Genomic DNA, 72,089 nt, shown 5'->3' on the forward strand with positions numbered 1-72,089 from the left:
ATGCTTTAAGCGCCAATTTTCGATTTCTTTGTTCTTTGTAGCCTCTTGGATGCAACTTAAGTTTATGATGCAGTCAGGCTCGATTTTGACTCTCGGAATGTCTCACTGTTATTGTAGTTGATAAAGCCTTTAGAAGTTGCTGTGCTCTGATTCGGTGCTGTTATTCACATTTTGATTCTTTACATCCATTAGGTGTGACGTCCCATCAATATATACTGTCTCTATAGCAATCGCCTAGTTCCTAGATATACATGTAGCAAAGTCATTACGGATATCTCTCATCCGGCACATTTTTAATTGACAAATTACTTTGTTATTCTAGTTTTCTTTTCGTATATGTAGTAGCAATGAAAAGGGCTACTGGGCGTGGTTATTAGTTACAATTGTTCAATTTAGTGTATAGAATTCTCCAGGGCTTGCTCAACGAATTGTTAAATATTTGCCATGCATGTCCATGCTTTTTTCCCCTTTCTGTCAAAAATACATTTAATTTAATTTCAATCAATTTGATTGTTTCTGTATATCCTTGCAACTTTATTTGTATGTGTTCTCGCAAGTAGCTTGAAAGCATCATTGCAAACGGAATCTTATGTGTGATATCGATGGATGTATATACTACTTTGTGTTATCTGCCATTAAGGACTGTAATTCGAAAGTAACATTTTGCCAAGTTATAGTTTCCTTCTTGGTTTGACAAGAGAATTATTTTTTTGTAAAAAGAGAAGGAAAATGCCTACTGCAGCTAAAGGGAGGGGCCAAACTGTCTACTTAAAAGCTTCTGTGGGATTTAGGAAAGCAAGTTGAAGACAGTGTGTGATCAAAAACAACCTTAAGACCTTTATAGGCAAAATAAAAAAGTGCAAAACAAAAATGGTCCCCAATTGTTTTTTGCCTGTAAGCCTAACGAAGTTGCTGATCTGAGTCTTTTAATCTTTCTCAAAGCAGGATGGTCAAACTGACATCCAGACTGCCCGCAAAGTACTGGCTAGTTAGAGAGGTTTATTCATAGCAAAAGAACTTTCAAAATAGCCCATTCACTGGTAAATGGGTAGTTTAAATTCAAGTATATTATCTACAGACCAAAACTCCAAAATATGTACTAGGCTTAAGAAATATATCAATTAAGAAGCTTTATATGTCGACTGAAATAAATAATCCATCTGTATAGGCAATGTTATGAGGTCATCCTACATTATCACCACTTTGTTTAATCGTATTGCCATGAGCTAGGATGCACAATACAACTCACATCACCACAAGTGGTAATGCGACTAAACAAAGCGATGGTAACTTGTGATAACCGGTTTATAATTTGCCCATGATCTTAGTATTATAATGTTACTCACTTAGAATAAACGGAATAAGTTTTACTTACCCAATGTTTTGGGGCTACATGTTTCTGTATTATTACGCTAAACTGAGCGCAGTCATAACACCATTGTTTACAACAGCTGATTACGGTTGGTAGTTAAGGTTGGTAGTTTAAAGGAATCCGTTGTCCCATACTTAGTAGTGGAAATAAGTACATTGTATATCGGACTTTATTGAAATTTTAAAATCACTTCCATGACTCGCACAAAAATACGGCTAACGAGACTTTGCAAGGGACAACACAGCAAGTAAAAGATTTCGCCGCGATCGGCAAGGTGATGTAATTTTAATTTTTAAAAATTATACTATCCACAGTTAATATTTCTCTACAGTCAAGTGTTAGTAACTTATCTGGTATATATTACAATTTGGCTTCGAAATAAAGTGATATTTAGCTGATAAGTTATCAGTATTTCCACAAACTCACTATACATGTACACCATTTGATCGACGGACTATGGAAAACATCGTACAAGAATGCAGCTCAAAATATACTTTGTTTTGCACGTTATATTTAACAAATATTCCCATACTCTGTGTAACAAAACAAAATACAAGCACTGTCCTGAATTTCGTTTTCTTCGAATTTATCTACACTTCATGAGCCTAAGTGTATTGGGATCACACCCATCACAGCACATAGGAAAATGTTGTTTCGTTTTAATACTAGGGTCACCGCCTTGAAATAAGTTAGGTTCAGCATTACATGTTAAGCGGTTATGACTTAAAACATCATGAGGGCTAATAATTTATGTTCAACGTCAGAAGAGACACCATACAGTCTGGGGCATATGATATGATATAAGTCATAAGGTCAAATCCACGCTTGGGGCATCGCTGATCCAATTTCCAAAAGCTTAAACTACGTGTCTTGGGGCGATGCTCTTCTTATATACCTCTTCCTTTTGATGTCTTCACATTGAAGGTAAAGGTCGTTATACCACCTGCATAAAAAGTAAGTTCAGCATTGTAGCCATTTCGTTCTATAATGAGTTCGATATTCAAAAGTGTAAAAAAGTCAATGTCAGGCAGTTACATGCCAGTTTGCCAACTTTTTGAAAAAGTGTTTGCACGTTATATAAAATCTATGCACGTAGATATCTGATATTATCACATGCATAAGCCGAGTTTGTCGTCTCCGAACAAAAAAATACGGGATTTATTCTCTGGTCGTTCTACGTCACGACAACCTGCGTCTATGTCATCAATTTCGGTGCGTCGGACCTTTTTTGTCAATCTTCGGTGTGCTCGTAAATATGTAAACAAACAACATGGTGGCCGATGCAGTTGCTCCCACGATCAAAAGTCATGTAATGAAATCGATATTTTCACGGACTACGACATTACTAATCCGAACAATGTAAACACAAGAGTGTACCGCTTGTATATTCCGAAGGAATTACGTGAATAATTTGCGGAAACAACGAACTCGAAGCTGGTCGCGTATACCGTGGGTTCCGCACGCATTGCAAACAGGGTCAGGCGCGACGTTTACAGTGTTCGCGCCGTCGAGATTCAGTCGATATTTGTTCCCGAAAAATAGCGTATCTTCGTCTGTGATAAATTTCTAGGACTATGCTATCTTTGAAATAGAGTATAACTTTGCGGAAGGTAGCCTACATGCAGACCGAGAGCTGTCATTTGCTCCACACATGAACGAACGTGAGCGCAAATGCACACGACGGACGACTGGAAATGATTGACAACTTGTGCACGGCGTACTGATATTTATTCCTAAAGTAGTTAAAAAGTTTAAACGTGGAATCGTCATGGAAAACTTATTTTATTTTGCAAAAATAACGAATTATTGGCTTGTACATGTGATAAGTATATTATTCCCTAATATTTTTCTTCATTCAGCTCGGAAAATACTCGTGACGTAATGACCGTGTCACCACGAGTCGAAGACGAGTGGTGACACGGTCATTACGTCACTCGTATTTTCCTTCGCTGAACGAAGAAAAATATTAGGGAATAATATCTAATTGTCGTCTGTTCAAGCAAAATATATAATTCCTCGTCAAAATTGATCGGAAATTACTGGTTATCCACAATTACGTAATTCAAGTATTAGTCGAACTGCATCAGCCACTGCAGGATGCTTGTCGAGTTCCACTAATCAGAATCTTTCTAGAAGCATTTTTTAAAGAATACCCGCCAATTGCCTATTTTTCATAAATATAGTCGTATTGAAATAGCTCATGCCTTTATCACGGTGCAACTTAATCTTGCACAAGGACTAATGTTGTTTCCAATCATACTTACCAGCAAGTGAACATCCTGCACAAAAATAAAAAAGACCAATCCATCCGATGCGTTCAGACAGTGTGTAAGCAAATAATGTTCCTGATACTGACGATACCGTTACTGCAGTAAACAAAATGCCATAATTTGGCCCGGCGTTTTCTTCACCAAAGGACCTGCAATGAAATGGAGACATGCATTCTATTCTCTATGTGTAAAGATTAGGTAGGCGTTGAAATGCAAAATAAGTTTTCCTATATGAACAATTCACCCGTCCGGCGTTTTTTGTAAAGTCAATCTATCAGTTTAGGCAAATAAACCCGACACATATAAACTGTCTATGCATACATTGTCGGCACTGAGCGTGTTACAGTGCAAACGAACTAAAGTCCCTTTGAATACAGCCTGACTACTACACTTTCCATTTGCTGTACTGGGAAACGTGCAATCGTCGAATCGTCGTTGTCTTGGGAAATTCGTCTAAGTGATCATCGTTCCTTGGAAAGAAGAGGGAGACACTTTATGAATGATATTTATGTCACTGCCTCCCTCTGATTAGTCTTTAAGTACACCCGTGGCCACTTGACTGTCAGAAAAGCAAAACCAGGCTGAGGTTTACTAAGAGTTGTAATTTAGAGTTTACGATTGACACCCTCCCTCTCAAGATTCAGATGACATTACGATGGCTAACACTGGTCCATATACAACTGTCTTGTTTAGACAAAATATTTGTCATAACTACACAATAACCAACGGAAAAACTAGTGTCATCGTAACTTACATACGAAATATGACTTTTCTTGCTTATTATATATTGCTCTATATATACAGAGTGTAAAATCTTAAAATGAGTGCATCTGATTTTGACTCCCCCAGACAGACTGTCTGAATGGAACACATAAGTTTGTGTTAACTCCAATGGCAGTGATTGCATTAAAAGGTGCTGTTCCTTTCGATATACTTAACTAATTATTGCGTATAAATGCTTCAATGTATAGAAGACATGTCACAAGTCACATACCTTGCCGTTGCCATCGGAAAAAGTGCAAAATTTCCAGAAAATGTGAAGAATATGGCACACACCCATATAGCAAACATTGCTTTTCCAGCTTCTTCAGCGGCTATAAATGTTACCATGAACGCAACACTGAACGTACATAAACCTAGCATTGCATTCTGTGGCCAAAGAAATAATTATCAATTATTTGTATTACATATCACTAATTCGAGAACAATTATTATAGAATCTAATTACTCTCTCTCTCTCTCTCTCTCTCTCTCTCTCTCTCTCTCTCTCTCTCTCTCTCTCTCTCTCTCTCTCTCATGCTACCACTGTTGTCTTATCGAATGAAAAGCTCTAAGAATTTACTTAAAATGTCAGAGAAGGACAGACGTTCGATCTCGTACTTACACGGAAGGAAAATCTGTCACCAAGGTATCCCCAAAAAACACGACCAAGACAGTTGAAAACCGATGCAAAAGAACCAACCAGAGATAAGAAGTGATCATCATGGATGAAGTTCTGCCCAAAAACCTGAAATAAAATAGAATCTCTGGTAGGTCAAAAGACACTCAAGGCAACCGCCCTATAAATGTGATTATCGCCCGACTAACGCCATTGACGAAGGTTTATCAAGCTGCAGTTTAAACTTGCTTTAGACTTCACTAAACACCTAATCTGGCAGGTAAAAATCCAGTGACAATACTAATGCTGTCGAGACTCTCACAACATAGCCATGAGAAAACCTTTACAGTGTTTCAGATGATTTCGTTCGTCGATCACAGCGAACTTGAGTCCTATTTGCTTTGTTTGTTACCGAATGATATTGAAGGATAATGAATATATGTTGTTCTCATTGTTGTTTTTGAAACCACTTTCGTGGTCTTTAGTACAATGCAAGAAAGAATACAAATATAGATAAGGATTACGTTATGTCACATATGATCCCAAATAGACAACAATATTGAAATAGTGACCATACAAAAATGTGAAATTAATGACGGAATTAGAGTAGATTGGTATGGAAGCACAGATGTTTGGTGGTAATTAAGGATTGATGGAAAATAAGAGATGGAAGTCTTCTATGCTTAGTAGGCTTTTAGACGAAAGCGTGTAAGGATGTTCTTTTACTTTCAAGTAAACAGGCATACGGGCAAAGAAAAGCTTTACATAAAACGCTAGTGAAACCTTACCTTGTACAAAGAGGACACCAACACTTGGGTTTCTATGTTGAGAACATACGTGAACCACATTGTCCAGAATGCCCTGGTTCGAACAACCGCGCTCGTTTTCAAATTACTGTCAATTTCTTCTCTTTCCTCATCGGGTAGAGGGAATAATCTTTCAGATTGATTCTCGCTTTGCTGAGATGAAATTTTGGAACGTAATAAGAAAACTACCTAGAGGTGAAGGGGAGATATTTGTTTTTGTACTTAAGCATTATATACGCCTATTATTTGAAAGTACGAAAATCAAAGTATAAAGATTCCACGAAACAATCTACGAGTACTTCAGACATGCTGCAAATAAATAATAATTGTTGAAAAATTAGATTAAGCACCTGTTTCTTGCAACTAATGTTTGAATTTCCCACTAGTTTATATGTTTTTAATAATGTTATAGGAATTTATCAAGGACAGTTCATCTTCAAATAATTGTGTACTGCGTAATTTATCTCCGCCCTTTATATAACAATCTCCTTTCGTGCAACATCAAAGGCCCATAATGTCGCCTAATCTGTTGCCGACAAATTATTTGAGGAGATAAAGCCCAAATTCCTTTACATGCAATTTCCTATAGCTTTAAGGTGCAGATGTCGTCTCGCTGCGCATGCGCGGGTGTTTTGTTGATAAACATATTTTTTTATAAACACAAGCTTTCTCTACTGCAATCGGAGTTACATGGAAGCGGCCCTTTACTTTGTAAACGCCTCTGTAAGACCCAAGATCATAAAACAGTAAAATAGAGTAATCGAGTAAGATCGATTCGAAAATTGATCGACTTAGCAGACTACCCAGCTAATAAGGAGGCCTGTAGTGTGGGCGTATTATATTGACAGACATACGGATAAGTGTTCTCAAGTACGCTCGAGTGATAACAATAGCCGAGCCCTATTCAAGGAAATCATGATCAAAGGTTATTATAATACATTGTGTAGGGGCCTAATTCCTGTTCAATAATCAGCAGATTAATTGGCCTTTTATTGCGCATTAGACTTGCTAAGTGGGTATTCTTGTGACAGATCGGCCGCCATTTTAACAAGCGGCAATATCGAAAACATTGTAATCAACCCGTAACTTAGTGCGTTGTTCTTTAATATTTTTTTCAACAGGGGGACCACCCCCACAAGCATGCGAAGCTGCAATTTAAGTTGATGAAAAGCATAACAAATATCGTATTGTTGTTAAGGAGTTGAATTTTTCGTTGATACTAGACTAACAGAACGACAAGTACAGAAAACTATGCTTACTTCCTTGTCCGGAGGGTCGACCACGAACAGCGTCCCAATTAGTTGGAGAACTATGTAGCAACCGCCAAGTAACAAAAAACATGTCGGTGTTCTATCTAATATTTCCTTTTGGTCGAAATATCTGTTCGAGAAGTAGGTTACATGTAGGTTATTATTGCCTTTTAACAGAATTGCTTTTCTGTAATAGTTTCAGTGTCATTTCTTTTGACATGCGCACTGCCTAAAATTCTTGTTTTACCCTTTTTTATTGTTACGATTTGCGGATTCCGTTTTGACAAAACTTCTGCATAAAACTTTTGCAATATGTGTCTGAGCTCTTGGTTCTGATGATGATTGCTTTATCTGAGATAACAAATTTTGGATTTCTAGAAAATATTTCCGATAGTGCACAATATGATTCCTTTATCAACATCCTAGGTTGAAGCGAGGACAGATTGAGAGGACGAAAGTGGCTTGAATACTCACTTTCCTGAGGGCGTCTCTGTTGGTGAGATATTTGCAGGATTTATATATGCAGTCTGCACTAGGCTGAATATAAAGGCGCCGCCACCGAACCCAGCTACTACTAAACCACTAACAATGCCCTTGTGTTTGGGAAACCACTGTAACAATGACAAATAGGATTAAATGTATGTATGTATGTATGTATGTATGTATGTATGTATGTATGTATGTATGTATGTATGTTTATGCGTACATACGTAATGATAATAATGACAAAATCTACGCTGTTAAACAAACGCCCGAGAGGGTTTGAACATGTCGCTACCAAAGCAAATATTATAACTTAACCTAGAAATAGAATGGTACGTCCCAACCATAAATGAGAGTGTGGAGCTATGGATAATTTCAGTTCCGTCTGAATATTGCGGATGCATGAAACTTAAGTAACGAATATAATTACTTTGTACTTGGAAGTAATTTGTGTTTATATATATATATATATATATATATATATATATATATATATATATATATATTATATATCGTTAAAATGGGAGTCAGCCATTTTTCGATGTCGGCAAAAATATATATATATATATATATATATATATATATATATATATATATATATATATATATATATATATATATATATATATCGTTAAAATGGGAGTCAGCCATTTTTCGATGTCGGCAAAAAAATATTCCAACCCCCAACCCCCCGGCTTAAGAAACGAACCAGGCCCTCACTACTTGGTAGCCAGTACCTAGTCTGCTGATAGCAAGATCCGAACGTCTTTACCTTAATAACCTGAAAGTGATTGAGATTTTTGGGGGATCCTTGCCTTTGTGTTCCTACCTTCGTAGGGGAGAGACAAACGCCTGTATCGCTAAAGTGTTTTGTTTGGTTTTGCCTGCACGCTACAAAAAGAGGCTGAAAGAGTGAACTTTCATTGTACTCAGTTTTTTCGACGTTGTGTTCTTGTTAATTTATTTCCCTTCTTGAGTGGGGTTTCTTCGCAGTAAAAGTGACCGCAGTTCCTAAACCTCAATCACCTAATATTTAAAGTGTGTTTTCTGGATCTTGCTCCAGACGTATGTATAACCACTAATCGCCTACATCTCTTACCCTCATTCCGCAAGTGATTGCTGCTCCATAAGCCAAAGCGATACCTAACCCAAACATTACTCCGTATGTGACAATGACCAGGTAAAATGAAAACTTGATGCTGAAATAGGTCAAGAGGACACCAGCACTGCAATTATAGAAATAAGAGCAATGCTTTGTCGTTAATGCGACAAACAGAGGATGTTGGTACTGATCTAGTAAGCAAATAATAGTCGTTATGATGTCTTTGCTGTAAGATCTCAACACATTTGCAGAGGTTCAGAAATAATTATCCTAATCTGCTAGCATATCAAAATATCCCAACGACGTTGTTATTCCGATTACTGCGTACTCTTGGGTTTTTCTACCCTCCTATGAGGGTTAAGTTTCTTTTTAAAAGAATCGTATTCAAAGCAATCAGGGTTATCCTCATTGTCACACTGTATTTTTTTCATAGCAAGGATAAAAGTGCAGGACTTTTTCACCTTTGAATGATACTACCGATGAGTACAGTCACGCGTGCTCCTAACTTCTTATCCAGTAGACCGCCAAAATACATAAAGCTTCCCTGCATGATGTGAGCTGTCGCAAATATCCATGTTGCCATCTGAAAGTTTGTCAGAAAATGGCGAAATTAGCCGGCAATTTTATTGAAATACCTCGAATACTCATTCAATGTTATAGCTTTGTTAGATAACTTTTACGTATGAGTAATTCCTTACAAATATTAAAGAATTTGGCCACTTTCTTCTATTCCGCAGATGTTAAAACTCCAGGTCTTCAACTCTGGAACACTCTTAAAGTAAGCAATCAGTGAGGTGTGTTTATTCAAATTAAACACCGTTTTTAACTTGCTCAGTCCAAGTGTAAAAATGAACCGAGGTGGATGTGTCCAATTGTAATGTAATTTACAAATGTTGATTTAAAACATTTGATTTCAAATGCAAAAAAAGCAGTACAAAGCATGGCACTTTCCTCACCTTTGAGACAGAAACATTTTACTTCTGAAATGTAAAAATGCACAAACTTGTGTCTCACCTCGTATGTAAGATTGGATGGTTTGCTCCGTTCCCTAATATATGAGACTAAGTATGGAGATAGATTACCTATACAGACCAGAAGAAAACAAAGCTTATTTAAAAGGACAAAGTCAGTATCTTTTGACTGTTTCACTAATTTTATTGCAAATGACAAATTACTGATGTTGTTAGACTTAACGAAGGGTGTCTAAAAACGGTCGACCGTGGACAATTTCCATTCCGATTGCGTACACAATATAGAAAAACCTCGGGTCAAATTGGCCCCAATTTGATAACGATCAAAGCATGACTGCTGGTATTTGTAAAAAAAAAATTATTGTGTGGCGCCGTTCAAATAAACAATGACAGCGGCTTTCATACAATTTAGCAATCTTTGTCTCTCAGTAATCCCACTGGAATGGAACTTAGTTCACGTCGTCTAGAGGTCAAAACAAAACACACTGCCTGCGTAAAGCCACAGACAAAGAGAAACAGACTAGCAACGGGTATTGTTCAAGGCGTGAAGCGGTTACGTATGTCATCCATGTTCGCCTCGCCTCAGGTAGCTCTAGCCTCGCTTTTCTGAAGAGTGCCGACCATGCATCCTTAGGTAATTTTCGGATTTTCCTCAATTGTTAAGTGAAAGTATTTTCGTTTGTGTTGTTGTTGTCGTGTGGTGCTGAGCGGAATTGGCGTGCTGGCAAAAACGGGAGTGTTTTGAGCTTCAGGAAAGGGAGTTTTACCATTTTAAATATTCCTCTCATATTTTTATGAATATATAATGAGTGTATGTGTTTGAACCAAATTCGAAAGTCTTTTATCGATACTGTCTGGTTTACTCAATGGTTTACGGTCAGTCATACCCTCTTTTACACGTATGTCAAGGAAGGACATGTTTATGAAACTGCTGGCGTGTTATGTTTTTATTGGCGTGAAGCAGTGTTTCTGCTCTGAGAGCTCACAAAGTAACTATGGTTGCTACGCGACTGGCAGCACGATGCCATCTCGTCGTAATTTTCGCATAATCTCGTGCAATTATCAACCACAACCAGAGTCTCCAAAAAGTTTAACACCTTTGAAGCTCATTTTCATATAAAAAGGCCATAGTCTACCGAGACGACCATGGAACGAAAGGCATGCCGCGTTTATAGTCTGTTTCTCAATTTGTCTGTGGTAAAGCATATGGAGGTATTTTTGAATATTTTTCAAGTAATTCATCAACATTATTTGGTAAACTGATGGCTTATACCTAAGCATTTAATGTGTTCTTAAAATTGCATAAAGTTTAAAAGATAGTGACTGTGTCTCTTTAAGTACATCACAGAGGCATGTATATATAAACGGCAAACAGATATTTCATCGCAGGGTTGCTGCATATATACGTCCGTTATTTATTGAGTTGATGATCGCTATTCTTCTGTGTGTCATAAATAATTTTATTGGTATCGCACGAGTTTCAGTAAACATAATTCATCAGTTTAGTACACATTAAACGTTGACTCTCTCGAACACTTATCAGAAAGACAAAATAATGTACCTACCAAAAGTGTACGTTGTACCAAGAGTGAGATGGATCAATATTCCACCAGCAACAGCGACCATTCCTCGCCATTTTCTGCGCCTCAGACCAATATTAGACATGTTTGTCGCTGATACAGGAGAGGAAAAGATGTATGAACAACTGCGATCCCAGCAAATATATCACGTTACTCGTCGAATTCTATATAACGAACTGTCCTAATTAGTTATATATATCTTGATTGATTTGATGAAAATTGACAAAACTTACTCCTTACATTGAAGAAAGTCGGTTAAGATATTTAAGAACATTTAATTACTAATTCTGATATTCAACGAACTTTCCTAATTAGATATATATATCTTGATTTATTTAATCACAGTTGACAAGACGTGCTATGTACATTGAAGATGTATGTAATACGATGTAATATTATTGAAGTCATCTGGCATTTTCATTGTAGCTAATTACTAATTTACGTATTTTACAAACTTTCACTATTATAGATATATATCTGGATTGAGGTGACCAAAGTTGACGAAACGTACCATGTATATTGCAGATAATATGATATAATATTACCAAAGGTCAATTTGGATTTTGTAAATCATTTTATTACTAATTTTTATATTTAACGAACGTTTCTAATGACGGATTATATAAATTGATTGAATTCATCAAAGTTGATGTAACCTGATATGTACATTGAAGAAATATGGTAAAATGTTAATGAAAATTGTTTGGCAGTTTTATATTAGCAAGTAACAATTTTGCATATTTAACTAACATTCCCAAACAGGGAAAAATTATGAAACTTGCCATATATATTGATGAGACAATTATGTTGTATGAGTGAAAGATATTTTGCAGTTTATGTTAGCTAATTTATAATTTGTATATATCTTTTACAGTTTTGCATACATAGCTTGAAGGACTTGACCAAAGGCAATTAAACTTGCTATATAAAGTGGTGATGCAAAGACAGCAGTGAAAGAAATTAAGTATTTTTATTTCAGCTAATTGTATATTTATACACTTAATGACCTTTTGGAATCAATGTGTGTTGAAAATTGTTCATGATGTTGATCACAACCCTTTCAATGAAGTTGAAAACATGTGGTAAAAGTGTAAATTCACAGACAACTGCAATATATGATGAAATACGTGAGCATTTTTAGTTCATATCTGGTTCTAATTATGTTCTAAAGAGACCTGCTGCTGAACAATTTTCTATAACTTGGTAACGTATTGTGTCTAATTGATTTCCGTAGTCACAAGGCCTTTTACAGCTTGTTTTAGTCTGCCGTTTCATTTTCATGTTGTTACATGTACATGGTTCTGAAAACATGATTAAGGTAGCATTGTTCTCTTAAAAGCCATAAACGAAGAGGGGAGACAAACTCATCAACATATACAATTCGTTTTATTGTCATGAAAAATTATAGGGAGAAGAATGGGTAGATAATGTTTATTCGAGTTTAGAAGCAATGTTTGACGGCGTCGGCTCTATTGTACTTTTAGGTGTGGTAGTTTTGTCTAATGAATTCATAATGTTTGTATATTCTCACCTGCTGAATGAAGAAGCAGCGCTCTTCTCTGTTGCTGATTTCTATCTGTGTCATCCTCGATTAACCGTTTGCTATCTGCATTCGTGGAGAAATTTTTGATCCATCTCTCCAAAGGCATGCAAACACAGTTGGTGTCTCCATTGGACTGAAAAGGTGTTAATCCCATTATGTCACCAGTATTGGTTCCAGCCATTTCAGATCGGAATAGTTTTTGCCAGAACGTTTTTGCTTTATTTGTAGCGTTTACACTCGTCGGCGGTTGTTGAGTCAGCGATCGATAATAGGGACAAAGGTACCTGGTTCAACCACACACGTGTACAGCAAGACAAATATCATCAGTCACTGACTGTAGTTTATTTAATCTATTATATTACTCAAAAATCCCAGCATGCCATGTACTGGCCAAACATAGATGTTTACGGGCACACCTCCGGTCAAAGTTTGCCTCCAAGCCGAAAGCTTGTCAAAAGGTGCCTTTCAACTTAGGCCAGGTGTACACCCTACTGAACGTTGAATTATACATGCTGTCACTTTGTAGCACGTCTATGTTCAATGCAAGTCGAGTCAATTTCACTGTGGGAAGGAAATTTGGCTATGCACTTTGTGTTTGAGATCGTGTTGCGTCAATTATCAGACATCCGTGTCCAAATACCGATAACCTATGCCTATAATTGAGCCCCGCTAGAATAGAGACTTATTGTTCTTTTGCAATTAAAGGTCATTTGCCTAATTAATGAATATATGCAGTTAGCTTTATCTCAAGAATGAGTGAACGAAATCCGATGTAACTTTGCCAGTACTCACACTGTTCTATGACCTTACTATTTCAAACGTTTGATGGCATGGCTTACATATAAGCTCATTTGTATCTTTTATGAATTATTAAACATTGAGCCGTACATTAAAATATAAAGCACAAAATTCCATCAGACCTCTGAGGTATATTGACAAATACATTCAGTAAAATTTATACGCTGTCTGGTTGTTGTCAGTTTTTAGGTAATGTAGGCTTTCCGGACTGTTCCAAGTTATTTTAAATATATTCTCTCTGTTACTTGTAATGTGTTTTTTTAATGTTGACAGGAATCAAATCGATTATATTTTGCCGTGTTTCTCATGCATAACAACTATATTGAGTGCACATATCATACCACACGAGGATCATGAAAGTCTTACTTTGACTATAAACGTATAGTCATTGTTTAATTACATTGCTACATCAGCGATCCACTTGTTCTTCAGGAATATGAAAGGTTTAGAATATGTGCTAACGAAAACGACAATATGTAAGTCTCAATGAGCTTAATATATTTGATGTAATGCTATTGTACACAATTTTCTGAAATGCTCAAGTACAATATCAACTATTTCAGACTCAATATCAGCTGAATCATAATTTGAGCGTTGTTGCAGGGTTTCGATCTGGTGAAGGTGATATAATACCTTAATGCTTCTTTACAAAACTGTTTTGTCACCTTCAGCTAAGTTTGAGTTCACTGACACCGATCTATATTCAACTGGTTTGAAGAGAACAAATGAAAGTGCAACGCCTTTTTTTCTTCTCGTTTGTGTGGTATCTGTTCTGAAGTGTACAGGTCTGTACTATCCATGTCTTGCAATTTTACTAAACAAATTTTGCTTGATTTATCCGAAAACATATGCCGGCACGTAATTCATATCACACGGCGTCCAATGTGTCATCAAGGTAGCTGAAATGTTCCTATGTTTGAACATTCAGCGACCCGAATGCTGATGAATGATGTACGATTATGGTAACCTTAGGTTGTACACTGGTCAAAGTTTCGTTCGATCGGTCCATGGAAAGCTTGAGCCAAGGGCAAAATAGCGCTCTGAATTAAGATCTTGCAAATTTAAAGGCCTACTCACGAGTACACTTGAGATGGGTCTCATAACTCAATCGATTACGGGTCAATTACATCACGACCGGCCGAGCTCATGCGATTTTGTGCTGCTCTCACTAAACTACTTCAAACCCGTGGTCTCACCTGTAGCAGTTGTACCTGATCTCTTCAAACAAAGAGATTGGCATTAATTTTCACAGGAACTATCATCGCAACGATACAGGAAGCGACTACGTGGTCTAGCGCCATAGGAAATACATAGTATGTCAATTAAAGTCAACGAATAAATGACAGGTGCCTGCAATTGAGACTACTTAGAAAACATATATTGGAAACTTTAGCAAATTGTCATGTTGATATCCAAAAGAAGCTAACAAAATAACAAGATTTGCAAGCTACGATCATTAGCGTTGCAACCACAACATTTGAGCTGAGATTGGTACAATGAGAAACTGTATGTACAGGAAGTATGCAAAAATTAGCTGACATGTCAAGGTAGGATTTCACCCATAAGGCAAAACTTGCTGCGACAAAGAAAGATTGCTGCGCATCAATAATTCAACTATTTTCGCTAATCTTTTCTTGTGAAATAGCCTGTACTGTCTCGTGTTCTTCTTCTTGGTGCGCTAAGTACCAAACATTTACGATCCTTCAAAAACACAGTGAGAAACCAACTCTAATGACCTCTAATGACTCCTGATAACCTCAACTGGTACATATTTGATCATTTATCATTGTTGTAAACATTTCCCGTTGGTATTGGTGTACGTAGCAAATAACTGTCGTAAATCGTAAGCGTTTCATTGTTAAAACTGGTTTTGTTAGCGTTTATTGTTTTCATTTGGAACACGAGAACAGAAATTACATTTCTGACATCACTGCACAAAGATAATGCACTAGTTTTGTATGTTTGATTCAATGCTCGTAGTTCATATTTCTGGCGTTGAAATTGATCAAAAGCTGCAGCCAGCTTAAAGTGACACTAATAGAAATTTAGTACGGAAAATGTCATCAACAGAAAGATGTATGCTTTAAAAATTTATAGGTAGAGGGACACCAAGGTAGGACAAATAATGTCAAGGTTGTACAATATATATGATAAGCTATAGGAAATATAATGAGGTCATTCGACGTTATCACCCCTTCGTTAGGCCGTATTGCCGTGGGTGAGGATGCAGGCTGCGGCCCACATCGTGACGAGTGATAAGAAGACCAAACATGATGGCATAGGATAATCTATTTATAATATGTCAATGACCGCAATTTGTATGAAACCCAATAACACGATTTGAAGTAATTTGGGATAATTGGATGGTGAAGTCATGTTGGTTTAATCTGCAAATGTAAACTCATCTGCTTTTCTTTTCAAGTTACATACTTGTTTCTATGAAAACGATTGGAACTAATTTGGGGTAATTGGATTTTCATATTTTTCAAATTTCTCAAAGTGTTAGGTACCCTAGAGCTGAAGTTGCAATTGTACACATTACTCATAAAAAGTGTATAATGTAAAAAGGAAAGCAGATGAGATTACATTTGTAGATTAAATCGACATTACTTCACTATCCAATTATCCAAAATTAGTTCCAATCGTGTTTATGAGTAATTTGTAATACTGAAACATTCAGCTATAGGGGCACCTAACGCTTTTGAGAAATTTGAAAATATGTAGATCCAATTATTCAAATTACTTCAAACCGTTTTCAATTGAAAATAGTTAGGAAAAGTATGACTTTGCTCGACATATTTCTGTATTCATCAGCTGTAGAGAGCTCATTTATTCAAGCATTGTTTACATCCGATCATTTTGGCCATCAGCGTAACTATGTTATGTTCATTCGTTAACAAAGGGCTAATGCCACTGAATTTACTAAGTGAATTCACTGACTCTAGTTGGGGGAAAACGATAACAGGGAAATTATTTAAGTTTGAAATCACTTTCATAACGTTGAACCAATGTCAAAATACGGCTGACGTGACCATGCAGGGGAGCTACGACGTGTAAAAGACTGGATCGCGATTGGCAAGATGATTCGATTTTTCTTTCGAAAACCGTACTCTCCATAGCTGATACCATTCTACGGTTTACTATTTATTTATTTATTTAGCTCGTATTAACCTTTGGCTACGGAATACAGTGACATATAAATGATGAAATCATGTTTTCGTGTACTCAGCACAAGTACGCAATTTGCTTATTTTTAATCCTGCTTCCGCAAGTTGACAACCGGTCTCCTGGTCCCCATACGTAGCCAGGACGGCAACGGACTATCGACAATATCGCAAAAGTATGTTACTTAGCATATGGTTCGTCTAGCATGTTAGAATTAACGATAAACATCATATTTTCTGCAACAAAATAAAAGGACATGTCCTGAACACTGCCATGATCTCCCATTTTTGTTAAACTGCAAAAGCCAACTTTTCGGGGATCTGACACAACAAAGAAAATGGGAAATGTTTGTTTTGTTATGATACTTGGGTCGCCCTATTTGAATTAGTTAAGGTTATAACCACAGAGTTTATGACTTGCAACACCATAAAGGCTGATACTTTATGTTCCACATCAGAGGATTCACCAGATATCGTCACATTAATGGTGATAAAAGTCTAAGTTCAAATCCATGGTCGGGGGAAGCACTTCATCAAATGAAAGAAAACACATATTCTGTCTTCTTATATATCTTTTCCTTTCGGTGTCTTCATGTTGAACGTAAAGATTATTATACCACCTGTTGGAGGAAAGTCAATTCAGCATTTTGTTTAATTCGCCCATATTTCGTTTGATGTTCAAAAAGGGTATAAATGTAATGCTGAATGTATGCCAAGTTGCATGCATTTACACGTCAATTTTCCAAGTTTTGAAAAAAAAGCATTTACACACTAATCATATGTGAAACTTATGTATAGTTTATATGTGATGTGTTTTAGTAAAATTGTAACTGACCGTAAAAACGGATCTGAATTAAGAGCTTGACCACAATAACGTGTTTGGAGTATAAGTTGCACTGCATCCATTGCTGTTGGATACCTGTAGAACGTGAGTTCAAGTAATATAAATCTCAAGAGAAGCAATTTTGCATTTTGTAAGAATACCCAACTATTTCTAATGTTTCATGAAATATTTTGAAAGTTCAATGCCTTTATCATGGTGCAAATGAATTCCGCTTTAAGCAGTGTACTACGTCGTTTGCGTTTACTCAATTAAGCAAATTATTTCCTATCGTACTAACCAGCAAGTGAACATCCTGCACAAAAATTAAAAAGACCAATCCATCCGATGCGTTTAGACAGTGTGCTAATAAATAATGTTCCTGATACTGACGATGCCATTACTGCAGTATACAAAATGCCATAATTTGGTCCGGCGTTTTCTTCACCGAAGGACCTGAAATGAAACGGAGACATGCATTCTATTCTCTACATGTATAGATCAGGTAGGCGTTCAAATGCAAATGATTGATCCTATATGAATAATTCACACGACGTCTGTAAAGTCAATCTATCAGTTTAGGTAAATAAACCCGACACATATAAACTCTCTATGCATACATTGTCGGCAGTGAGCGTGTTGCTGACAGTGCCAACGACCTAAAGTCCCGTTGAATACGGCCTGACGCGTACGACTACACTTTCGATTTGCTGTACTGGTAAACGTGCACTCATCGTATCGTAGTTATCCGTGGAAATTTATCTAAGTGGTTGTCGTTCCTAGGAAAGAAGGGTGAGACAGTATATGATTGGTCTTTATATCACTGCCTCCCCCTGCTTGATCATTAAATACACCAGTGGTGACTTAACTGTCAGAAAGGCAAAATCAGGCTGAGCTCTACCAAGAGTTGTAAGTAGGAGGTTACGATTGACACCTTCTCTCTTTTTAAGTTTGAGATGACATAACTATGGCTAACACTGATTCATATGCAACTCTTGTTTAGGAATCATATTTTTCACAACTACACAACATCCAACGAAAAAACCGGTGTCATTGTTACTTACAGACTATTATCTGTAGACCAAATATGGCTTTTCTTGCGTATATTTTCATCTATATCAAAGAGTGTAAAATCTGAAAATCAATGCATCTGATAACGATTCCCCAGACAGACTGTCTAAATGGAGCAAACAAGTTTATGAAACGCCAATAGCAGTAGTTGCATAAAAAGGTGCTGTTGCTTCAATACGCTTAGCTAATTATTGCGTAGATGCTTTAATTTATAGAAGTGGTATCTTATGTCGCAAGTCACATACCTTGCCGTTGCCATTGGAAAAAGTGCAAAATTTCCAGACAATGTGAAGAATATGGCACACACCCATATAGCAAACATTGCTTTTCCGGCTTCTTCAGTGGCTATAAATGTTACCAGGAATGCAACACTAAACGTGCATAAACCTAGCATTGCATCCTGTGACCGAAGAGATAATTATCAATTATTTGCATTGAGTACCAATAAATTGAGAACGATTATATTCTCCCATATACTGTAACACATAACACACACACACACACACTCTCTCTCTCTCTCTCTCTCTCTCTCTCTCTCTCTCTCTCTCTCTCCACACATGCTCCCACTGTTATCTTATCAATGAAAAAGCTCTAAGAATTTACATAAAATGTCAGAGAAGAGCAGACGTTTGATCTCATACTTACACGGAAGGAAAATCTGTCACCCAGGTACCCCCAAAATACACGACCAAGACAGTCGAAAACCGATGCAAAAGAACCTACCCGAGATAAGAAGTGATCATCATGGATGAAGTTCTGCCCAAACACCTGAAGTTAAATAGAATCCGGGATAGGTCAAAATAAATTAAAGGTAATTGCCCTTTATATGTGATTATAGCCCGAATAACGCCATTTACGAAGCTTTATCCAGCTCCAATTGAAACTTGCGTTAGACTTCACAAAACAGTAAATTCGGCAGGTAAAAATCAAGTTACAATACTTATGCTGTCACGACCCTCACAACATAGCCGGTGAGAAAATATTTACAGTGTTTAAGATGGTTTTCGTTCGTCGATCACATCGACTTGAGTTCTATTTGCTTTTTTTGTTAACGAATGATATTGAAGGATAATAAATATATGTTGTTCTTCATGTTTTTTTTAAAACAAGTTTTGTGGTCTTTATTAAAATGCAAGAAAGAATACAAATATATGTCGGAATTACGTTATGTCTTACATGATCCCCAAACGACAACAATATTGAAACAGTGACCATCAACGGAAAGTTTGGTAGATTGATTGGGATATATAGATGTTTGTTGGTAAGGATTGAGGGGAGATGATCCGAGAGATGGAAGTCTCCAATTTTTTGTAGGCTTTTAGACAAAAACGTGTAAGGATATTGTTTTACCTTCACGTAAACAAACATCATATGGGCAAAGTAAAGAGTTACATATATCGTTAATAAAACCTCACCTTGTACAAAGAGGTGACAAAGATTTCGGTTTCTTTGTTGAGAACAAACGTGAACCACATTGTCCAGAATGCCCTGGTTCTAACAACTGCGCTCGAGTTCAAATTACTGCCACTACACCTCGAGTCAATTTCTTCTCTTTCCTCATCGGGTAGAGGGAATAGTCTTTTAGATTGATTCTCGCTTTGCTGAGATAAAATCTTAGAACGGAATCAGAAAATTATTCAGAGATGAAGGGGAAATAATTTTTTGTACTGAAGCATATACACCTATTATGGTAAGAACGAAAATAAAAGTATAAAGATTCTTCGAAACAATCTACGAGTATTTCAGACATGGTGCAAATAAATAATTGATACTAATAATTGTTTGAGAATAAGTAACTGTTTCTTGCAACTAATGTTTGACTTCCCACTAGTGTATATTAATTAGCTATTAATTTTTGAAATACTATTAAAGGAATTTATCAGGGATTGTTTATCTTAATACATCAGTGCACGTAATTCATAAAACAATCTCCTTTAGTGCAACATCAAAGGCTCATAATATTGCCTAATCTTTTGCCGACAAATTATTTGAGGAGATAAATGAAATCCCAAATTCCTTTAAATACAACTTCCTGTTCCCTTAGTTTGATGAAAAGAATAAAAAATATCGCATTGTTGATTAGAAGATTAATTTCTCGTGGATACTCTAAGAGCACGACAAGTACACATAACTATGCTTACTTCCTTTTCCGGAGGGTCGACCACGAACAGCGTCCCAATTAGTTGGAGAACTATGTAGCAACCGCCAAGTAACAAAAAACATGTCGGTGTTCTATCTAATATTTCCTTTTGGTCAAAATATCTGTTCGAGAAGTAGGTTACATGTAGGTTGTTATTGCCTTTAAACAGACTTGCATTTTCGTAATAGTTATAGTGCCATTTCTGATGACATGCTTATTGCCTAAAATTTGTATGTCACCTTTTAATGGCTAAGATTTGCGAATTCCGTTTTGCTAAAATTTCTGCATAAAAATTTTGCTATATCTGAGTCTTCACTTGACATCACTTCTTGGTCTTTTGGCCAGAGGTCCATATATCTTTCTTTCATGAATTTGACTTTGTTTGTACCGTCTATTTACTGTCAACACGATTGGAACTAATTTGGGATAATTGGGTGGTGAAGTAATACCGATTTAATCTACAAATGTAATCTCATCCGCTTTTCTTTTTACATTACACACTTGTTTTATGAATAAATTGTAATATTGGAACATTCAGCTATACGGCACCTAACACTTTTGCGAAATTTGAAAAATATGAAAATCCAATTATCCCAAATTAGTTCCAATCGTGTTTGTCTGTTCTGTGCTGTTTTGTGTCTATGTTTACAACTATTGTCTTACAAATTTTGACCTAGTGTTATTGGATTATGGATTGGTATGATTGCGATTATCTTCATATATGTCAGAAATCTTTTGTCCTACAATAATTGCTTTATCTTAGATAACAAATTTTGAATTTCTATAAAGTATTTCCGATAGTGGACAATATGATTCCCTTTCAAAAATATTCTAGGTTGAAGCGACGACAGAATGAGTAGACAAAAGTGGCTTGGATACTCACTTTCCGGAGAGCCTCTCTGTCGGCGAGAGATTTTGAGGATTTATATATGCAGTCTGCACTTGGTTGAATATAAAGGCACCGCCACCGTACCCAGCCACTATTAAACCAGTAATGACGCCCTTATGCTTCGGAAACCACTATAAGAGTGGGTAACATAAGCATAATCGAAAGGGTTAATCAGTATCACCGTGTTCATATGTATGTATGTATGTATGTATGTATGTATGTATGTATGTATGTATGTATGTATGTATGTATGTATGTATGTATGTATGTATGTATGCATGTATGTATGTATGTATGTATGTATGTATGTATGTATGTATGTATGTATGTATGTATGTATGTATGTATGTATGTATGTATGTGTGTGTATGTATGTATGTATGTATGTATGTATGTATGTATGTATGTATGTATGTATGTATGTATGTATGTATGTATGTATGTATGTATGTATGTATGTATGTATGTATGTATGTATGTATGTATGTATGTATGTATGTATGTATGTATGTATGTATGTATGTATGTATGTATGTATGTACGTGCGTATTGATAATGCTGACAAATGTACGCTGTTAAACAATTGCCCCAGTTGGATTGAAAATGTCGCTTCCAAAGCAAAAATTATAACCTCACCTAGAAATAGAATGATACGTCCCAACAATAAATGAGAGTGTAGAGCTATGGATAATATAATAATGCAAAAATCTTAAGTAACGAATATTATTACTTTGTACTTTGGAAGTAATTTGTGTTTATATATATATATATATATATATATATATATATATATATATATATATATATATATCGTGGGGGTCACTCTGTTTTCAAAAGTTGAAATCGGGGTCAGCCACTTTTTGATGTCAGCAAAAACTAATCCATCGCCCCCCCCCCCCTCAGGATTAAGAAACGGACCAGGCCCTCACTACTTGGTAGCCAATACCCAGTCTGCTGATAGCAAGATCCGAACGTCTTTACCTTAATAACCTGAAAGTGGTTGAGATTTTTGGGGAATCCTTGCCTTTGTGTTCATACTTCCGTAGGGTAGAGACAAACGCCTGTATCATTGAAATGCCCTGTTCGGTTTTGCCTGCACGCTCAAAAAGAGGCTGAAAGGGTGGACTTTCATTGTACTTAATTTTTTCGACGTTGTGTTCTTATTTCCCTCCTAGTGGGGGTTCTTTCCTGTAAAAGTGAGCGCAGTTCCTACTCCTCAATCACCTAGTATTTAAAGTGTGTTGTCAGGATCTTGCTCCTGACGTATGTATAACCACTTATGAGTAGTATAAGCCTGCTTATAATATTATAATGATCTGATTATTCATGATGACGTTTTATAGTTGGTCACGTGATTTGTATCTGTTTGCCTGTACGGCGTGAGTCTTGTTCAGCTTTACAAGTTTATGCGTTATCAATAAGCTAAAATGACAACAAAAATTGCCATGAGTCGTCGAAGAGTAACGAAGCCATCGTCATCAGAGGCAGCTCAACCGATTGAATCGGAACTGACACGAATGGAGAAACTTGCAAAGGATGAATTTGGTCTTTCTGAAGATACCATCGCATGCCTCGTTCGGAATGGCTTCACTACCTTCCGAACTTTGAGAGCGATACAAGAACAAGATCTTCGTGACTTGGATATTTTGCCTGGACAACGCTGTCTAGTACGTGAGGCGGTTACTTCCTTACAGACTACCGATGAGGCGAGTACACCTAGATCCAGGAAGATGGAGAAAACGGGTTATCCACCATCAGTCGGTTCGACCGCAGCTCAGCCCGCCAAAACTTCAGCCATCGATGACAAATTTGGCGCGTCGGCCAACCGTGTCGACGTTGAGAACATGAACCCCAGCAAAAGGGAGAAAGGTCAGAATCAGTCACAAAGTGATGTGCCCTCACTACAGGAACTGGATAACATAGAACAGTTACTGAGTCGCCTTCCAACGTCATCGAAAAGCGACGCTGGTGAGTTATCAAAATTCAGTAACATTTGCAATGCTACAACTTTCGCGCCAAAACGTCGATCTGTACCACGGCCTCATGAATTCATTCGCCTTGAAAACGGCAAACCAGCGAAAGGGTTTGATGAAATCACTTGGGCTCAATTCTGGGAAGGAAATATGAAGATTTTAAGGGACTGGTCAGTTTCTTCGGCCTGGGGGGGGGGCCGGTGGATTATTTTTTGCCGACGTCAAAAAGTGGCTGACCCCCCCTATTCCAAATTTTGAAAACAGGGTGACCCCCCCTATTCCAAATTTCAAAAAAGGGTGACCCCCCCCCCCGGCGCCGACATAGGTAAAACAAAAGGTGGACATAAATATATATATATATATATATATATATATATATATATATATATATATATATATATATATATATATATATACATATATATATCATATATATATTATATTTTACATTTTACATATATTCATATTTTAAATAGTCATTCTATGTTTTAATGAAATTGTTGACATGTCAGTTGTAAGATAGGAATTTCAAAGTGTCAATCTTAAAGTTTGAATACAGTACATTTTGAATGAGCTGTATTTTGAACGAGCTGTGAATGTATTTCACACTTTCTATGCTTAACCAGATGTCCTGAACTGTTGTACAGAAATGGATGACAATCATTAATATCAAAGAGGAAAAAGCAGTGAATCAAAAACTTTGATGGGTGTTAAGACTTGCCAACCATCCAATTAAATCTCCTGAGGAGCCATAGAGAGCTTTTTTAGCCAAATCTGATGTGTACAGTGTCTGAGAGGACCTTCTCTTGTAACATTGAAACCATAAAAGCACAGCTAATAATGACAAAAACTGCCTTTTTTAACTGTTATTTTGTTCATAAAAAGCATCTTTCTACAGAAAACCTGTGACACAAAGGAAAATAATTGCATCAATGAGAAGGAAAGATATCTTGTCATTTTTCTATCCCTAAAATAAGTCACTGTATCAAATATATATTGTGAAATATTTGTGCATGTTGCTTTCTCATACTGAATTCTCATAGAGAGAACAGAAAAGTATCAGGAATTTGTCATCCTTTTCATATGAAATGCAGATTTCATAATGGTACACTTTCACTTAGCAAACATCAAGATATCTCTGATTTTTTAAAGTATTGCGCCCGAAGGGCGCGCCGAAAAATATGAAACATCCTGATATCTCTGATATATATGCCTTGTATATTAAAGTCATGCACCTGAAGGGCATGCTGAAAAATGTCTGATATATTAAAGTAATGAGCTTGAAGAGCACGCTGAAAAATATTGAACATACAGATATCTCTGATGTATGTATGCTTGATATGTTAAAGTTGGGCGTGCTGAAAAATATGACTGATTATTAAAGTTACGCGCCCGAAGGGCGCGCCGAAAAATACAACTGAATGATGAAATTTGTGGCTGACACTAGCATTTAGGCAATGATGAGCCTGTTTCAAAATTCAAAAACACAATGACCCCCCCTATTGGGCATTTCAAAAACATGGTGACCCCCCCTATCACCAAAGTCAAAAACAGGGTGACCCCCCCCATGAATCCACCGGCCCCCCCCAGGCTGAAGAAACTGACCAGTCCCTAAGTATTCTGGTCGACCAGAAATCAGACGAAATTCGGGGCTACGTTCAGCACCTTGCTTTCATCGCCAGTAAAGCAAATAAATACAAAGCCAGTGCCTGCATGTTATATGACAACACGTACCGTGACGACCTCGAGTGTACAGGTGCCAAATGGGGGCCTTCAAATTCAGATGCTAACAACGTCGCTTTTGGCCCAAGTGACACTCTCGCACGATTTCGTACTCGTAAAGGGAAAGAATCCCCCTCGGGAAAGAAAGACGACAAAACAAACGCTTGTATACGCTTCAACACCGGGATTTGCAACTCATCCCAATGTCGTTATGCCCATGTTTGCCTGCTAAGTAGCGAACACGGTCACCGAAAAGATGATTGTACAACATATACCAAGAAAACGGTGGAGAGCAAGAAAAAGACTGATAAGTGAACACTCTGTGATAATTCAAGCCAAGTCAAGTCTGCTTGTCAGAACGGAAATGACTTTCAAAAGCACTGTCTTGATGACCTTGACAACACCGCTGTGTTGTACATCCCGTCTGGAGTTACAAAAAATGCTACTTTGTGTGAACACTTTGACACTAAGGTTCCGCCAACAGTGAACGCTAACGTAGTCGATGATTCTCAACGCTATACATTACCATGGTCTCAGCTGAATACCCACGCTTGGGAAAATGAACTAGCCGACGACCCAGACAAAGAATTTTTACTTGACGGCATTCGGCATGGCTTTAAGATAGTGGATGATACCAATCACATCGAAAGCTGCGAGTGTGACAATTACAAATCAGCCATCAATGCAGAAGTCAAACCTAAGCTGGACAAACTCCTTTTGTCCGAACTTGAACAAGGGAAAATTACATGTCAGGGGTCACAGAAACCCCATTGTGTGCACGCCTATGGGGCTGTCCCCAAAAAAGACTCTGATGATTATAGGCCTATAACAGACTGCTCTCGACCATTAGGCAAATCAATCAACGATCACATGTCTCCGCCAAAAACCAGCTACAGCTCGATCGACAATGTGATGGACAGTATGTCCAAAAATTGTTATTTTGCTATTGTGGACATTTCAAAGGCGTACAGGTCTATACCTGTACACCCCAAGCATCGCACTTTGCAAGGCTTCAAATGGATGTTCGGACCTCATGATGCTAAGCAATACCTATATTACATTGACAATTGTCTTTGCTTTGGTCTCTCCTGTGCACCTAGTATTTTCACTCGCGTCTCGAACTCCATCGCACGTATGATGAGAAAACGTGGTTTTACTATTGTGAACTATTTAGACGATTTCCTTCTCATCAGCAATCGTACATGATTGCTTACAAGCACAACGTACACTGATTCGTCTTTTACGTTATCTGGGTTTCGATATCAGTTGGTCCAAGGTGCGCGGACCTGCACAGATTATTACATTTTTAGGTATCGAACTAGACTCAATTGCAATGGAGGTTAGGCTACCTCAAGATAAGCTAGCCAGACTGAAGTCAGAGTTAACTATTGTGTCTTCAAAACGCAAGCTAACTAAAAGACATTTGCAATCGCTTGTCGGTATTTTGTCATTTGCCGCTACCGTTGTCAAAGGTGGTCGTACATTTACGAGACGTATCATTGATTTGATGAACAAACTCAAACGTCCTCATCACAAGATTAGAATTAGTAAAGAGTTTCGGAAAGACTTACAGTGGTGGTTAGACTTTGCTACAAACTTCAATGGCAAAGCAAAAATCATCCGTAATGAACCATTACCACAGTGTGTTTTACAGACTGATGCCTCATTTTCAGGTTATGGGGTATATTTCCAGGGTAACTGGGTAGCAGGGGCGTGGCATCCTGATGCTGTCCCTCAACCAAGTGAGATCAGAGAATTGCCTTGGTGGAACCGAGTTCATGTTCCGACTGAAGTTTCAAGTAATATCAATTATTTAGAGCTGTTTCCCATTTTGCTTGCGGCAAGGAAATGGTCTAGCGAGTGGGAAAATCAACATGTTGTTATTTATTCAGACAATACGCAAACAATCGCCTTTATCAATAGGGAACATGTCACAATGTCATTGCTATGGACTGGCTACGTGAATTGTTCTGGTTGTCAGCTACTAACAATTTTCATATTACCGCCCGTCATATCAAAGGTGCCGACAACAATATTGCTGATGCACTATCTCGCCTGTGTGAACCAAATCAGTGGCAACGTTTTCAGACGCTCACCATGCCACAATAATGACTTTTTCTTTCAGAGAATTTTCGGCAAGAGCTATACCAGGAGTGGAGTGTCTTCAGGCAGAACACTGATGCTACTGCAACTACCTCGACTCGTAAGTCCCAGTGGAAGTCCTTCTTGCTGTTTTGTATGAAACTAAAACAGGACCCGCTTCCAGCTTCAACAGAACTTATTTGTTTGTATTTAGTGTACCTTGCGAGGGACAAGAAGTACTCATCGATAGTTAATTACTTGAGTGCAGTTCGCAAGCTGCACCTTGAACTTGGTTACCCAGATCCACATTTTCATGATTCTTATATTGTCAAATGTACACTGAAGGGTATTCGCCGTCTTTTAGGCGACGAGCCATCAAGAAAACTAGCGATTACCCCTAGCATGCTTATGCAGGTGTTTTCTAAAGTGAATGTTCTATTGCCAGTCAACTCCGGTTATTGGGCTGCCATTTTAACTGGCTTTCAAACCTTTTTCAGAAAGTCAAATATCGTACCACCTTCAGGGGCTAAATTCAGTGTTGATTGTCACCTATCCAGGGCGGATGTCTTCATTTTCGAGTGGGGCATGGTTATTAAAGCCAAATGGACCAAGACTATTCAATTTGGCGAACGTACTTTGCTTGTACCTGTAGTTCGAACACCAGGTTCCCCCTTGTGTGCGGTTGCAGCCGTAGAGCATCATTTTAGGCAATTCCAAACTGATGTGCATTCCCCAGCTTTTCTTACTACAGTGGGCCAAAAGACACAGCCCATCAGCCATGCTATGTTTGCCAAGACCCTTAAAGATTGGGTCAACCTCACAGGTCACAATGCATCACAGTATTCAGGTCACAGTCTTCGCCGTGGAGGGGCTACCTTTGCTCATCAGTGTGGAGCCTCTCTTGAAATGATTCAGTTACAAGGTGACTGGTCTTCAATGGCAGCACTAGTTTATCTTGCTAGACCTTTTAGTCAACGTACTCAAGTAGCCAAAATGGTGTCTCATGGCTTGAGTAATTTTGCAGAAGTGTAGCCAAAAATGTTAGCCACCTGCGACTTTTACCGACATTTTGATTGTAGTAGTTGGTGTTGTTGTTAGTTGTTTGTTTGTTTGTTTGTTTGATTTTTTTTCCTTCCCTTTTCTCCCCCTTTTTTTCCCGGGGTTTTTTCCTTGGCGTCTGGAGTTGGGAATCTTATTCCCTGCACCCCAGATGACCAGTGTTTTACTGCAACACTGTGTTGTGTGTTTTTATTATAGTTAGTCTAGATTTCTTATGCCACATGTTGGGCCTTAGCTGGAACATTATGAGTAGTATAAGCCTGCTTATAATATTATAATGAGCCTGATTATTCATGATGACGTTTTATAGTTGGTCACGTGATTTGTATCTGTTTGCCTGTACGGCGTGAGTCTTGTTCAGCTTTACAAGTTTATGCGTTATCAATAAAACCCACCCACCCTACCCGGCGTCTGGAGTTGGGAATCTTATTCCCTGCACCCCAGATGACCAGTGTTTTACTGCAACACTGTGTTGTGTGTTTTATTATATAGTTAGTGTAGATTTCTATTGCCACATGTTGGGCCTTAGCTGGAACATTATATACATAAAAAGGGATCGCCTGCATCTCTTACCCTCAATCCGCAAGTGATTGCTGCTCCATATGCCAAAGCAACACCTAACCCATACATCACTCCATATGTGATAATTACCAGGTAAAATGAATGCCTGAGGCTGAAATAGGTCAAGAGGACGCCAGCACTACAATAATAGAAATAAAAGCAATGCTTCGTCGTAAATGCGACAAACAGAGGATGTTGGTACTGATCTGTAAGCAAATAATAGTCGTTTTAATATCTTTATGGTAAGATCTCGACATATTTGCAGAGGTTCAGAAATAATTACACACTCCTGTATCCTAATCTGCTAGCATATCTAAATATCCCAACGACTCTTTTTTTTCTGATTACTGGCTACTCTTGATTTTTCTACCCTCCTATGAGGGTAAACTTCTGTTTAAAAGAATCGTATTCAAAGCGATCAGGTTTATCCTCATAATCAACTGTAGTTTTTTCATAGCAAGGAAATAAGTGCAGGACTTTTTCACCTTTGAATGCTACTGCCGATGAGTACAGTCACGCGTGTTCCTAACTTCTTACCCAGTAGACCGCCAAAATACATAAAGCTTCCCTGCATGATGTTAGCTGTCGCAAATATCCATGTTGCCATCTGAAAGTTTTGTCAGAAAATGGCGAAATTCAACGACAATTTTATTGAAATAATTCGAATACTCATTCAATGTTGTAGCTTTGTGAGATAACTTTTACTTACGAGTAATTCCTTACAAATATCAAATAACGAATTTGACCACTTCCGTCTATTCTGCACATGTTAAAACTCCAGGTCTTCAACTCTGGAACACTCTTAAATTAAGCAATCAGTGACGTGTGTTTATCCAAATTAAACACCGTTTTTATCTTGCCCAGTCCAAGTGTAAACATGAATCGAGATGGATGTGTCCAACTGTACTGTAGTTAGAAAATTGATTTAAAACATTTGATTTCAATTGCAAAAAAGCAGTACAAATCATGACACCTTCCTCAGCTGAGACTGGAAATTTTACTTCTGAAATGTAAAGTTGCACAAACTTGTGTCTCACCTCGTATGTAAGATCGGATGGTTTGCTCCGTTCCCTAATATATGAGACTAAGTATGGAGATAGGTTACCTATACAGACCAGAAGAAAACAAAGCTTATTTAAAGCGCAGCGGTCGTCGCGCTGCGCGTGCTCGATTTTTGGTAAACTTAAGTCTTCTCAACTTCTATCTGAGTGAGGTGGGAGCGGTCCCCCACTTTGTTAACACCTTTGTAAGACTCAACATCATCGAATAGTAAAATATTAAGATCAGAAACGAACTTCAGTGGTGTATTTCTATTATTAACTCATGTAAGGAACATTGAGACACTTCACTCGGCAGCTGAGTTTACTGCACGCAGTCACAGAGAACAAATGGGTTTCACGCGCGGTCACGCTTGTTGTACACTGCAATAAGGGAGACGGTCACCGCGTTGACGTACACGGATATAAGAATCCGGTCCCACAACCTACCGGCCCGGCGACGACTTGGCCCATGACCCACTGTTGATCACCATTTCTAACTTCTTCTAGTAATACGTGGCAACAACTTAGTCAAATGACAGGAAACAATAGACAAAACGAGCGGGTTTTCGCGGCATTTTGCTGGAAAATTGCACGGCTACACGTAGGGATGCATCGCGAGATCCTGTGCACGGTCATGGCAGTGATCCAACGGCTAGCTAGTGTAGGCCTACCGGTGCTAGGCAAACTTGATTGTTGAACCTCCTGATTGCCGGGTAGATCTGAATCCTCTTTCAAGTGAGATAACCCCGACATAGCAAGAAGACCTGTGAAAGGTCCTTCGCTTGACTTGATACCTGTACTCGGAATTCTCGTTTGCACCCCAACGGGGTAAACTTCGTACTGGAGTTGGATTCTCCACAGCCGAGTGTAGCGCGCCATATACCCGGTTCTCTTGACACGGACGTTCATGCAGACCATGGAACAGATGCTTCTTGCTGCAGCGGGCATTGCTCTGCCAGCTGTAGATTTCTGTAGCTTGCGTTTTTGTCAACTGTACTCCTGTTGGGCCTCTTGAAATGAAAGCTCTCGTTCTTGCCAGCGATGTCGTAGACTTAGAGCCCGGTCATTGATAGTCTGTTGACATACACACGCGTATAAGTATGGGTAATGGCTCGAGCGATAGCAGTAGCCGAGCCCCATTCAACTGATTCAAGAAAATCATGATCAAACGTGATCTCAATCCAGCGTGTAATTACTGTTCAATATTCAGCAGATATTTAACTTAGATTAATTGACCTTTTATTGCATGTAAGATTTGGTAAGTTGGTATGTTTGTGACAGATCATCCGCCATTTTAACAATCGGCAATACGCAAACATAATAATCAACCCATAACCTAGTGCGGCATTCTTGGATGTGTTTTCAACACGGGGGGGGGGAGCCCTCAGGAGCATGCGCAGCGCGATGACCAATGCGCTTTAAAAGGACAAAGTCACTATCTTTTGACTTTTTCACTAATTGTATTGCAAATGACAAGTTACTGATGTTGTTAGACTTAACGAAAGGTGTCTAAAACGGTCGACCGTGGACAATTTCAATTCCGATTGCGTACACAGTATAGAAAAACCTCGGGTCAGGCTTGCATTAGCTCCAGCTTGATATGAAGGTCAAAGCATAACTGCTGCCATTGTAACAAAATTTGTATTGTGTGGCGCCTTTCACATAAACAATGACAGCGGCTTTCATAAAATGTAGAATCTTTGTCTCTCAGTACACCCACTGGAATGGAACTTAGTTCATGTCGTCTGGAGGTCACAAACAAAACACACTGCCTTCGTAAAGCACACGGAGATATTTTTGATTATCGTACATACTATGCCAGTATTGCCATTCTCTTATTGTTTAGACGGTACTAATATGAACCCGTATTTAACTAGGGAAAATACGAATTATATTTTCACTGTAACCGAACTACTTACAGCTACGCGTACGCGTGACCTTCGCTGGGATGTTTACAACATGTAAAATGCTGAGCGAATAGACTTGTGAGACTCCGAAACGTCATTGTGAATGTGATTATGGTCAAAAGTTTGTTGTTTGCAGTCTGTTCATGGGCATTGCACTTAGGTACAAGTACAGTTGTACAAAAAACATACAAATGAACGCATTGAAAATGTGTATGTTTTGCCGACCCGACACCTGTCGTCGTTCACGGCCAGTCCCATACGGTAGTGTTTTCATTTCGTCTACTCTGCGCTGCCGAAGATTACGATCTCGTTTGACAAAACCGCTATATGAAAAGTTTCTTGTTGACGAATTTAAGTATCTGAGTGGTGAAATACCATCGTTTACAACCATAAATGAGCCACAAAAATCCAACCGCACTGAAAATACTCGCGACAGACGAGGTGCACATATTATATTTCCGATTTGTACCTGTCAGCGATATTCACAGGTCATGACGGTGTCCTGTTGCACCGGTGCGGGTTTCAGAGACAATGTAAGATGCTAGGAAAAGTAAAACATTCGTTTACGTTGTTGTGAAAGAAATTTAGTTCTATTTAGGCAAGCCAGAAACGAAAATATATGAGCAGACGATGAAAGCACCATTGAAATGTTTTATTCGTACAGCAACATAATCACGAACGAGTTACGACGCTGCAGCTTACAGTGTACTCACTTCACCGTTTTCCCTAAATAATCCGCTCACAAATTCCTTTCTAAGACATGTAAATTCTGCATATTTGACGACTGACGACATGTATTATTCGTGGAGATAAATGGACTGGTACGGCTATTATATCCACTGTGCATTCACAGATGTCGCAGAGCTGCATGCTTTATACTCTCAGCTGATCGATCAAGTTTGAAATCGAACGTTGGCGCGGCGCGATTATTTTGACCCGATTTTGGCCGGCCTCATAACTTTCACGAAGAGATGAGTTCATGTTCCAAAACACGAAACACACTCATTCTACACACTCCAGCCTATTTTTACATCCTTTGAAGTGGAATGGCCCAACAGCGGAATAATATCAAGAAATGATACGGTTGTCATCACTCCTTAGCTACCAACTTTTTATCAGTACTGCGATGAGCAAGCAAGGTCGATTTCAGTTGATTTCGTCGCTAATTTCGGAACGTCCGTAGGAAAACAGTCATAACCAAAACATGCATATATAAAAAAGGGGTTATTACACGAAGTTTGGGCGATATCGTGTCGTATTCTCGTGATCTGTCTGCATTTTGACTCGTGGCGCAACTCGTCAAAATACGGACACATCACTCGAATATGACGCGGTATCGCCCAAACTTCGTGTAATAACCCCTTAATATTTTCCAAGTAATTCATCAACATTATTTGGCAAACTGATGGCTTATACCTAAGCATTTAATGTGTTCTGAAAATTGCATTAAGTTCAAAAGACAGTGATTGTGTTCCCCAAAGTATATCACAGAAGGATGTATATAAACGACAAACGATTATTTCATCGCAGAGTTGCTGCATATGACTTCCAGTTATTTATTGAGCTTGTGATTGCTATTCTTCTGTGTGTCATAAATAATTTTATTGGTTTCGGTCGAGTTTCAGTAAACATAATTTATCAGTTTAGGACACATTTAACGTTGACTCTCTCGTACACTTATCAGAAAGACAAAAGAATGTACCTACCAAAAGTTGTACCTAGTGTAAGATGGATCAATATTCCACCAACAACAGCGACCATTCCGCGCCATTTTTTGCGCCTCAGACCAATATTGGACATGTTTAACGCTGACACAGGAGAGAAAAATACATGAGATGTATATAATGCATGCACAACCGCGATCCTAGCACAGACGTCACGTTGCTCGCATAATGCTATATAACGAACTGTCCTAATTAAATATATATCTTGATTGATCAAAATTGACAAATCTTATTCATTACTTTGAAGAAACTAAAATGACCTAAAGTCGGTTTAGATATTTAAGAACATTTTATTACTAATTCTGATATTCAACGAACTTTCCTAATTAGACATGTATATCTTGGGCTAGTTAATCACAGTTGACAAGACTTGCTATGTACATTGAAGATACATGTACTACGATATAATATTATTGAAGTGATTTAGCATTTTTTTAGCTAATTAATAATTTACGTATTTAACTAACTTTCATTATTAGAGATGTATATGTGGATTGAGGTGACAGAAGTTCACGAATCTTGCCATGTAGATTGTAGATACTATATTACAAAAGGTCAATATTGATTTTGTAAAAGATATTACTTTATTACTAATTTATATATTTAACGAACGTTTCCAATTAGGGAATATATACATTGATTAACTCCATCAAAGTTGATGTAACCTGCTATGCACATTGAAGAATTATGATAAAATATTAATGAATATTGTTCGGCAATTTTATATTATTAAGTTACAAATTTGCATATTTCACTAACATTCCCAAATAGGGATATAAACTGGAGGGACTCTAAAATATTATAAAACTTGGTATGTATAATCATGAGAAATTATATTGTATGAGTGAAAGATATTTAAAGTTTATGTCAGCTAATTTAAAATTTGTATATACATTTTACAGTTTCGCATACATGACTTGAAGGACTTGACCAAAGGCAGTTAAACTTGCTATATAAAGTGGTGATGCAAAGGCAGCAGTGAAAGAAATTTAGTATTTTTATTTCAGTTAATTGTATATTTATACACTTAATGACCTTTTGGAATTAAATGACTTTTTGGAATTAATCTGTGTTGAACATTTTTCATGATGTTGAGCATAACCCTTTCAATGAAATTGAAAACGTGGCAAAAGTGTTAATTCATAGACAACTGCAATATATGCTGAAATACGTGAGCATTTTTAGTTATATCTGGTTCTAATAATGTTCTACACAGAACTGCTGCTCAACAATTTTTAACAACTTGGTAATGTATTGTGTCTAATTGATTTCCGTACTCACACGGTCTTTTACAGCTTGCTTTAGTCTGGATGTAATTGCCGTTTCATTTTCATGTTGTTACATGTCATGGTTCTAAAAACAGTTCATTTAGCATTGTTCTCTTAAAAGCCATAAAGGAAGAAGGAGAGGAAAACTCATCAACATAACAATTCATTTTATTGTCATGAACAATTATAGGGAGAACAATGGGTTGATAGTGTTCATTCGAGTTTTGAAGCAATGTTTGACGGCGTCGGCTCTATTATATTCTTTCAGCGTGGCAGTTTTGTCTAATGAATTCAATAATATTTGTATATTCTCACCTGCTGAATGAAGAAGCAGCGCTCTTCTCTGTTGCTGATTTGTATCTTTGCCATCCTCGATTAACCGTTTACTATCTGCATTCGTGGAGCAACTTTTGATCCATCTCTCCAAAGGCATGCAAACACAGTTGGTGTCTCCATTGGACTCAAAAGGTGTTAATCCCGATATGTCACCAGTATTGGTTCCAGCCATTTCAGACCAGAATAGTTTTGCCAGAACGTTTTTGCTTTTATTTGTAGCGTTTACACTCGTCGCCGGTTGTTGAGTCAGCGATCGATAATAGGGAAAAAGGTACCTGGTTCAACCACACACATGCACAGCAAGACAAATATCATCAGTCACTGATGGTAGTTGATTTAATATATTATATTACTCAAAAATCCCAGCATGCCATGTACTGGCCAAACATAGATGTTTACGCGCACACCTCCGGTCAAAGTTTGCCTCCAAGCCGGAAGCTTGTCAAAAGGTGCCTTTCAACTTGGGCAGGGTGTACACCCTACTGAGCGTTGAGTTCTGCATGCTGTCACTTTGTAGCACGTCTATGTTCCATGCAAGTCGAGTCAATTTCACTATGGGTAGGATTTTTGTCTATGCACTTTTAGTTTGAGATCGTGTTGCGTCAATGATCAGATACCCGTGTCCAAATACCGATAACCTATGCCTATAATCAGACCCGCTAAAATGGAGACATTGATTTGGTTGTATTTATTCTTTTGCAATAAAAGGTCATTTGCCTTATTAATTAATATATGCAGCTGTCTTTATCTCAAGGATGAGTAAGTGTACTTCGATGTAACTTTGCCAGTACTATACTGTTCTATGACCTTACTATTTTAAACTTTTGATGGCATGGCTTACATATAAGCTTATTTATATGAATTATTAAACATTGAGCCGTACATTAAAATACAAAGCACTCAATTCCATCAGACCTCTGAGGTATATTGATAAATGCATTCAGTAAAATTTATACACTGTCTGGTTGTTGTCAGTTTTTAGGTAATATAGGCTTTCCAGACTGTTCCAAATTATTTTGAATATATTCTCTCTGTTACTTGTCCTTTAATACTGTTCTTTGAATATTGACAGAAATCAAATCGATTATATTTTGCCATGTTTCTTAGGTATAAAAACTAGATTGCGTGCACATATCACATCACACGGCGTCTTCAAAGTCTTACTTTGACTATAAACATATAGTCATTGTTTATTGACATTACTGCATCAGCAATCCACTTGTTTTTCAGAAATATGAAAGTATTTTTCAAGAGAGGGGCGTTTTAGAATATGTGCTGAAAGGAAACGACAATGTGTAAGTCTCAATGAGCTTAATATATTGAATGTAATGCTATCGTACAAAATTTTTTGAAATGCTTAAGTACAATATCAACTGTTTTAGACTCAATATCAGCTGAATCAAAACTGGAGCGTCGTTGCATGGTTTCGATCTGGTGAAGGTGATATAATACCTTAATGGTTCTTTACAAAACTGTTTTGTCACATTCAGCTGAGTTTGAGTTCACTGACATTGATCTATATTCAACTGGTTTCAAGAAAACAAATGAAAGTACAACGCCTTGTTTTCTTCTCGTTTGTGTGGTATTTGTTCCGAAGTGTATAGGTCTGTGGTATCCATGTCTTGCAATTTTACTCAACAGATTTTGCTGCTTTTATCTGAAAACATATGCCACAAGGCCGGTAATTCATATCACAAGGCGTCAAATGTGTCATTAAGGTAGCTGAAATGTTCCTATGTTTGAACATCCAGCGGCCCGAATTCCGATGAATGATGTACGATTACGGTAACCTTAGCTTGTACACTGGTCAAAATTTCGTTTCGAACAGTCCAGGGAAAGCTTGAGCGGTTCTGTCTGTGGCCTCTCAGCTAGGCGACTGATGCCGTATGTTGTGGGTTCGAATCCGATTGAAAACTAGCCGTATTTTCTACCCTGGGTTGGTAACACTGCTGGTGGACAGAATTGTCCCCGAGGTTATCGATCGCCCAGTTAAAGCGATGAAATTCGTTTCTTCACTTCGATAAAGTGTGTATGTGCGATGTATGATAATGAGCATGCGTGCGTGAGTGCTTCACGAACTCTACAACGTGTTGAGCGGTCTCAGTCAGAAAAATGTAACAACTGAGCCGGCTATTGAACCACTCTTTTTTGGGAGTGGAGATTTAGCCGAGCGGTTCTGTCTGTGGCCTCTCAGCTAGGCGAATGATGTCGTATGTTGTGGGTTCGAATCCGATTGAAAACTAGCCGTATTGAGCCAAGGGTAAAATAGCGCTTTGAATGAAGATCTTGCAAAATTAAAGGCCTACTCACTAGTACACTGGAGGTGGGTCTCCATAACTCAACAGATTACGGGTCAATAATATCACGACCGGCCGAGCTCATGTGATTTTTGAATGAACTTTGTGCTGTTCTCACTAAAATACAGCAAACCCGTGGTCTAACCTTTCGAAGTTTTATCTGATCTCTTCAAACAAAGAGCTTGGCATTAATTTTTACAGGAACTATCATCGCAACGATACAGAAAGTGACTAAGTGGTCTAGCGCCATATGAAATACATGGTGTGTTAGTCAACGTCACCCAATAAATGACAGGTACCTGCAGTTGAGACTACCTAGAAAACATAATAACATAAAAACTTTTGATCATTAGCGTTGGAACCACAACATTTGAGCTGAGATTGGTACAATAAGAAACTGTACAGGAAGAGTGCAAAAACTAGCTGACATGTCAAGGCAGGATTTCAGCCATAAGGCAAAACTTGCTGCGGCATGGAAAGATTGCTGCGGATCAGTAATTCAACAACTATTTCCGCTAATCTTTATTGGTCACATAGTCTGTACTGTCTCGTGTGCTTGAATGAAAGCCAATTAGAAATAGGTGGCAAAAAAAATGACTTTGCTCGACATATTTCTTAATTCCTCCGCTGAAGTGGGCTTATATATTCCAGAATTGTTTACATCTGACCATTGGGGCCATCTTCGTGTTAGCGTAACTATGTTATGTTCATTTGTATACAAAGGGCTAATGCCACAGTATTTTCTAAGTGAATTCACTGACTCTACTGATGGGAAACGATTGCAGGGATATTACTTAACTTTGAAATCACTTTCAGAACGTTGAACTCATGTCAAAATACGGCTGACGTGACCATGCAGGTGAAATATGATGTTAAAAAGACTGGATCGCGATTGGCATTATAGTTTGATTTTATTTCGAAAACTGATACAATTCTACGGTTAAGTATTTATTAACTTATCTAGTTCGTATTACTCTTCAGCTACGAAATACAGTGAAATATTAATGATAAACTCATAATTTCGTACACTCAGCACAAGTACACAGTTTGATTATTTTCAATCCTGCTTCCGCAGGTTTACAACTGGTCTCCTGGTCCCTATAGGTAGCCAAGACGGCAACGGACTATCGACAATATCGCAAAAGTATATTGCTTAGCACATAGTTCGTTTGGCGTGTTAGAATTAACAATAAACATCATATTTTCTGCAACAAAATAAAATAAAAGGACATGCCCTGAAAACTGTCATCTCCCATTTTCCTTAAACTGCAAAGGCCAACTTTTTCGGGATCAGACATAACAAAGAAAATTGGAAATGTTTGTTTTGTTATGATACTTGGGTCGCCCTATTTGAATTAGTTCAGTTTATAACCACAGAGTTTATAACTTGCTACACTATAAGGGCTGATAATATAAGTTCCACATCAGAGGATACACCAAATATAGTCCGGTCGTATGACAAGTCTAAACTCAAATCCATGGTCGAGAAAGCGCTGCATCAAATTTAGAAAACACATATTCTGTCTTGTGCATCGCCTTTTCTTATATATCTTTTCCTTTCGGTGTCTTCATGTTGAACGTAAAGATTATTATACCACCTGTTGAAGGAAAGTCAATTCAGCATTTTGTTCAATTCGCTTTATATTTCGTTTGATGTGCAAAAGGGTATAAATGTTATGCTGAATGTATGCCAAGTTGCATGCATTTACACGTCAATTTTCCAAGTTTTGAAAAAGCATGTACACACTAATCATATGTGAAACTTATATATACCTTATATGCGATACGTTTAAGTAAAACTGTAACTGACTGGATCTGAATTAAGAGGTTGTCCACAAATGCGTATTTGCAGTATATGTAGCACTTCATCCATTACTGCTGGATACCTGTAGAGCATGCGTTCAAATGATATAAATCTCAAGAGAATCAATTTTGCATTTTGTAGTAATACCCAACTATTTCTAATGTTTTATGAAATATTTTGAAAGCTCAATACCTTTATCATGGTGCAACTGAATTCCGCTTTAAACGTTATACTAAATCGTTTGAATTTACTCAATTCAGCAAATTATTTCCTATCGTACTGACCTGCAAGTGAACATCCTGCACAAAAATAAAAAAGACCAATCCATCCGATGCGTTCAGACACGGTGCTAGCAAATACAGTTCCCGATACTGACGATACCATTACTGAAGTAAACAAAATGCCATAATTTGGCCCAGCGTTTTCTTCACCAAAGGACCTGCAATGAAATGGAGACATACATTTTATTCTTCACATGTATAGATTAGGTAGGCGGTGAAATGCAAAATACTTGGTCCTATATGAATAATTCACCCGTCCGGCGTTTGTGAAGTCAATTTATCAGTTTAGGCAAATAAATCCGATACAGATAAACTCTCTATATGCATACATTGTCGGCACTGAACGTGATACAGTGCCAAGAAACTAAAGTCCCTTTGAATAAAGCCTGATGACGACACTTTCGATTTGCTGTACTGGAAAATGTGCAATCGTCGTATCGTAGTTATCCATGGAAATTTATGTAAGTGGTTGTCGTTCCTTGGAAAGAGGAGGGAGACAGTATATGATTGGTCTTTATATCACTTCTTCCCTCTGATTGATCTTTAAGTACACCCGTGGTCACTTAACTGTCAGAAAGGCCAAATCAGGCTGAGCTCTACCAAGAGTTGTAAATACGAGATTACGATTGACATCCTCCCTGTTTTCACGATTGAGATGACGTTACAATGGCTAGCACTGGTCCATATACAACTGACTTGTTTAGACAACATATTTGTCATTATTGCACAATAACCAACGGAGAAACTGCTGTCATTGTAACTAACAGACTATTGTCTCGTGACCAATGATGACTTTTCTTGCGCATATATTTTTCCCTATTTCACAGAGTGTAAAATTTGAAAATGAGTGCAACTGATTTTACTTCCCCCAGACAGACTGTCTCAATGGAACACAGAAGTTTGTGTTAACTCCAATGGCAGTGATTGCATTAAAAGGTACTGTTGCTTGCGATATACTTAGCTAATTATTGCGTATATATGCTTCAATGTATAGAAGTGGTATCTTATGTCACAAGTCACATACCTTGCCGTTGCCATTGGAAAAAGTGCAAAATTTCCAGAGAATGTGAAGAATATGGCACACACCCATATAACAAACATTGCTTTTCCAGCTTCTTCAGTGGCTATAAATGTTACCATGAACGCAAAAGTGAACGTACATAAACCAAGCATTGCATCCTGTGACCAAAGAGATTATTTGTATTACATATCAGTAATTCGAGAACGATTATTTTTTCCTATATATTGTCACAAATAACTCGCCTCTCTCTCTCTCTCTCTCTCTCTCTCTCTCTCTCTCTCTCTCTCTCTCTCTCTCCTGACACACATGCTCCCACTCGCGTCTTATCGAAAGAAAAATGAAGAAGCTCTAAGAATATACATAAAATGTCAAAGAAGGATAGACGTTTAATCTCATACTTACACGGAAGGAAAATCTGTCACCCAGGTATCCCCAAAAAACACGACCAAGACAGTTAAAAACCGATGCAAAAGAACCAACCAGAGATAAGAAGTGATCATCATGGATGAAGTTCTGTCCAAACACCTGAAGTAAAATAGAATCCCTGGTTGGTCAGAGAAATTCAAGGCAACCGCCCTATAAATGTGATTATCGCCCATTGGCAACTAAAGCCATCTACGAAGCTGTATCCAGCTCCAATTGAAACTTGCTTTAGACTTCACTAAGAACCTTATCCGGCAGGTAAAAACGAATTATATTGAAGGATTATATTTAGATGTCGTTCTTCTTGTTGTTTTTTTGAAACCACTTTGGTGATCATTAGTTAAAAACGCGAGAGAATACAAATATAAATTGAATTACGTTATGTCTCATATGATCCCAAAACCACAACAATATTGAAGCAGTCACGATGCAAAAATGTGATAACAGATCGATTGGGACGTACGGATGTTTGTTGGTAAGGATTTCGAGCAGATAAGTAGAGAGAGATGGAAGTTTTCAATGCTTAGTATGCTTTTAGACGAAAACGTGTAAGGATGTTATTTTACTTTCACGTAAACAAACATCATAAGGGCAAAGTAAAGAGTTACATATAACGTTAATAAAACCTCACCTTGTACAAAGAGGGCACCAACACTTCGGTTTCTATGTTGAGAACAAACGTGAACCACATTGTCCAGAATGCCCTGGTTCGAACAACCGCGCTCGATTTCAAATTATTGCCACTACATCTCGAGTCCATTTCTTCTCTTTCCTCATCGGGTAGAGGGAATAATCTTTCAGACTGATTCTCGCTTTGTTGAGATAAAATCTTGGAACGAAATCAGAAAACTATTCAGAGATGAAGGGGAAGTATTTGTTTTTGTACTGAAGCTTCATATACGCCCATTATGTGAAAGAACGAAAATCGAAAATAAAGATTCTGCGAAACTATCTACAAGTATTTCTCACATGGTGCAAATAAATAATTAATAATAATTATTGTTGGAAAATAAGCAACTGTTTCTTGCAGCTAATAAAAAAATTAAATCCAAAACATTTAAATACAATTTCCTGTGGCCTTAAGTTGATGAAAAGGAGATGAATTTCTCGTTGATACTTTAACAGCACGACAAGTACACAAAACTATGCTTACTTTATTTTCCGGAGGGTCGACCACGAACAGCGTCCCAATAAGTTGGAGAACTATGTAGCAACCACCAAGTAACAAAAAACATGTCGGTGTTCTATCTAATATTTCCTTTTGGTCGAAATATCTGTTCGAGAAGTTGGTTACATGTAGGTTATTATTGCCTTTTAACAGACTCGCATTTTTGCAATAGTTTCGGTGAAATTTCTGTTGACATGCGCACTGCCTAAAATTCTTATTTCGCCTATTTAATAGCTAAGATTTGCGGATTCCGTTTTGACAAAACTTCTGCATAAAACTTTACTATGTCTGCGTCCTAATATATGTCAAAGTTCTTGGGTCTGACGATGATCGCCTTATCTGAGATGACACATTTTAAATTTATAGAAATAATTTCCGATTGTGTACAACATGATTCCTTTTCAACAACATCCAAGGTTGAAGTAAATACATGAAAGTGGCTTGGATACTCACTTTCCGGAGGGCGTCTCTGTCGGCGAGAGATTGTCAGGATTTATATATGCAGTCTGCACTTGGTTGAATATAAAGGCACCGCCACCGTACCCAGCGACTACTAAACCACTAATGACGCCCTTGTGCTTCGGAAACCACTGAAAGTATTGGTAAAGTATGCATAATTGAAAGGGTTAAACAGTAGCACCCTGTTCATATGTAGGTAGGTAGGTAGGTAGGTAGGTAGGTAGGTAGGTGGGTAGGTAGGTAGGTAGGTTGGTAGGTAGGTAAGTAGGTAGGTAGTGATAATTGCGACAAAATATCGCCACTAAATCAAATGTGATTTATCAAAGTTTAACACCAGCTAGAAATACAATAATACAATGGTACGTTCCAACCATGTAAATAAGAGTGTAGAGCTATGAATAATTTCAGTTCAATCTGAAGATTGCATTATGCATGAAACGTAAATAAAAGATAATGTATATATATATATATATATATATATATATATATATATATATATATATATATATATATATATATATATATATATAACCTTTTGTATTACCCTTTATCGTGGGGTGACCCTGTTTTCGAAATTTGAAATTGGGGTCAGCAACTTTTTGATGTCAGCAAAAAATAATCCATCCGTCCACCCACCCCAGGCTGAAGAAACTGACCAGGCCCCCATTCCTGGGTAGCCTACCCAAGGTATGCTGATAGAAAGACCCAAAGGTCTTTAACTTAGTAAGCTTGGAGTGGTTGAGATCTTGGGCGGATGCTTGCCTTTTTGTTCCTACTGTCGAAGGTTGAACACAAACGCCTGTACTACCTCTGTTTGGCCTGCACGCTACAGAAAGAGGCTGAAAGAGTGGAATTTCTGTCACAAAATTAATTTGTTATCGAACCTCTCCGCAGAAGTTACCACTGTCGACACTATACACTGTACTCCATTTTTTCAATGTCGTCTTCTTGTTAATTTATTTCCCTCCTTCAGTGGGTTTGCTTTTCTGTAAATTTGACCGAAGTTCCTCATCCACAATGACCGATTATTTAAGGTGTGTTGTCAGGGTCTTGTCCCTGACGTGTGTATAACCACTAATGAAAATAAAATGTGAGCGCCTACATTTCTTACCCTCATTCCGCAAGTGATTGCTGCTCCATATGCCAAAGCGACACCTAACCCAAACATTATTCCGTATGTGCTAATTACCAGGTAAAATGAATGCTTGATGCTGAAATAGGTCAGGAAGACACCAGCGCTGCAATTATAGAAATAATAGTAATGCTTTGTCGTGAACGTGACAAAAAGAGCATGTTGGTACTGATCTGTAAGCAAATAATAGTCGTAATGATCTCTTTATGGTAAGATCTCAACGTATTTCTCACAGGTTAAGAAAGAATTACACACTCCTGTATCCTAATCTGCAAGCATACTTAAATATCTCAACGACGCTGTTATTCCATCCTGAGTACTCGTCGAGTTTTTTCTACCCTCCTATGAGCGTATACTTCTTTTTAAAAGAATCGTATTCAAAGCGATCAGGTTTACCCTCATTGTCACACGGATTTTACACTGTAGTTATTTTTATAGCGATGATAAAAGTGTAGGACTTTTTCACCTTTGAATGATACAGCCGATTAGTACAGTCAGACGTGCTCCTAACTTCTTGTTCAATAGACCACCAAAATACATAAAGCTTCCGTGGGTGATGATAGCTGTCGCAAATATCCATACAGCCATCTGAAAGTTTGTCAGAAAAAGGCGAAAATAAATGGTAAACTTAAGATACTCATTCAATGTTATAGCTTTGTGAGATAACTTTTACTTATAAGTAATTCCTGACAAATATTAACCAATGTGACCATTTCCGTCCATTCTCCAGATGTTAAAACTCCAAGTCTTCAACTTTGGAACACTCTTAAAGTAAGCAGTCAGTGACGTGTGTTGATTCAAATCAAACACCGTTTTATCTTGCCCAGTCCAAGTGTAAACATGAACCGAAGTGGATATGCCCAACTGTACTGTAGTTTACAAATGTTGATTTACAACATTTTATTTCAAATGCAAAAAAGCAGTACAAAGCATGGCACCTTCCTCACCTTTGAGACTGAAACATTTTACTTCTGAAATGTAAAAATGCACAAACTTGTGTCTTACCTCGTATGTAAGATCGGATGGTTTGCTCCGTTCCCTAATATATGAGACCAAGTATGGAGATAGGTTACCTATGCAGACCAGAACAAAACAAAGCTTATTTAAAAGGAAAAAGTTACTATCATTTTACTAGTTTTCACTTATATTGTTGCGAATGAAAAGTTGCTGATGTTGTTTGACTTAATGAAAGATGTCTAAAAACAGGCGACCAAGGACAGTTTCCCTCACATTTGCGTACAAGTCTACAAAAACCTCGGGTAAGGGGTTAACCCCAGGCTATTATTAACCTCAGCTTGATATAAAGGTCAAAGCATGACACACCTGAATATGAACTTCTTCGCAGTATAAGACGTCATGCTGGAACTTGTAACAAAATTTGTATTGTGTGGGCCTTTCACTTTGACAATGACAACTGCTTTCGTACAATGTAGCAATCCTTGTCTCGCAGTAAACACATTGGAATGGAACTTAGTTCCTGTCTTCTAGAGGTCAAACACAAAGCACATTGCCTGCGTAAAGCACATGGAGGTATTTATAAATATTTACAATTATTTTATCAACATTATTTGATGAATATTTAATGTATTCTTAAAACTGCATAAAGTTCAAAAGATAGTGACTGTGTCCCTTATGTATATCACAGGGGCATGTATATAGATAAACGGCAAACAGTTATTTCATCGCAGGGTTGCTGCATTCAACGTCAAGTTATTTATTGAGTTGATGATCGCTATTCTTCTGTGATGTTATAAATAATTTTATTGGTATCGCACGAGTTTCAATAAACATAATTTAGCAGTTTATTACAAATTTAATAACGTAGACTGTCTCGTACACTTATCAGAAAGACAAACGAATGTACCTACCAAAAGTGTACGTTGTACCTATTGTGAGATGGATCAATATTCCACCAACAACAGCGACCATTCCGCGCCATTTTCTGCGCCTCAGACCGATATTGGACATGTTTGACTCTGACACAGGAGTGGAAAAGACATGATGAGTGTAATATTAAAGATGTAGAGGATCCTAGAAAGGATTTCATGTTACTCGCACAGTGCTACATAACGAATTGTCCTTATTAGGGATAGATATCTCGATTGACTTGATCAAAATTGACAAAACTTTCTCTGTACATTGAAGAAACTATAATGACCCAAAGTCGGTTTAGATATTTAAGAACATCTAATTAATAATTTGGATATTCAACAAACTTTCCTAATTAGACATATATATCTTGATTTGCTTGATCAAAGTTCACAAGACGTGCTATGTACTTTGAAGATACTACGATATAATATTGTTGAAGTCATTTAGCATTATTATTTTAGATAATTGCGTATTTAACGAAGTTTCCTAATTAGAGATGTATACCTGGATTGGGTTCACAAAAGTTGAAAAAACGTGCTATGTTTATTGTAGATACTATATATGATCATACCAAAATTCAATTTTGAGTTTGTAAAACATCTTTTTAGTAATTTAGATATTTAACGAACATTTACAATTAGGGATATATCTTGATGGACTTCATCAAAGTTGATGTCCACTGAAGAAATATGCTAAAATTTTAATGAAAGTTGTTTTGCACTTTTACATTTGCAAGTTACAAAATTGCATATTTAACTTTCCCGATTAGGGATATAAGACTAGAGGGACTCTAAAAAAGTTATGAAATTCGCTATGTATATTGATTAGACAATTATGTTGTATAAGTAAAAGATATTTTACATTTTATGTCAGCTAATCTTTAATTTGTATATGTAATGACCTTTTACAGTTTTGATATGTAGCAAAAGAAATTTAGTATTTCTATTTCAGCTAATTACACATTTATTCGGAATTTGTCTGTCATGAATATTGTTCATGATGTTCATAACGCTTTCAATGAAATTAAAAACATTTTGCAAAAGTTTTAATTCTCAGACAACTGCAATATATACTGAAACACGTGAGCATTTTCAGTTCAACAATGTTCTACAGCGACTCGCTGCTCAAAAATTTTCAAAAAAATTGGTCTTGAATTTTGTCTGATTGATAACCGTAGTCACAGGTTCTTTTACAGGTTATTTCAACTCGTTACAACTTGCACCTTCATTTTTGTTGTTACGTGTACATGGATCTGAAAACATAATTCTGGTAGCATTGTTCTCCTAAAAGCCATAGAGCAGGGGGGAGAGACAAACTTATCAACATAACAATAAAAGGAAGAAGAGACAAACTCATTAACATACACAATTTTATTATCATAAAAAATGCTAGAGAGAATACAGAGTAGGTAATGTTCACTCGTGTTTTGAAGCAATGTTTGACGGCGTCGGTTCTATAGAATTCTTTAGGTGTGGCAGTTATGTCTAATGTATCCAGTAAATATTTGTCCATTCTCACCTGCTGAATGACGAATCAGCGCTCTTCTCTGTTGCCGATTGCTATCTGTGACATCCTTGATTAACCGTGTGCTATCTGCATTCATGGAGAAACGTTTGATCCATCTCTTCAAAGGCGTGCAAGTACTGTTGGTGTCTCCCTTCGACTCACAAGGTGTTAGTCCCGTAATGTCACCAGTGTTGGTTCCAGCCATTTCAGATCGGAATAGTTTTGCAAGAACGTTTGTACTTTTATTTGTAGCGTTTATCCTCGTCGCCAGTTGTTGAGTCTGCGATCGACAATAGGGACAGTGGTACTAGATTCAACCACACACACACGTACAGCAAGACAGATATCATCAGCCACTGATGTAATCTATTATATAACTCGTTGGTTTAATCTATTGTAATACTCAAAAATCCCAACAGGCCATGTACTGGCCAAACATAGATGTTCAAGCATACACCTGCGGTCGAAGTTTGCCTCTAAGCCGGAATCTTGTCAAAAGATACATTTCAATGTGGGCAGGGTATATATGCTACTGAGCGTTGAAATCTGCATGCTGTCACTTTGTAGCACGTCTATGTTCCTTGCAAGTCAATTCCACTGTGGATATTATATTTGGCTATGTAATTGGTGTATGAGATTGTGTTGCTTCAATGATCAAATGTCCGTGTCCAAATACCGATAACCTATGCTTATAACCAGTCCCTGCTGAAACGGGGACATTGATTTGGTTGTATCTATTCTTGACTATCGTATTGCGATGTAACTGTGCCGGTACTCACACTGTTCTATTGCCTTTCCATTTTACATGTTTGATAGCATGGCCTCAATATTATAAGGAAAATGGCATATTTTATGAATTATTTAACGTTGGGCCTTACATAAAAATTCAAAGCATTAAATTTAATCAGACCTCTTAGGTATATTGATAAATACATTAAATACAATTCATACACTATCTAGTTATTGTCAGTTTTTATTTAATATAGGCTTTCCAGACTCTTCATAATTAATTTAACTTTATTCTCTCTGTTACTTGTCCTTTAATACACTTTTTTTGAATATTTACAGGAATCAAATCGATTGTATGTTGCCATGTTTCTTACGCATAAAAACTAGATTGAGTGCACATATCACATCACACGGGGTTCTTAGTCTTAATTTGACTATAAACGTATAGTCTTTGTTTATTGACATTACTGCGTCAGCAATCCACTTGTTCTTCAGAAATATGAAAGTATTTTTCAAGAGACGTTTTAGAACATGTGCTAGGAAACGACAATGTGTAAGTCTCAATGAGCTTAATATATCTGATGTAATGCTATTGCACAAATTTTGTGACACGCTCGAGTACAATATCAACTATTTCAGACTCAATATCGGCTGAATCAAACCTGGAGCGTTGTTGCAGGTTTTCGATCTGGTAAAGGTGATATAATACCTGAATGCTTCTTTACAAAACTGTTTTGTCACCTTCAGCAAAGTTTGATTTTACTGGCACTGATCTATATTCAACTGGTTTCAATGCCTAGTTTTCTTCTCGTTTTGTGGTACAGGTCTGTGGTATCCATGTCTTGCAATTTTACTCAACAAATTTTGCTTGATTTATCCGAAAACATATGCTGTATCACCCCTATTTGTAACAATCAACCCAATTTGTAACAACACTTAATTTTCAAAAAAACTTTGCCGTATTTGTTGAAATATTAATAAAATATGTATATTTGTGTGTTTGGGGGCAATTTTCTTTTGTTTTCCTTGTCAAAACTCATTTTTCCGAAACTGCTTTTGTTACAAATTGGGTTGATTGTTACAAATAGGGGTGACATGTCAACCCTATTTGTAACAATCAACCCTATTTGTAACAAAACCTAATTTGTAAAGAAACTTGGCCGTATTTGATGAAATCTTGATGAAATATACATATGAGTATGTTTTGCGGCAATATTTATTTTTTCCTTGTCGAAACTCATTTATTCCGAAAATGCTCGTTAGATTAGCTTTCGTTGTGCAGGTTGCCTGGGATAAGAGGCCTACTCGTAAGATATAATCAAGTCGTGCACATACATGCCAAAAGTTTGTTTCGGCGCAATTTTCACCAATTTCGGTCAAAAATGTTAAAAATCTTGTTTTCTGACCGAAATCATACTAAACCTATATTGGGTTAAATTTTGTTACAAATTGGGTTGATTGTTACGAATAGGGTTGACGTGTCAACCCTATTTGTAACAATCAACCCTATTTGTAACAATCAACCCTATTTGTAACAAAGTTTAACCAATTTGTAACAAAACCTAATTTTCAACAAATCTTGGCCGTATTTGATGAAATCTTGATGAAATATACATATTAGTATGTTCGGGGGCAATTTTCTTTGTTTTCCTTGTTGAAACTCATTTTTCCGAAAATGCTCGTGAGATTAAATTTCGTTGTGCAGGTTGCTAGGAATAAGAGGCCTACTCGTAAGATACAATCAAGTAAAAGAGATACATGTCAAAAGTTTGTTCCGGGCAATTTTCAACAATTTCGGTCGAAAATATTTAAAATCTTGTTTTCTGACCGAAATCATACTAAACCTATATGGGGTTAAATTTTGTTACAAATTGGGTTGATTGTTACAAATAGGGTTGACGTGTCAACCCTATTTGTAACAATCAACCCTATTTGTAACAAAAATTAACCAACTTGTAACAAAACCTAATTTTCAAAAACACTTGGCCTTATTTGATGAAATCTTGATGAAATATACATATTAGTATGTTTTCGGGCAATTTTTATTTTTTGCTTGTCGAAACTCATTTTTTCCGAAAATGCTCGTTAGATTAACTTTCGTTGTGCAGGTTGCCTGGGATAAGAGGCCTACTCGTAAGATATAATCAAGTCGTGCACATACATGCCAAAAGTTTGTTTCGGCGCAATTTTCACCGATTTCGGTCAAAAATGTTAAAAATCTTGTTTTCTGACCGAAATCATACTAAACCTATATTGGGTTAAATTTTGTTACAAATTGGGTTGATTGTTACAAATAGGGTTGACGTGTCAACCCTATTTGTAACAATCAACCCTATTTGTAACAAAGTTTAACCAATTTGTAACAAAACCTAAATTTCAAAAAAACTTGGCCATATTTGATGAAATCTTGATGAAATATGCGTATTTAGGCCTATATTTTTGGGAAATATGTCGTTTTTAAAAAAATATTTTTTCTAAAATGGCGAGGTGGTTTATTTGAAATTTGGTATACAGGTATCTGGAGCTATAATTCCTTAAAGACGTATTGAATTGTGCTGATCTATGCACGACTCTTTTTTTGCAATTTCGCCATTTTTGCTAAAAAAACAGGTCAAAAATCTTCTTCTTAGAAACTACTCATCCAATTGCTTTAAAATGTTGTTTGAAGGTTCCTTGTGGTGACGTTTTACCTAATTTTCAGATAATTCATCACAGATACGGCCTTGGCGTTTGTTTGGATTCATTTGAACCCTCAATGCCGCTGCTTTAATTTATACACTTGTTTTTATTGTAGGCTCTTGTTGGTTGTTTTGGCAAAAGGGTTTTTAATCATTCCCACTTTTCAAGTTCTTCCAAATATTTTGACGGGCTTTCTTTTTTATCCTTTGTTTTGATATGTGTTGAGCCTAAATGTTGTTGTGAAGATCAAGTCATTTTATGTTGTGAATGTTTGTTTGTTGGTTTTTCTATTTACGTTTTTGAGTATGGTTTCTGTTTGATTTATGTTGCCGTGCATTCTCTGTCTATTAATTTGCTTGTGAAGAATTCTACGTTTTTCTTGAAATCGATTGGGTATTGCATGTAGGCGAGTATCTAAGAATTTCGCCTTTGATGGGTCCCTTAAAGGTTGTTTTTGGGTGATCCTTTGAGCAGGCATTGGAACGTTCCGGTTGGTTTTGCATTTGTTTTAATATCAAGAATGATTTCTTAGTTTTGCTTTGAGCCCTGAAATATTTCAACGTCGGAAAATGTTGTTTTTTTCAGGTATTTCTCAACTGTAAATTTAAATGTTGAATGCATTTCCTTTATTCTAATGCTCCAGTCAGTTTGTTTCGTGTTTTGATAAAGATGTAAATGTCATCTCTAAATCCTTTTCAAAAGTGAATCACATTCTGGTTTTTCGGAGATGATTTCCAATTCCAGTCTATGAAATGCGATAAGATTTTATTCCAATGATATTTTAAAAAGTACTAAACCGAATTTGATGAAACCTTGTATTTCGAGTGGTCAGGGCGTAACTTAGACCAGATTCCTTTTACAGTGTGTGACATGCTTAATTACGGGTAATTTGCATAATTTATGATTTAATGAATCTGGTTATATTTTCAGAATGTCTGCATCAAAGTCGCTTGAGATATTGCACGTATTATGGTCAAAGTAATTTTTCTCGTACATTTCATGTAGTAGATTTTTGATACTCTGATTGTGTCTTGCGTGTCATCTATTAGAGTTTAGTGTAATATTAGGTGTTTTGAAATTGTCTTTCAAGTTGTATGTATGTATTCAGTCAGTTAAGAAGTTTTTAAATGCTCTAGGTCTATGTCAAATGAACCGTTCAGTACGATCCTTAAATGGGTTAAATTTGCGACGGAGTTAGCAGCGAGACGTGTGTTTAAATACAATTATTATTATTATTATTATTATTATTATTATTATTATTATTGTTGTTGTTGTTGTTGTTGTTGTTGTTGTTGTTGTTGTTGTTTTGTTATTGTTGTTATCATCATCATCATCATCATTTTTAGTGCCTTCCGAAATAACTCAATTTAAGGGCGTAAAACTATTTTATCATATACCAAATTTTACGTGCCTGTGTAAAGCTATGGGAGAAAGTGCCCTCAGGTCCGTGCATTTTTTTACGTATCACGCTGCGGCCCAGTGACCAAATATGGGCGATCGCGTGCATTTCTGAACTACTCGGTTGTTTGGGTGACCGATACTATAAGGTCAAACACCAGATCGAAGGTATCTGGAACATAAACGACTCCACTCTCCAACTTTGGACACCGTATGTGTAGTGTCTCACCTATCTGTGCCTGGCTTGGATTATGAGTAACTACATGATGGGTCCTTTCTGCCTTAATTCCGTATGGTTTTCGGCTGCTGAAGCTTGACAAAATTATCGATTTTACGGCATTGCCATTGCTGTACGGCATTATTATTGGAGTAATACAGAGAAAAATACGACTGAAGGAGGAAAAATATCGAACTCCAGGGCGACGTGATTGAAAGTTTATTTAAAATTTAAAGTTTGATGATGATTTAAGTTACTATATGAAGCATCCTTTACAGAGGCCGACCAAAGTCTCGGTGGCCTGCAGATGGATAGGATAGGCAAAAGAAAAAAGTTGTCCTGTTCCGATAACCCGACCTACCCTATGTTTTTGCCTGCGACCCTAAACTTTTTAGCGCAACGTAAACACGGAAGTAACAAAAAGACCCCCGTAAATCACGTGTTCGTCACCTGATATTTGATTTTTGCTTGGGACGTCGACGTCTTTTATGTATTTAGTCCTTTAATATGTATGATACGCTTTTTCTGGAAATGTTGTGGTAAGTATTAGATCGCCCTGAACCCCTGAAAAGTGCATATTTGAAAAAAAAAATAATGGGAAAAAAACCCAGCCGACCTACCTGCCCTATTTTGAAACCATGTTATTGGAAGAGCAAAATTTATTTTTTTAGTTTTAAGTGTTACAAATAGCGTTAACTTTTGATACAAATAGGGTTAGTATGACTTCTGTCAGAAAAGAAGATTTGTTTTGCATTTTTGACCAAAATTAGTGACTGATGCCCCCCACCAAATTTTGGCATGTATCTGAAAAACATGATTACCTCTTAGATGGAGGCCTTTCATCCCTAGAAACCTCCACGCCGAAATTTTATCTAATGAGTAGTTTAAGAATAAATGAGTTTCGACAAGGAAAAAACAAAGAAAATTGCCCCAAAACATACTAATATGTATATTTCATCAAGATTTCATCAAATACGGCCAAGTGTTTTTGAAAAATAGCTTTTGTTACAAGTTGGTTAAATTTTGTTACAAATAGGGTTGATTGTTACAAATAGGGTTGATTGTTACAAATAGGGTTGACCTATTTGTAACAATCAACCCTATTTGTAACAAAATTTGACCTCATATAGGTTTAGTATGATTTCGGTCAGAAAACAAGATTTTAAACATTTTCGACCGAAGTTGGTGAAAATTGCCCCGAAACAAACTTTTGGCATGTATCTGCACGACTTGATTATATCTCTTATCCCTAGGAACCTGCACAAAGAAATTTAATCTAACGAGCAATTTTGGAAAAAATAAGTTACGACAAGGAAAATATAAAAATTGCCCCCGAACATACTAATATGTATATTTCATCAAGAATTCATCAAATACCGCAAAGAATTTTTGAAAATTAGGTTTTGTTACAAGTTGGTTAAATTTTGTTACAAATAGGGTTGATTCTTACAAATAGGGTTGATTGTTACAAATAGGGTTGACACGTCAACCCTATTTGTAACAATCAACCCTATTTGTAACAAAATTTAACCCAATATAGGTTTAGTAAGATTTCGGTCAGAAAACGAGATTTCAAACATTTTTGACCGAAATTGGTGAAAATTGCCCCGAAACAAACTTTTTGCATGTATCTGCACGACTGGATTATATCTTACAAGTAGGCCTCTTATCCCTAGGAACCTGCACAACAACATTTAATCTAACGAGCATTTTCGGAAAAAAAAGAGTTTCGACATGGAAAAAAAAGAAAATTGCCCAAAACATATAAATATGTATATTTCATCAAGATTTCATCAAATACGGCCAAGTTTCTTTAAAAATTAGGTTTTGTTACAAATAGGGTTGATTGTTACAAATAGGGTTGACATGTCACCCCTATTTGTAACAATCAACCCAATTTGTAACAAAAGCATTTTCGGAAAAATGAGTTTTGACAAGGAAAACAAAAGAAAATTGCCCCCAAATATACAAATATACATATTTTATTAATATTTCAACAAATACGGCAAAGTTTTTTTGAAAATTAAGTTTTGTTACAAATAGGGTTGATTGTTACAAATAGGGGTGATACATATGCCACAAGGCCGGTAATTCATATCACACGGCGTCAAATGTGTCATCAAGGTAGCTGAAATGTTCCTATGTTTGAACAACCAGCAACCCGAATGCTGATAAATGATGTACGATTACGGTAACCTTATATGCATATTTGTATGTTTGAGGGCAATTTTCTTTTTTTTCCTTGTCAAAACTCATTTTTCCGAAACTGCTTTTGTTACAAATTGGGTTGATTGTTACAAATAGGGGTGACATGTGTCAACCCTATTTGTAACAATCAACCCTATTTGTAACAAAATCTAAATTTCAAAGAAACTTGGCCGTATTTGATGAAATCTTGATAAAATATATATATTAGTATGTTCGGGGGCAATTTTCTTTGTTTTCCTTGTTGAAACTCATTTTTCCGAAAATGCTCGTGAGATGAAATTTCGTTGTGCAGGTTCCTAGGGATAAGAGCCCTACTCGTAAGATATAATCAAGTCGTGCAGATACATGCCAAAGGTTTGTTTTAGGGCGATTCGCACCATTTTCGGTCAAAAATGTTAAAAATATTTTTCTTCAGAATGCATTTCAGAGAGGTACCCAGAACAACATATTAAAAGTTTACTAGAATCCACCTTGGGGAAATATGTCTAATTTGCATAAATTAAATATGGCTGCCAGCCATCCAACAAAATAACATAATTGGCCATATATCACGAATTAAACAAGCTATTTCAGTGATTTCAAAGTCTGAAACTATTTATTTGGCTAAGGGAATTATTTTGGAGGCATAATGTTTCATACAGGAACCTCATTAATTTGCATAATTCCAATATGGCGGCCAACATTCCTACAAAAGACACTTTCGGTCATATACCACGTATTAAACAAGCTATTTCAGTGATTTTAAAGTTAAAAGTATATTTCTTTGGCATTGACACATGATTTTCGAGATGCAATGATTTGCATAGGTAATTTCTTAACTTGCATAAATCAAATATGGTGGCCAACATACCCACAAAATACATTTTCTGTCATATACCACGTATTAACCCTTTGGGCGCCAAAGTCTGTTTTTGTCAACTTTATAAAATGTACAACAGTCAATTTTTCTGCCTTTTGTCAAAATTTTGATAAAAATATGTAGCTTATGAGAAATGATATTCATTTGGTTCAAAATTATGAAAAAACCGTACAGGAAAGTTCACAGAAATTGGTAAAATATTGCGTTAAAATTGTGGTGTAAAAAATTACAGCAGTCAAAGGGTTACACAAGCTATTTCTGTGATTTCAAAGTTAAAAGTATATTTCTTTGGCATGGACAAATGATTTTTTAGGTGCAATGATTGGCGTTGGCACTTCGTTAATTTGCATAAATCCAATAGGGCAGCCAATAACCTACAAAAGACATTTTTTGTCATATATTATGTATTGAACAATCTATTTCAGCCCTTTTGAAGTTTAATTATGTTTCTTGAGCATGAAGAAACAACTTTTGCGGTTCATTTTTTTTAAAGGACACTTTGATAATTTTCAGAAATTAAATCTGGCTGCCAAATTAATGCCCAAATAGCTTCTAATATTCATAAGGTTCTGGTAGAGTTTTTAGGAATAGGAATATCAAGAAAAAACTGTTAAGAGGGCACAGCACCCAACAAGTATATTTTGCTCAAAATATTTTTTGCAAATATTTGTCCAATTTTGATTAATTTGTTCACCCAAGATTAAACATTTTTTAGGTTCACCATTTAGCTTGGCAAGCAGTCGTAAGTTGCATGACATAGAAGGGTTAATCTATACAAATGTATGCAAATTACCCGATTTCCTGCTTCCCTTTTATCCGAATTTCAAGATTTCCAAAGAATATAACTCTGGCCTGGCTGGATTAAATTTTCTGAAATTTTCACATTATTTTTTTAAATGCTATATAGCAAAACAACTATTTTGTTTTGCAATAAAATTCTTACATTTTAAATTAGAGGCATTTTTATTTTGCTAACCATGATTTAAGCACTTTTTAGAGTGTCAGTCGTTCAGCCCATGCCATTTTAGAATGAGGATATACTCTTTTTTCAAGTGAAATATTACATTTAACAAAATAGTTTCTACGGGTTTTCTTGTCATCTTAGATGAGAAATATTCCTTTGAAAAAACTGTGTTGGCAACATGCAGCTCAACCTTCAGTCCTTGAACATTTATTTGTAAAAATGTGGAAAATATACTATAAACTTACTTACAATAACGATCCATTTACGAATAAAAGTTTATTTTAATAGGTGTCTGTGATACCTGAATTCGTTAAAATACCCCATAAATATATTGTTTTTTGAAAGAATGTTAAAGCAAATTGGGTAGACTTACATAAATGACTTCCGAACGGATTAAAATACGTATATGTTGATGTGCGTTCAGTATTGAGATGTAAGACAGTCATGCAATTTTAATTATTTGTGATTTTTCTAAATATGACAACCGTTAATAATTGTTAGTCATCTAATAATAATCTCTTTCTGAATATAACTTTAAATTCATCTGTGTACGGCATTATTTGTGATTTTTATAGGTGCTTTATACTCTACAGTGTTAAAACATGTAATATTTAATGTTTACTGTTTTAAAAAAGTCGTGGACAAAATCTTTAGTTTCTAATTTAGACTGAACCCCCTCCTTATGGACGAGTGCATCTTTGGTACATCCCCCTAGACGATAGGCAAGAAGTCATCACATATAACAGCAAAAATACAATAAACACAACAAAGATAATAAAAACGCAGAAAATAAAACATTGTGACCAAACATAACACATGCCACAATACAAATAAATTAAAACTTAGCGCTGATGCAAACAATGTCAGACTCTTAAAAACTCACAAAAATTGAAAATTGCATGCTTAGCAAAGGCTTAAAATTAATTCAAACAACTCATTAGGCCAACAGAATCCAACTGTTACACGGTACAAATATGTACATATGGAAAAATGACACTTGGAAAAATGACTCAAGATGCACTTGTTTGTATTATGTAATAGTTGGCTCCTGTGTTTGGATTAATTGTAAGTCTCTTTGCTAAAGCATGCAGCTTTCAGATTTTTTTGACTTTGTGTGTTCATAAAGTTTTTATGAATCTGACATTGTTTGCAATAGTGCTAAATTTTGTGTGTGTTTTGGCATTTTTTATTTTGGTCATATCATTTTTTCTGTTTTTTTTAGCTTTGTTGTGTTTATTGTATTTTTGCTTTTATGTGTGATGACTTCTTGCCTATCATCTAGGGGATCTTATAAAGATGCACCCATCCATAACAAGGGGTTCAGTCTAAATTAAAAACTACAGATTTTGAACACGTCTTTTTTTAACATTAAACATTACAGATTACATGTTTAGACACTGTATAGTGTTAAACACCCTTACATATTACGAAAATGCCGCACATAGATGAATTCAATGTTATATTCAGAAAGAGAATATATTATTAAGAAGACTAACAATCATTAACAGTCGTCATATACAGAAAATAAAAATTTTAAAATAATCGCAATCATATCAATCAATAATCCAATGGCAGTAGGTCAGAATTCGTAAGACAATAGTTGTAAACATAGACACAAAACAGCACAGAACAGACAGTAAATAGACGGTACACAAACAAAGTCATATTCATGAAAGAAAGATATATGGACCTCTGGCCAGAAGACCAAGAAGTGATGTCAGGTGTTTCGAAAATAGTAAGCGCATCCTGCCCCACATGTGGCACCCGCCATATATCAATCCAAATGAATGTCCAATGACTTAACAGTTTCTTCTTGATAGTTTCCTAGTAATAAAAACTGTACCAAACCCTTATTTATATTAGAAGCTATAAATCCATGGAGAATTAATATGGCAGCCATATTTAATTTATGCAAATTATCAAAAGGCCTTTGTAAAAATTGAGCCACTAAAAGTGTTTCTTCATACCCAAGAAAAATATTAAAATATTAAAAGTTTAAAATCACAGAAATAGCTTGTTTAATGCGGTTAAAGCTTCGATCATTAGCGTTGCAACCACAACATTTGAGCTGAGATTGGTACAGTGAGAAACTGCACAGGAAGTGTGCAAAAATTAGCTGACATATCAAGGTAGGATTTCACCCATAAGGCAAAACTTGCTGCGACAAAGAAAGATTGCTGCGCATCAAGAATTTAACTGTTTTCGCTAATCTTTATTGGTGAAATAGTCTGTACTGTCTTATGTTCTTCTACTTGGTGCGCTAAGTACCAAACATTTAAGATCCTTCAAAAACACGATGGGAAACCAACTCTAATGAACTCTAATGACTCCTATGACCTCAACTGGTACATATTTGATCATTTATCATTGTTGTAAACATTTCCTGTTGCTATTGGTATAAGTAGCAACTAACTGTCGTAAATCGTAAGCGTTTCATTGTTAAAACTGGTTTTGTTAGCGTTTATTGTTTTCATTTGGAACACGAGAGCAGAAATTACATTTTTGACATCACTGCACAAAGATAATACAATTTCATAGCAAGCATTAAAGTGCAGGACTTTTTCACCTTTGAATGATACTGCCGATTAGTATAGTCGGGCGTGCTCCTAACGTCTTGTCCAATAGACCACCAAAATACATTAAGCTTCCGTGTACGATGTTAGCTGTCGCAAATATCCACATTGCCATCTGAAAGTTTGTCAGAAAAAGGCGAAATTAAATGGTAAACTTAAGATACTCATTCAATGTTATAGCTTTGTGAGATAACTTTTAATTATAAGTAATTCCTTACAAATATTAACCAATGTGACCATTTCCGTCCATTCTCCAGATGTTAAAACTCCAAGTCTTCAACTTTGGAACACTCTTAAAGTAAGCAGTCAGTGACGTGTGTTGATTCAAATTAAACACTGTTTTATCTTGTCCAGTCCCAGTGTAAACATGAACCGAAGTGGATGTGCCCAACTGTACTGTAGTTTACAAATGTTGATTTAAAACATTTTATTTCAAATGCAAAAAAGCAATACAAAGCATGGCACCTTCCTCACCTTTGAGACTGAAACATTTTATTTCTGAAATGTAAAGTTGCACAAACTTGTGTCTCACCTCGTATGTAAGATTGGATGGTTTGCTCCGTTCCCTAATATATGAGACGAAGTATGGAGATAGGTTACCTATACAGACCAGAAGAAAACAAGGCTTATTTAAAAGAACAAAGTGACTTCCGTTCGACAATTATTCACTAATTTTGTTGCAAATGAAAAGTTACTGATGTTGTTAGACTTAGTGAAAGGTCACGGTGTCTAAAAGCGGTCGACCGTGGACAATTTCCCTCACATTTGAGTACACAGTATACAAAAACCTCGGGTCAGTGGTTAATGCCAGGCTTGTATTAACCCAGTTTAATATAAAGCTGAAAGCATGATACACCTGAATATGAACTTGTACACAGTATCAGAAGTCATGCTGGAATTTTTAACAAAATTTTTATTGAGTGGCGCCTTTCAAATAAACAATGACAGTGGCTTTCATACAATGTAGCAATATTTGTCTCTCAGTACACCCACTGGAACAAACACACTGCCTGCGTAAAGCACATGGAGGTATTTTTGAATATTTTCCAATTAATTCATCAACATTATCTGATGGACCTTTAATATATTCTTAAAATTGCATAAAGTTCAAAAGATAGTGACTATGTCTCTTATGTACATCAGAGAGGAACGTATATAGATAAATGGCAAACAGTTATTTCATCGCAGGGTTGCTGCATTCAACGTCAAGTTATTTATTGAGTTGGTGATCGCTATTCTTAAGTGATGTCATAAATAATTTTATTAGTATCGTACGAGTTTCAATAAAGAGAATTTATCAGTTTAGTACAAATTTAACGTAGACTGTCTCGTGAAGTTTTCAGAAAGACATACGAATGTACCTACCAAAAGTGGACATTGTACCTATTGTGATATGGATCAATATTCCACCGACAACAGCGACCATTCCGCGCCATTTTCTGCGCCTCAGACCAATATTGGACATGTTTGACGCTGACACAGGAGAGGAAAAGGCATGATGCGTGTAACGTTTAAGATATATAGAATGCATGCACAACTGCGGTCTTAGAACAGATTCTACGTTATTCGCATAGTGCTTTATAACGGACTGTTCTAATTAGGGATATATATCTGGATTGACTTGATCAAAAGTGACAAAACTTGCTCATTGAAGAAACTATAAAGACCAAAAGTCGGTTTAGATATTTAAGAACATCTGATTTATAATTTGTATATTCAACGAATTATCCTAATCAGACATATATATCTTGATTTGCTTAATCGAAGTTGACAAGACGTGCTATTTACATGACGATACTGCGATTTAATATTATTGAAGTCATTTAGCATTTTTATTCACCTAATTACTGATTTGCGTATTTAACGACCTTTCCTAATTGGAGACGTATTTCTGGATATAGTTTACCAAAGTTGACGAAACTTGATATGTATATTTTAGATACTGTGATATTATATTACAAGAAGTCATTTTTTATTTTGTAAATCATCTTATTATACTAATTTACATGTTTAACGAACTATTCTAATTAGGGACATATCTTGATTGACTTCATCAAACATAATGTAACCTGCTATGTACATTAAAGAAAGATAATAAAACATTAATGAGAGTTGTTTGGCAACTGGAGGGACTCTTAAACAAATCATGAAACTGGCTATGTATATTAATCATGTTTTGAAAGATATTTTGTATTTTATGTCATCTAATTTATAATTTGTATTAAGAATGACGTTTCACCGTTTGGCATATATAGCGTGACGGACCCGAGCAAAGGAAATTACACTTGCTATATAAGTGGTGAGACAGTGACAGCAGTCAAAGAAATTCAGTATTTTTATATCAGCTAATGGCATATTTATACACTTAATGACCTCCTGGAATTAATTTGTGATGGATATTGTTCATGATGTTGATCATAACAATTTGAATGAAGTTGAAAACATGCAAAAGTTTAAATTCACAGACAATTGCAATATATACTGAAACACGTGAGCATTTTCTGTTCATATAGGGCCTAATGGTTCTAATAATGTTCTACACAGGCCCGTTGCTCAACAATTTTCAACAACTGGGTAACTTGTTTTGTCTCCTTGATTTCTGTTGCCACACGGTCATTCACAGCTTCTTTCAGTCTGGTTACAATTGCTCTTTTCATGTACATGGCTCTGTAAACATGGTTCTACCAGCATTGTTTTCTTAAAATCCTTGAAGCAAGAGGGAGAGACAAACTCATCAACATAACAATTAAAGAGAGAAGAGAGAAATTCATAATATAGAGAACACAAAAATTATTGGGAGAACAAGGGGTGGGTAGTGTTCACTCGTGTTTTGAAGCAAACTTTGACAGCGTGGGCTCTATTGTATTCTTTAGAAGTGGCAGTTATGTCTAATGTATCAAATACTGAATTATTTGGAGAACAAGGGGTGGGTAGTGTTCACTCGAGTGTTGAAGCAAAGTTTGACGACGTCGGCTATATTGTATTATTCAGGTGAGGCAGTTATGTCTGGTGTATCCAATACTGCTTGTATATTCTCACCTCCTGAATGAAGAAGAAGCTTTCTTCTCTGTTGTTGATTTGTATCTGTGTCATCCTCTATAAACCGTGTCCTATCTGCATTCGTTGAGAAATCTTTGATCCATCTCTTCAACCGCGTGCCAACACTGTTGGTGTCTCCCTTCGACTCAAAAGGGGTCAGTCCCATTATGTCACAAGTGTTGATTCCAGCCATTTCAGATCGGAATAGTTTTGCAAGAACGTTTTTGCTTTTATTCGTAGCGTTTATCCTCGTCGCCAGTTGTTGAGTCAGCGATCGGCAATAGTGACAATGGTATCGGATTCAACCACAAACATGTACAGCAAGACAGATATCATCAGCCACTTGTTTAATCTATTATATCACTCATTCAATTGATCTATTGTGTTACTCAAAAATCCCAGCATGCCACGTACTGGCCAAACATGGATGTTCACGCATACACCTCCAGTCGAAGTTTGCCTCCAAGCCACAAGCTTGTCAAGAGGTAACTTTCAACTTTGGGCAGGGTATATACGCTACTGAGCGCCGAATCCTGCATGCTGTCATTTTTAGCACGTCTTTGTTCCTTGCTAGTCGAGTCAATTCCACTGTGGATAGGATATTTGGCTATGTAATTGGTGTATAAGATTGTGTTGCTTCAATGATCGGATATCCATGTCCAAATACCGATAACCTATGCTTATAATCAGTCCCCGCTGAAACGGGGACATTGGTTTTGTTGCATCTATTCTTGTACAATTAAGTTAGCTTTATCTCAAGAATGACTAAACGTACTGCGATGTAGCTGTGCCGGTACCCATACTGTTCAACGACCTTGTTATTTCAAACGTTTGATTGCATGGCTTACATCTTATAAGGTCATTTGCATACACTTTATGAATTATTAAGCATAAGGCCATACATGAAAATTCAAAGTTAGCACTAAACTTCATTAGACCTCTGAGTTATATTGAATAATACACTAAATAAAATTCATGCACTATCTGGTTGTTGTCCGTTTTTAGTTAATATAGGCTTTCTCGACTGTTCCAAATTAATTTAAATATATTCTCTCTGTTACTTGTCCTTTAACGCAGTTTTTTATAATATTCATAGGAATCAAATCGATTATATTTTGCCATGTTCTTATGCATAACATCTATATTGCGTCACATATAACATCACACGGGGGTCATGAAAGCCTTACTTTGGCTATAAACATGTAGTCATTATTTATTTACATTGCTGCGTCAGCAATCCACTTGTTCTTCCGGAATATGAAAGTATTTTTAAAGAGACGTTTTAGATCATGTGCTGAAAGGAAACGACACTGTGTAAGTCTCAATGACCTAAATATATCTGATGTAATGCTATTGTACAAACTTTTGTGAAATACTCGAGTACTACTACAAAATCAACTACTTCAGACTCAATATCGACTGAATCAAAACTGGAGCATTGTTGCAGGGTTTCGATCCTGTGAAGGTGATATAATACATCAATACTTCTTCACACAACTGTTTTGTCACCTTCAGCTAAGTTTGATTTCACTGGCAATGATCTATATACAACTGGTTTCAAGAGAAGAAATGAAAGTGCAATGCCTAGTTTTCTTCTCGTTTGTGTGGTATCCGTTCCGAAGTGTACAGGTCTGTGGTACCCTTGTCTTACAATTTTAATCGACAAATTTTGCAGGATTTATCCGAAAATATATGCCACAAGGCCGGTAATTCATATAACATGGCGTCCAATGTGTCATTAAGGTAGCTGATCATCCAGCGACCCGAGTTCCGTTAACTGGTGATCGATCAGGGTAACCTTAGCTTGTACACTAATCAAAATTTCGTTACGAACTGTCCACAGAAAGCTTTAGCTTAGGGCCAAAATGGCGCTCTGAATGATGATCTTGCAAAATTAAAGGTCAATTAGCTCGTACACTTGAGGTGGGTCTCATAACTCAACAGATTACGGCTCAATTATATCACGACCGGCCGAGCTCATGTGATATTTTCATAAACTTTGTGCTGTTCTCACTAAAATACCACAAACCCGTGGTCTAACCTTGCGACGTTTTACCTGAGCTCGTCAAAAAAAGAGATTGGCATCATTTTTCACCGGAACTATCTTCGCAAAGATACAGGAAGTGACGAAGTTGTCTAATACATAGTGTGTCAATTAACGTAAACGAATAAATGACAGGTGCCTGCCATTGAGCCCACCTTGAAAACATATACGGGAAACTTTAACAAATTTCCGTGTTTAGATTCCAAAGAAACCATCAGATAAATGATTAAAAATCCTAAAATTGAAGGATAGGCCTCTTCCTCTAAAGCGAGAACATTAAACCTAACACAATAACAAGATTTGCAAGTTTTAATCATTAGCGCTGGAACCACGACATTTGAGCTGAGATTATTACAATTGGAAACTGTAAAGGAAGTGTGCAAAAATTAGCTGACATGTCAATGTAGGATTTCACCCGTAAAGCAAAACTTGCTGCGACAAAGAAAGACCGCTGCGCATCAATAATTCAACAACTATTTTTCGCTTATCTTTATCGGTCAAATTGTCTGTACTGTCTCGTGTTCTTCTTCTAGGCGCGCTAAGTACGAAACATTTAAGATCCTTCAAAGACGTAGTGGGAAGCCAACTCTAACTTTCCTGATGACCTCACCTTGTGCACATTTGATTATTTATCAAGGTTGTAAACATTTCCCGTTGGTGTTGATGTTAGTAGCAAATAACTGTCGTAAATCGTAAGCTTTTCATTGTGAAAACTGATTTTGTTAGCGTTTATCATTTTCTTTTGGAACACTATTGACCAAAATTACATTTCTGACATCACTGCACATAGATAACACACTAGTTCTGTATGTTTGATTCAATGCTCGTAGCTCATATTTCTGGCGTTGAGCTTTGGCATAATTGATCATAAGCTGTAGCCAGCTTAAGGTAGAACGCACCTCGGGGACAGACATTCGGACTCTCAAACTTTTACAATTCTCTTCTGATATACCACATGTGGGGGTTCATTTTAAAGCTGTTGGTGAAAGAAAACTTTTCACCGGCTTAGTTTTTCGAAAATCGAAAATTTTATTTTTCTCCATAGAGTTAACACAGGGATAGCGGCCATTTTGAATTTCTAGTATCGGTAAATCTTGAGTAATTTGTTTCTCTAGTACCAAAATTTGCACGGTGACCCCCTATTTTTATTCTTGATTTTGAAAGAGAATTATTGAAACATTCCTTGAGGAAAGTTAGAGCAAAAGTTTAAGTCTTTCACTTTCGAGGTGCATACTACCTTAAAGTAACACTGAGAGAAATTTAGGACGGAATACGGCTAGTTTTCAGTCGGGTTCGAACTCACAACATACGACATCCAGTCGCCTAGCGGAGAGGCAACAGATAGAACCGCTCGGCCAAATCCCCACTCTCAAAAAAGAGTGGTTCAATAACCGGGCTAAGTTGTTGCATTTTTATGCCTGCGACCACTCCACACGCTGTAAAGTTTTAAAGCATTCACGCTCGTACACTCACTATCACACATCGCACACAATCTTTAACGAAGCAATGAATACATCGCTTAAACTGGGCGAACGACAGCCCCGGGGACAATTCTGTCCACCAGCGGAAATTATCATCAACAGAAAGATGTAACTATGCTTTACAAATTTATAGGTATAGATGGGACACTAAGGTAGGACCAATAGTGTTGAGGTTGTATGATATGTATGATAAGTTGTAGGCAATATTATGAAGTCATTACATGCTATCACCGCTTCGTTGGGTCGTATTGCCTAGGGTGAGGATGCAGGCTGCGGCCCACATCGTTACGAGTGATGAGATGACCAAACATGATGACATAGGATAATCTATATATAATATGCCAATGACCGCAATTTGAATGAAACGTAAAGAAACATTGGGAAAAGTATGACTTTGCTCGACATATTTCCGTATTCTTCCGCTGGAGTGAGCACATTTTATTCCAGCATTGTTTACATCCGATCATTTAGGCCACCTTCGTGAGAGCGTAACTATGTTATGTTTATTCAATTATACAAAGGGCTAATGCCACTGTGTATTTTACAAAGTTAACTCATTTACGCTACTGGTGGATAACGTTTACAGGAATATTACTTAAGTTTGAAATCACTTTCATAATGTTGAACTCATGTCAAAATACTGCTGACGTGACCATGCAGGGGAAATACGACGTTTAAAAGACTGGATCACGATTGGCAAGATGATTTGATTTTCCTTTCGAAAACTGTACTCTCCATAGCTGATGCCACTCTACTGTTAAGTATTTATTACCTTATCTATCTCGTATTACTCTTTGGCTACGAAATACAGTGACATATAAGTGATAAAATCATGTTTTCGTATACTCAGCACAAGCACACAATTTGAATATTTTCAATCATGCTTCCACAGGTTGACAACTGGTCTCCTGGTCCCTATAGGTTGCCAGAACGGCAACGGACTATCGACAATATCGAAAAAGTATGTTTAGCTTGTTAGAATTAACAATAGACATCATATTTTCTGCATCAAAACAAAATAAAAGGCCATGTCCTGAGCACTGTCATCTCTCGTTTATCTTATACTGCAAAAACCAGCTTTTTTCGGGATCAGACGTAACACAGAAAATGGGAAATGTTTGTTTTGTTATGATACTTGGGTCGCCGTATCGGACTTAGTTCAGGTTATAACCATTGATGAATGATAATGACTTACAACTCTGCAAAGGGCGATAATTTATGTTCCACATCAGAGGATACACCAAATATAGTCGCGGTCAGACGATAACAGTCTAAGCTCAAATCCACGGTCGGGGAAGCGCTTCAACAAATTTAAAAAAAAAACATATATTCAGTCTCGTGCATCGCCTTTTCTTTATATCTCTTCCTTTCGGTGTCTTCATGTTGAACATAAAGATTATTATACCACCTGTTGAAGTAAAGTCAATTCAGCATTTAATCGCTCTATATTTCGTTTGATGTGCAAAAGAGGTATGCTTAATGTACGCAAACTTGCAGGCATTTACACGTCAATTTTCCAAGTTTCTGAAAAAGCATTTACACACTAATCATATGTGAAACTTATGTATATTTATATGTGATACGTTCAAGTAAAGTTTTAACTGACCGTAGAAATGGATCTGAATTCAGAGGTTGTCCACAGTTGCGTATTTTGAGTATAAATAGCATTGCATCCATTACTGCTGGATGCATGTACAGCATGCGTTCATTTTGTAGGAATACCCAACTATTTCTACTGTTTCATGAAACATTTTGAGATAGCTCATACTTTAACACTGTGCAACTGAATTCCGCTTTAAGCAGTACACTAAATCGTTTGTGTTTACTCAATTTAGTAGTATCGTACTAACCAGCAAGTGAACATCCCGCACAGAAATAAAAAAGACCAATCCATCCGATGCGTTCCGACAGGGTGCTAGCAAATAATGTTCCTGATACTGACGATACCGTTCCTGCAGTCAACAAAATGCCATAATTGGGCCCAGCGTTTTCTTCACCAAAACACCTGCAATTGATTGGAAACATGTTTCAGTTCTCCACAGGCGTTGAAATGCAAACAAGATTGGTTGTAATGTGCATGAATAATTCATAAGTTTTATGATAACGGTCAATTTACCATGTTCTGGCAAGTCAATCCGATACATTTTAACTGTACATACATACGTTATCTGCAATGGGCATCCTAGTGCCATCGAACAGCAGATCCGTTTAATACAGCCTTAGGACTATACTTTCTATTTGCTGTACTAGAAAAGTTGCAATTGTCGACTCGTCCTTGACAGTGGAAATCAATTGAAATGGCTGTCGTTCCTCGAAAAGAAGAGGGAAGTAGTCTACAATTGATCTTAAAGTCACTGTTTTCAATTCCTATATCAGTCTCAGCCTTGAAGAGGGTCTGTCGTTACTTTGACAGAATAATTGGAAAAGCTGAAGTTCATTTGTATCTCACTACATGTCCCCCTGTTGTCTACTCTTTTTCGATCTCCCTTTGTTTTTGCATGCCTATCCTTGCTCTCCTCTTTGCTTAAAACTAATGCATTAGATATAGCTTCGCTGCGATGTTTAAGATAATTAAGCTATAGGTGTTGTTGGTTTGTAAATTTAATACTGATTAACATCGGACATGTGGATGGAAAAGTCAACTTGTGATCATTATTATACATCAGTGCCTGCTGCGACTGCTGGCACACTTCGCCTGAGTGCTTAACATTTTACCATAGCTCAATTGACCAGCCAAACGTATTGTTTATTGAAAACGGGGAAAATTCCCTAAAATATAAGTATGCGCATTTTGCTACAATGACAAGAATCAGGTAATTCCTACAAGCCTGCATACAATATCGGAGAAAGAGATTATGGGAATTTGGATTATTCTTGGAATATTTTGACGTAAAAAGAGCAAATATTGCCCCAAAAATAAAGTTTTTTAGATTTTCTTGCGATTCGTAAAAAAACGAATCATCCCTGCGGACCTTCTTATCGAATTATTTAGACAGTTTTGACCAAAAACATGAAAAATTATATTGCCCCCAAAATACGAAAATTAGCACATGATTTAATTATACATTACTGAAAACAATCGAACACACAACAATAACAAATTTCAAACAAATCGGACAAGCTTTTTCAGAGAAGAATATTTTTGACCAAAACAAGGCAAAATGCCCCATAAATACAAATATGCAAATTTCGCCATGATTTGAACAAACCTGACGATGGTGACACCTAGCAATCTGAATAACAGTTTCAGAGAGGAAGATTTATTTACTAACAATAGAATAAATTGTCCCAAAAATACAAATATGTAAATGTTCTACCATTTGAACAAATCTGACTTAGGTCACCATTAGCAACCTGCATACGGAATATCAGAGAGACAGAAGACAATTCTTTTGCGAAACATTAGAAAAATTGCTCCCAAAATACAAATATGCACATTGTGTCATAATTTGAACAACTCTGACTTAGGTCAACCCTACAGAAATGAATGCTTACAAAGCAATGGAACCAGAGGTTTCTGAGAAGAAGATGACGGATGGAAGATTCATGACAGCGGACAATCCGGCTTCCCAATGAGCTCCGCGTCATTGACAGAGGAGATAAAATAGCTTTCAACATTCCATTCGCACAACAATATTGACAAACATTGACATTAAATATACTTCACTGTCTTGCGTACTGCTTAATTCATCATTTAAAATATTCAATTATTCAGTACGAAAAACTATCAAACGAGCAGCTTCAGAGAGGTGTACTTTTAACCCCACTAATGTATATTTAACCTTGGGGATGAGCGACTTTTTCAAAGAAATCTTTTTACAAAATTTCTAAAAGAGTCCTAAAATTACAATAGTGATAATATCATCATGATTAGTGATGATGAGAACTTAGACGTTCTTGAAATTGCTGTTGAACCCTAACACTGAATAACCATAGATGTATCATTTCATGACAGCTTAATGGAAGGACATCAATGTATGCATGCATGTATGCACAAATGAAAAAAGGCTCCGATGCAATACAAACATATAGCAAATAGTTGACACACTGGAGAACTATCGTTTGTCCGAGATTTGGCTATTATCTTTACGGTTATAAAACAAGTCGTTTTACACCGGAACGCAAATTATGATAATATAGTTGAAATAGCTGTTCTTAGAGATGTTCAAGTTAAAACATGCTCTATTCACTAGTCACATACCTTGCAGTTGCCATTGGGAAAAGTGCAAAATTTCCAGAGAATGTGAAGAATATGGCACACACCCATATAGCAAACATTGCTTTTCCGGCTTCTTCAGTGGATATGAATGTTACCATGAACGCAACACCGAACATACATAAACCTAGCATTGCATCCTGTGACCAAAGAGATAATTATCAATTACTGTGTATTACAGATTATATCAATATTTTGCGAGCGACTATATTCAAGTATATACTCTACCAAATCTCTCTCTCTCTCTCTCTCTCTCTCTCTCTCTCTCTCTCTCTCTCTCTCTCCTCTCTCTCTCTCTCTCTCTCTCTCTCCTCTCTCTCTCTCTCTCTCTCTCGCTCTCTCTCGCTCGCTCGCTCGCTTGGTAACACACAAACACTCATTCATACACAGATGTACATTTGAATTTTAAATTCTTCTCGAAAGCTTTGAATGTACTTGATAAATTTTCACAATACACAAAAACAGAAATTTAATCTCATACTTACACGGAAGGAAAGTCTGTCACCCAGGTATCCCCAAAAAACACGACCGAGACAGTTGAAAACGGACGCAAAAGAACCTACGAGAGCTAAGAAATGATCATCAAAGATGAAGTTTTGCCCAAACGCCTAAAATAAAGTACAATCTCAGGTAAGTCAAAGGAAATAAAGTAAATTCGTGTAACCTGTGCTGCCGAGACATTGACATACATTCTCTTAATTAATCCACTTATAGTACTCACTTATTTTAGCAAGGATTATTAAGGCTTACAAAGAAGATGCTAAAACCCTACTTAAATACACAACTAAAAGACCTGTGTATATACACCCTTTATTTACACAAACGCTACAGGCAATGACAAACATTCGACAGTGTTGAAGATTTTAGCGAATTCAAGTTCCATTAGGTTTTTCCTTAATGGATAAACTGAGGGATCACGGATAACTTTTATTCAATATGTTATAATTGAAGTCATTTGGTATTCTTTGGTAAATACGAGAAAAAATACAAATATTTGAAGGAATTACGTTATGATCGATTATTACAAGTACTAAGAGCATAAGCAGAACGGTTGGCGATATGCTGTATAAGGTTTCACATGACCTTAAAACGTCAACAATATAGAAACAGTAGAGTGACCATACAAACATGTGAAATGTCCAACTGATGGCAGGTTAGGTAGATGGGGATGTATGTAGGTTTGTTGGTAAGGATGGTGGGGCGAGATGCTAAGAAAGACGAAAGCTAAAGAGCTGAATAGGCGCTAAAACGAAAGTGTGTAAAAATGTTGTTTTTCTTTCACATTAACAAATATACTGTGTATATTAGGGAAAGTAGAGTGTTACGCAAAAGGCTAATAGAACCTCACCTTGTACAAAGCGGATACCAACACTTGGGTTTCTGTGTTGAGAACATACGTGAACCACATTGTCCAGAATGCCCTGGTTCGAACAACTGCGCTCGTTTTTAAATTACTGCCACTACATCTCGAGTCTATTTCTTCGCTTTCCTCATTAGATAGAAGGGATTGTCATTCGGATTGATTCTTGCTCTGTCGAGACAAGATCTTGAAACGAAATCAGAAGAACTATTCAGAGATGAAGGGCAAATACTAGCGTTTTTAGTTTGAAAGCACCAAAATCAAATTAGAGAGATTCCACGGAACAATATTCGATTATGTCGGACACGATGCAAATAAATTAAATTTCACAGATGAATTGTTAGAGGATCAATTAAACCACTTTTTTTGCAACCGATAAGTGACCCCTCTCCCCGATCAGTTATTACGAAATTGGAATCATTTGTAAAGGACTTCCAAGACAATTTATCAAGAACTGTTAACCTCAATAGCACTGTGTGCGTAATTTACCTCCGTCCTCCATAAATCATCTCCCTTCGTGCAACATAAGCAACTCTGGCAATGACCAAAAACATGAAAAATTATATTGCCCCCAAAATACGAAAATTAGCACATGATTTAATTATACATTACTGAAAACAATCGAACACACAACAATAACAAATTTCAAACAAATCGGACAAGCTTTTTCAGAGAAGAATATTTTTGACCAAAACAAGGCAAAATGCCCCATAAATACAAATATGCAAATTTCGCCATGATTTGAACAAACCTGACGATGGTGACACCTAGCAATCTGAATAACAGTTTCAGAGAGGAAGATTTATTTACTAACAATAGAATAAATTGTCCCAAAAATACAAATATGTAAATGTTCTACCATTTGAACAAATGAGACTTAGGTCACCACTAGCAACTTGGATGCATACGGAAAATCAGAGCAAAGGGTCGATTGATTTCAGAGAAGAAATTATTTTGCCATGCATTAGAAAAATTGCTGCAAAAATACAATTATGCAAATTCTGTCACGATTTGAACAACTCTGACTTAGGTCAACCATACAGAAATGAA

General features: G+C 36.7%; 3 protein-coding genes across 4 annotated transcripts; all 3 read right to left on the bottom strand.

Moving 5' to 3' along the window:
- Positions 1-980: 980 nt before the first annotated feature.
- LOC139134290 (apicoplast pyruvate carrier 1-like) lies at positions 981-13,083 on the bottom strand. Its single transcript, XM_070701182.1, has 12 exons — positions 12,744-13,083; positions 11,198-11,305; positions 9,676-9,743; positions 9,123-9,244; positions 8,659-8,785; positions 7,551-7,687; positions 7,086-7,206; positions 5,809-6,015; positions 5,027-5,149; positions 4,637-4,791; positions 3,637-3,791; positions 981-2,315 (listed from the first exon to the last, which is right to left on the bottom strand). Exons 1-12 carry the CDS (start codon positions 12,934-12,936, stop codon positions 2,260-2,262), a joined length of 1,572 nt encoding a protein of 523 aa, XP_070557283.1. The 5' UTR covers positions 12,937-13,083; the 3' UTR covers positions 981-2,259.
- Positions 13,084-14,731: 1,648 nt separating this feature from the next.
- LOC139135058 (apicoplast pyruvate carrier 1-like) lies at positions 14,732-35,634 on the bottom strand. 2 transcript variants are annotated; one of them, XM_070702250.1, is made up of 13 exons: positions 35,289-35,634; positions 33,688-33,789; positions 30,072-30,139; positions 29,520-29,641; positions 29,047-29,173; positions 21,632-21,768; positions 20,750-20,870; positions 20,024-20,221; positions 19,332-19,376; positions 18,854-19,008; positions 17,839-17,993; positions 17,553-17,636; positions 16,309-17,337 (listed from the first exon to the last, which is right to left on the bottom strand). In XM_070702250.1, the coding sequence occupies exons 1-13, from the start codon at positions 35,479-35,481 to the stop codon at positions 17,282-17,284; spliced, it is 1,563 nt and encodes a 520-aa protein (XP_070558351.1). In that variant the 5' UTR covers positions 35,482-35,634; the 3' UTR covers positions 16,309-17,281. The 2 variants fall into 2 exon arrangements, with proteins under 2 accessions (XP_070558352.1, XP_070558351.1); XM_070702251.1 differs by lacking the exon at positions 17,553-17,636 and having other exon boundaries at positions 14,732-17,337; positions 19,254-19,376.
- A 2,894-nt stretch (positions 35,635-38,528) lies between these two features.
- LOC139134291 (apicoplast pyruvate carrier 1-like) lies at positions 38,529-47,609 on the bottom strand. Its single transcript, XM_070701183.1, has 12 exons — positions 47,285-47,609; positions 45,763-45,870; positions 44,900-44,967; positions 44,361-44,482; positions 43,874-44,000; positions 42,757-42,893; positions 42,289-42,409; positions 41,767-41,964; positions 41,115-41,237; positions 40,716-40,870; positions 39,695-39,849; positions 38,529-39,204 (listed from the first exon to the last, which is right to left on the bottom strand). Exons 1-12 carry the CDS (start codon positions 47,475-47,477, stop codon positions 39,149-39,151), a joined length of 1,563 nt encoding a protein of 520 aa, XP_070557284.1. The 5' UTR covers positions 47,478-47,609; the 3' UTR covers positions 38,529-39,148.
- Positions 47,610-72,089: the final 24,480 nt, after the last annotated feature.

This window comes from Ptychodera flava, chromosome 6 (assembly GCF_041260155.1).
Source record: "Ptychodera flava strain L36383 chromosome 6, AS_Pfla_20210202, whole genome shotgun sequence".
Lineage (NCBI taxonomy): Eukaryota > Metazoa > Hemichordata > Enteropneusta > Ptychoderidae > Ptychodera > Ptychodera flava.

Excerpts from the sequence above, each read along its gene's own strand:
- LOC139134290 (XM_070701182.1), bottom strand. The coding sequence starts at position 12,936 with ATGGCTGGAACCAATACTGGTGACATAATGGGATTAACACCTTTTCAG. Across the intron at positions 9,744-11,197 it reads TGGTACAACGTACACTTTTG|GTAATCTATCTCCATACTTA; the intron begins GTAGGTACATTA and ends TGGTCTGTATAG. Across the intron at positions 2,316-3,636 it reads TGCAGGATGTTCACTTGCTG|GTGGTATAACGACCTTTACC; the intron begins GTAAGTATGATT and ends CTTTTTATGCAG.
- LOC139135058 (XM_070702250.1), bottom strand. The coding sequence starts at position 35,481 with ATGGCTGGAACCAATACTGGTGACATATCGGGATTAACACCTTTTGAG. Across the intron at positions 30,140-33,687 it reads TACACTAGGTACAACTTTTG|GTAACCTATCTCCATACTTA; the intron begins GTAGGTACATTC and ends TGGTCTGTATAG. Across the intron at positions 17,637-17,838 it reads TGCAGGATGTTCACTTGCTG|GTATCCAACAGCAATGGATG; the intron begins GTTAGTACGATA and ends CACGTTCTACAG.
- LOC139134291 (XM_070701183.1), bottom strand. The coding sequence starts at position 47,477 with ATGGCTGGAACCAACACTGGTGACATTACGGGACTAACACCTTGTGAG. Across the intron at positions 42,410-42,756 it reads ACAGAGACGCCCTCCGGAAA|ATATTTCGACCAAAAGGAAA; the intron begins GTGAGTATCCAA and ends CTTCTCGAACAG. Across the intron at positions 40,871-41,114 it reads GTGACAGATTTTCCTTCCGT|GATGCAATGCTTGGTTTATG; the intron begins GTAAGTATGAGA and ends CTTTGGTCACAG.